We start from the raw sequence: 60,808 nt of genomic DNA on the forward strand, positions 1-60,808 counted from the left end.
ATCATGAGAATTCCATCAAATTCCTCACTGTCATGGTATCACTTACTGTATGCTTGAAATCTCTGTCCTACTAGAAGATGAATACTGCCCAGTAAGTTGTGTCCCTGATAGAATGGCATGCTGGATCAAAATCTGCTTCTACCTGCAAGCAGTCAGGGTGCCATCAATCTTAAGTAAAGCATTGACACCACTCCCAGAGATGCAATCTCAAATTCATGATTCAACCCATCATATTTCAGTGTAGATGTTTTATACTAACATGGTACCACTGAACACATTGTCATTGATTGTTGCCAAACAATTTGAACTGGGATTTACCTGAAAATAATGGATGTAATCAGCTTTGTTCATTCCTCTTAGCAGCAGTTTCAAGCTCTATTGACAATTCTTAAAGCTAATATGCATCTTACAGTCCTTGAAGTAACATTCACACCCATATCTACAGCAAGGTCATTGACAAGGTCTGTAATCACCTGTTGTCTATTTCATAAGGAACATATTCTTAGGAATTTAACATCACTTTTAGCAGATTTTAGGATAATACCTCAATCACTTCTATTATTAACAATGAGTTCCTGATGAAACATGGAGTCTTGACACAATTTTTTACACCTCTGACAAGCTAAACTCTTGATTTCTATATGGCTATTATGCGGTATTTCAGTCTCGGCAGCCATGAATTAAATAACATTACTGCTTATGGACATAGTACAACTACAGACACTTTTATAAACTTTATACTGGTGTAACACTTTCAGATTGGTTAAATAACACCAAATCTCAATGTAAACTATCAACATATATTTTGGTGTAATTCATTTTAACATGATAAAGAGGAGTTATTCCTGTAGTATTTGCCTTTTATACACATTTCTTCAGTGTCTCCATAATTATTTCCAATACTGTATTTTGTTGGGTATAATGTTTAACCCATATAGTGGACAAGTGTTGAAAAATAGAAAACTGGCCCAACAAAGTACTTGTTTAGTGTGTGTGGCTGTGTGTGAATTACCTAAGACACTTAATAAACAATGATTAATAAAAGAAATGAAATCTGTTGAAACATTAAAGTTTTTTCCTGAAAACTTGTTTCACAAAAATACACTAAATGTACACTACCATACCATGGAGCAGATGAACTTAAGTTGGTAACAACTGCAAATTTAGCAGGAAAGCAAATATTTATAAATTAATGGGTGAATAGATGCAGCGGGTTCTTTTATTCTTGTTTTAAAGCTTTTACTACTTGATCAAAACACTTTTATCACACTGAAAATAGAGCACTTTATTTACAATAATAAATTTATCCTCTTATGTGTCATTGTATTGTGATAACTTCTTGTACTTGTGATAGAGTATTTGATGGTTAGGTTAGGTAACAATACTTGCATTACGTGCTGAGTAATAAGGTATGCTTTTATCTTAAAACTAGTAATGTAGTACAATATTTAAAGTTCTTCAATTTAGTCATTAAAATGTATGATAATACAGCACGTACATATAGAATCCCTTGCTTAAACAAGGTAATTTTCTACTTTCATTAATTTTGATTTACTTTAAATGTCGAACAAAAAACTAAACATTTAAGGCAAAAAACACTGCAGAGAAAGGGTCGAATATGCACATGTATTTACTCTTGAGGTTATAGTTAGCTTCAGAAAAGATTAAGAATGCATTTATAATAACAAACTTGTACAGTGATGTACATATGTACTTCAAAGAGTTGTTACTGCCTTGTTCTTCGGCTAACGTAAAACTGGTTTGCAAACTATGTTCTCAGTTTTGTTTCATCATCTGTCTTAGGTTTTGACATTTACTTCCTTGCATTTCAGAGCCAGAGTAAAAATCAGTGAGGTGTGCATGTGTAATGACTGAGAATTCAGTTAAATGTTCACAGTGTGAATAAATCAATGTTTGGAAAAAAACACTAGTCTTCTTCCTAATAATTACCATTAAACATTTAATCTTTTCAAAACAACACTACTAATTAAATTGCAAGTTACTGTGATAAAAGTATGTTTAAAGCATATTTTACAGTGCTACAGAACAGTTTACAGTATTGTTACTTTTCTTTTATAAAGAGGTTTGAAAAGTATAAAAGATTTTATACCTACAAGATAAAGTACAATTATCACAATTAATATGCATAGTGTGCAATAACTGTTTTCATTTTTTCTTATTTTTTTAAACTTGTAATCACTGACATTGAAGTATGAATAAAATGCAAGCTATTTTGAATTTGCTTGGTATTAAATCTTTTATAAACTGCACCCCCACAATGTTTAGATAAAATTTTGTGCTCTGTGTCAGCTTCTGATAAGGGCCTCATAACACAGACCAGAACATCATCTAGACCTAAACTTCAGGCATTTGTTTATTTGTTTGTGTTTATTTTTGAATTTCACACAAAGTTACAGGAGAGCTCTCTTCCCTAGCTGTCCCTAATTTTGCAGTGTAAGACTAGAGGGAAGGCAGCTAGTCATCACCACCCATCTCCAACTCTAGGGCTACTCTTTCACCAATGAATAGTGGGATTGACCGTCACATTATAACATCCCCCACGGCTGAAAGGGCAAGCATGTTTGGTGCAACAGGGATTTGAAACTGCAACCCTCTGATTGTGAGTCAAATGCCATAACCCACCTGGCCATGCTGGACCTCAGGAATTTGTAGCTTATAGAAGTTCCAACATCAGTTTCATATAATGGTAAAGATTATCTTAAAAAGAAAAACAAAAAAAACCTTCAATGTGGTTAGAAAAAAAATTTCTTGAATAATGGTTTTAAACATTGAAAGCTGGTCCATAAATGAGAGCAACACATTTAATTACAATAATAAAAATTATCCTAGACTACTTAATAGAATAATTAAGTAAAATACAAGAAAAAACATACACATCCTAGTAGCTGATGTTTATTACTAGACCAATTACTTAGGTATGGGCATTGAAAATTCAAATAAAACATTAATAAAAGGGTATAACATCATATTGCTTAGGAACAACAAGTGGCCCGTTGGTTCATCTTGGCTGTCCCATTCTCTAAGCAAAACTAAATCTATAAAAGAAAATTAAAGTCAACCCTTATGATTCACATATTTATCAAGCTTTCTTTTTAAAGTTACTCAAATTTATTGCCTCCACAACATCTGAAGGCAACCCATTCCTTAGGCTGACCACTCTAATTGAAAAATAAGATTGTCTTAGCTAAAGACAACTTCTACCTTGCCCAAATCTATATTTATGCTTGCTGGTTCTATAATTCTTGCTGTTAGATATGAAAAATGTTGATGCACCAGCATTATTTATTCCTTTTACAAGCTTAAACTCTTCAATCAGATCCCCTCTAACTTTTCTCTTTTCAAAATAAAACAATCTTAAGGACTTTAAACTTTCCTTACATGACAATCCCCTCAATCCAAGATACCATTTTACTAACCTTCCTCTGAACCCTTTCCAACAATTCAATGTATTTCCTAAGGTAAGGAGCCCAAGACTGAACCCAATATTCCACATGTGGCCTAACCAGTGACCTGAACAATAAAATTATAAATCTTTTTAGAATTGAAACAAAACTACATAAAATGTATTCATTTGTAAAGGTAATGAGAAATATGTTTGGTGAGTACATAAAAGGCATAAACCACATAACGTAAACAAACTTACGAGTTTCTCTTGACTTCACATTAATTTTCATTCTCTAATTCTGAAAAATAAACTGACTACATTTAGTTCAATAAAACTGCTATTTAAAAATGTTTGTCATAAACTTAAAATGGGGTTTGTGAACTGTTATTCAATTACAACAAAGGCACCAAAAATCATTATTATTTATCAAATTCAGCTTTATTGTTTAATAATTTAACTTTAAAATCTCTGACATACGTAAATATCAGTTTCCTTACTGACAGAACTAGGGCACAAAATTTTATTAATATAACTTTAAATACTTTTGCTTTAGTGCTTTTACACAAGATTTCATATAAATTTTATTAAACACTAATCAACAGTAGTAGTTACTGTACTAAAAATCAAATATGATAATTAAAAGTTCCAATAATACACAAGTATAAGTTTTTACATTAAAGAGGTGTACATCTGTATACTTTGCAATAGTCTATGAAACAGATCACAAAAGTTCTATAAGCTATTATGCAAAGGAACATAGTAATATGTGAAATTATTCTGTGCAATATGAAAAATAAATAAATAATTATATCATTATTTTATTGTGGTTCAATAAATTAACTTCCTCAAGTGTATACTATTAAATGGATTAAAATTATCAGTATAGATGCCAAACAAGGTGTTATCTATATAAATCCATATATATCTCCAAATATTTAAGTCAAAATCAGTAATAAACTTTCACTTCATCAATATTTTTTTACATAAGAAATTGGCATGTGCTATCCATAACTACTTCCAAGCATGCCCTTACTATGCTTTCTTATTAGTTTCCATCTTTACAGGATTCCGTCTGATACTTGTGGGTCAATATAAGTAAGCAACTTACTATATTGTTTTCTTAATAAATTGATAGTCAATTCTTACATTTTTATTTGGTTTATATTTATTTTAAAACTGGTTTCTACCACTATCCTCAGAAATTTTGTGGGTTAAAAGCCATATGTAAAAAACATTACTATTGAAAAACTGGATAATCTCCTAGAGCAAATTGTATTTTTTTTTTTTTTTTTTTACTTTTCTACAATTTCAGTTCCATTTTTCATGGATTTCCTTGAACAGTGGGTGATAAAAGTAACAGTCATGGATCTCAAGTGTTCTATATTACAATAAAAATAATAGTTATCACTGGTTTCACAACCTATGTATATCATTTGGTCTATATGTATAGTAAAAACTGGTAAAATTTCACCAGAATATGTAACATAAGCATCAATTTCTCTCCACAGAATGTTTGATAAGACTGGAACCATAGGTAATTAGTAACTTCTTTATTTCTTTATTTGCCAAAATGAGGGATGATTAAGTTAATCCTGTTGTGTAGCTGAGAAGGTTAGTTCAAACAGAAGGTTGTGGTTGAACTTTACGCACACTGACCACAGAGAGAATAAAACTCGTGATGTTGGGAAATTGCTGGCTAAATTTAAGGAGACTACTAGTTTGAATCATTGATAAATGACATATACATTTTGTGGTATTAAAAGAGAATGGAAATAGTCTCCAAACTTGTTTTGAATTACAAGGAAAACATGTGGAACACATTCTGCAAAGTTCTTTAAAGTGCCTATAGTCTGAGACTTTTCATACACATTGTATAGTATACAAATATTTATTTATCCACACAATTAAATAAGAAAATAGTCTTAAAAACTGATATATTTAAATAATGTTTTTTCTAAAAAAATATACACGAAATTATAAAATAATGGTTCCAAATTCAACTAACTAGGAACCTCTCAACATTTGTTTATAGTAACTTAATCTCAAATAATAAAAAATATTTTGATGTAAGAAAACAAATGTAAGTTTAAATTCAAAATTGTTTTTTCACTTATTATCATACTGGATAAATATATTCTACACTAAATACCTTAATCTGTCAATATCTTTCTTTACAATTCACTAACAATTTATTTTCCTATAAAGTGCTTTTTTTATTTAAATAATGCAAAAACAAACAAAACAAACATCCCCTTGAAAAGATCTGATAACATTCAGCACATAAATCAGATAATTTCAGAAAAGCAACACCATTAATAATTCTTCAAAAATATACAAAAACATGCCTGATACAAAAATTCCATTCTTTAAAGTGAGAATCTTAATAAAAACAACAAATATTCCATATTAAAGACAGTACCTGTTATATAAACAGTATATTTGTACACTTTGGATTAGAAATATCCAATTCAGAAAAAAACCCCAATAAATTATCTGCTTTAATCACTGAATCCCTCTAAGTTATTAGTACCACAAAATAAGTTTTATTTATTATACTGTTTAATCCTGAGATCAGGATTAAACTGTATTTTAAAGTTGACACTACTACAACTTTAACTTTTTTTTCTTCTCATTTTTAGCATTAAATTAACAATTTTAATGTCATGTCTAAATAGCAACCATGTTTCTTGAATCCTGTGTCTTGTCAAAATTTAAAAAAAAAGTAAAAATTAATAAAAATGTCAAATGAAAGCAGCATTTATGCCAAATTTTCATTGAAAAGAATTAAAGTTATGTACGAGATAACATCAATTTTTGAAAAATACTACATTAACAGTATGAAACAAGTGGTGTTTACTATAATAGGCAGTTAAATCAACACATTACTCAGTTGGTTCAGCTACTTCCTCCATGTACATAAACCTCTCATTATTTCCTTCTGACCAATCATCATCATCAGCTTCATATCTAAACATTTTGCTGGGTGGTGGTGAAGGTGATGGTGAGGCCGAATGGTCTCGAGGACTTGCTGGTGGACTGAGTGCTCTACGAAGTCTGCCACTACTCTCTCGCCACAAGTTATTCTATAAAAAATCAGAATATATTTTGATGAAGGCAGTAACACTTTTTTTACAATAAGTAAAAGCTTACAAATTAAACAAAAAATTTAATTGTTTTCTGAAAAAAAGATAATAGGTTATCTGTGAAAGGGTCATTTATTTGAGTGATTTTAAACTACAATTCAAAGAAATTAATGACTGTTTATTGGAATGGAAATGAAGAAACAAATAACGTATCAGGTAATTGACATAAGTGTGTAAAACATATTGGTGTGATAAAATGTAATGTAGATATGAACCTATGGACTAAATGGTTACTTCTGAGACCTCTCAGGTTCAGGTGTAGCCATTCCAATAAGTGAGTGATGAATACCATATCCCTTCTTTAAGATTACTTTCATTAACAGTATTATTTAGAATGTTTGGTAAAACTAATTTTATTGTTTTTAATTTTTCATTACTATACTTTTATTGCACAGATTGTTTTGCATGTTAGCTTACTTTATGGATTTAGAACTAATCTAAATCTCAAGAGACATTATTGCGTTTATAGCCAAAAATACAATTAAGAGTGAGGTTAACAACTGCTGAAACAATGCAGTTTAACCTTTGCAAGTAAAAATGTAATAAAAGTGTATTTAATTAGCTACACTCATTAATAGGTTAATTTTTAGTTTTGTTCTAAATGGAAACTTTGCTCTGATCAGAAGTATTAATTATAAACTACTAACCAGAGGAAATACAATTAGTCACAGGCACAGATACAGAATATTGTGAAGAGGAGGGTTCAACCTGTAAAAGGGCACAAGTATAGTAACAATAATATGTTGGTGATTTTAGAATGTATATTTGTGATTTAACAATCTGAAACATAAAGCGAATGCAAAATCAAATTCTAAGTTCACAAGTGCATTGAACATTGCAACAGTTTCTGGCTTTGTAACAAACTAAAATTATGGTTGTAAGAATAAAAGCTTATAATCTTCATGACAGCTTTGGAAAATGAGGGCTATATCTTAAAGTGTTTCAATAGGGTCAATTTGATTATACTTCAGGTGTAGCATTCCTTCACAAAGGGAAAATGACAAAATGAAATTTGTATGATGTTGTTCTTAATAAAAATTACTTTGTGAGATTTTAGAAAATACAAAAATGCTGTAAAATATAGGTGTTGTATTTTGAGAGTACTTTGCATCAAAAAGGTGGGGTTCAAACTCAAAATCCCATCCCCATATCCATTACTGAGTCAACAGCATTAAGAAATTTGAATGAACAACTGGTCTGAGTGCTACTCTCATAATGTTCAAAAAGCTGAAAGTGTGGAGAATACTTATAGTCACCATAGTGCAAACCTTAAGACCTTTCAATTACTATGACAACCACTAAGCCATACACAGTGTCAGATATAAAAGCATTCAATATAAAAACATGTTTGCTTTATTAACTACAATAAGGTATTTGGGCATGTAGATTTATAAACAACTAGTCTGATAAGGTATCATTTGTTTGTTTGTTTTTTGTAAATAAATGTGATAAGAAATAATGTGATTAATGTGTAAATAAATAGCAAATTAAGATCAAAGCCAGGTGATTGTGAAAACTATCAGAGAAACATAATGACTCACATGGTGAAAGTTTATTTGATAATAATAATCCACATATGTATGCATATTGAAATAAACAGCTCCATGACTAAACTTTAGTATATGTACAGTAATTGAGATTTTAATATTTCATACCCTAATAAGATTTTGTTGTAATGGTTTATAGCAACTAAATTTTTTAAATGTATTAGCAAAGAAAATTTACCATGTTTATTTCATCACTATGTAATTTTTAATTTATTAAATATTTTATTTTCACATACTTTTTTATTAAACTAATGCCTAAATGAACTTTAATCCAATTTACTGTATTGATGTAAAGAAGCTGCATCTTACCTAAATTACTTATAAACATACAAGTGGAAAACTGTAGTGTAAGCTACATTGTAAAGATTACCAGTGTTCCATCTCTACCAAAAAGGTCAAGAAAGGATGAGATAAAATCACGGGACTTTTCTTCCCACTTCTGAATTAATCCATGTCTTTTTCCTTCAATGTTTTCTACCAGCATCTTGCCTTTGTCACGTAAAGCATCCATCTTGTTTTGAAACAAAAATTTTTTCTCCTAATGAAATAAAATTATTGATGAAAACATTAGAAAAACTGTTAGTTAATTTAACTGAAAATGATTATGATGCACACAGCTTAATATATCTCATTTTATGATCAAAAGCACATGAATTCTTCAATAAATAGCAAAAAAATCATGGTAAAAAAGACACTGGAAAAAATTCCAAATCTAGCCATTTTCTTTTGAATTCTGAAACAATTTACAATTATTACACATTAAATATTTCAATAAAACAGAAATATGGCTTAAAAATAAAACAAATTAAAACAAATTTAACAAAGTTTCAAATGAATCTGAGAACATCTTACATCATTTGATTTGAGTCTTATGAAATGAACAGTCTTAAAATGAGTGAAGGAAGATAGGTTTTTTTTTTTTACGATAGGGTTAATATTCATCTGATGTTCTGGTAGGGCAGAACCACTTTTTCTAGAGTTTGTATGAAATTGTGAAGACAATGCATTAATTTAAAGGACTTTTGAAAATTATGTTTTTTGAAGTTGATTTTATTACAGAATACTTTAGCATGATTAAAGAGACAGTTGAAGATTGCACTTTTTAAGGAGAGAAGAGTGGTCAGATGGGAAATGTATACATCTGTCAGTGTGTTAGTTGTCTGTGAAATGATGGTCCTATTGGACCAGCAAGGGTGTCATTTTTTTCAGACTTCATGGTGAACTGGATGTTTATGGCACAGGAAGTGAGGTGCAATAATTTCACTGAAAGATCCTTCTGCCTCACCCCAAAATATCACAGAGAAGCTTGGCAAACTCACAGACAAAATATTATACTTCAACATCTTCAACACCAATGATAAATCCAAGAATATTAATAGAGGATGTACAAAATATTCTTTCTCTAAATCTCAATTTCACTTTAATCTCCAAAAATGTTTGTATTTGGCATCTTTATAACAAATGAAGGCATCTCCCAGAATATTCCAAGCATTTATGGAAATAAACTTTGGTTATTAACCTATGCTACTTTACAATACTTTTCAGAGTCTAACAAATAAATAAAAGAAAAAGATCCATAAAAATCCAAAACAGGACATTTCTATCATCAATGTTTCCTACTGCCAAAGGAAATAATACACTAAATAAGTTACACTACCATGAAATATTACAAGCCATCACTCAGAACAGTATATACAAAATTCTAACAAAACAGAAGAAGAGATCATGTGAAAAATTGAAATGTGCCACCAGCAGACTGGTCAAGAAATTTAATCCCCAAAAGGTACAGAACAATATCGCATTTAACAGTAGCAGACCACTGAGATTATTCAGATTATTTAAGAAACACAATCCAGATACACCTCTTAGACTAAATGTCAGTGATGCTGGTTCTTCCCCCCACAACCTATTGTAACAGCTCATCACTATTCTTAACCTTCTCAAGAGAGTATAAAAAACAGCTCACATGACAAATTGAAACTTTCATAATAGAAATCAAATATTTCAATGTATTACCTGACGATATTTTTTGTTTCATTTACCAAACATAGTACAGTATTCTTGCTAATAATGCCTTGCGTGATGCCTGAAAACTTTCTGAAGATACCTTGTTGAAATCTACATGTGGATGCCATTTTGCTACATCTTTCACATTATCCCAACAATATCTATTTCCTGCACAAAGACCTCTATGAACAAAACTACCTCAAAACTTGTATATGAAACATTTTATAATGAGAACTTTACTACCTGTCTCTCTGAAACCATAAATGTGAAAAAAAGTACATTTGATAACACATACATAATCTGACTTCACAGATAAAATTCTCTTACTGTAGGATAGAAAATCAGTAACTCCCACAACAACAGCATTCAGTTCACCACAGTGTTTGGGTAAATGGTAGTCTTCCTTTTCTAGATATTCTCTCTCTCAACAGAACCATTATTAAGTACATTTGTTCACAGAAACCAATATACTCTGACAGATATATGCATGTTGCAATAAATTACTCCCTCTCTGTTAAAAGTGGAAACCTGAATTGTCTCTTTGACTGTACCAAAAAGTCTACAATAAAAATTTATGGGAATAAGGACTAAAAAGATTGCCTTATTAAACCTAAAAATATGACAAAAATTTTCTTTATAACTTCAACATCTTATTCAAGTAGCAAATTTCAAGAAAAAATTAACACGAGAACTATTAAACAAACACAACTTTAAGTTGAAAGCAGAATGCTTACAAATGAATACACAATGCTATTTCTTACAGATGTCTCAGAATGGAAAAATAAACAAACACACAGTCAGATCCAATTAAATAATACAACAAAATAACCTGTTGCAGAGAATACAGAATAATTCAGATTTCTTACACCAGATTTGATTATGCACTAAATTCAGTAGCCAATATTATATATTTTTATTCAGTAAATACATGTAAACAAATGTATTAGACTAATTGTTGCAACAGAAAGAAAAACTCTGTTATGGCAGATTTTCAGCAATAAACATATATTCAGTTTTGTTTAATACTAAATATCAAGATAGCATACTATGCATGAACACATAAAGGAAGTTCAGTATTTATGGCAACTGTGATGAAACCCAACCATTCTTATAAAATTATGTCATTTTTCATTTCTTAGTTCATTGTTATACAAAGGAGACATTTGGTGGTTAATCAAGTAATTTGAAATGTGCATGATTCATTATTCAACCTGTTCATACAATCTTATTTCAGTCATCATTTTCATGTAAATCACTAAGTTTAAGGTGCTCCAAATTAGGGTTATACATCAAAATAGTGTGATAAACCATGAGCCAAACTGAAGCCAGCCCATCTCAGCAAACTGTTGTAAATTGGCTACTAATTTCTTAAACTTTCATTATTAAAATGTTAGCTACTTCTGAGCCAAAGGTGCAATTACTCAAACAGCTATACACAAGCAAATCAAATCCCCAACACAAACAGATGATCAATATATGTAAAGAATGACTCTCAGCAACTGTAGAATATCTACTCTGAGACTGAATCAAATACTTGTAGCTATAATGATACACTATATATGTAAAAAGTTTGAACCTGACCGATGACCAAAAGAAGGTCAAAACGTTGTTCACTCCTCTATGTAAAAAAAATTTTCTCAACCCAAACGAGCCATTTTTACATATATATTTTTCTCTACAAGTGGGTTTTCTCAACATCACTGATTATAATGATACACTGTTAGCAATATAGATGGTAAAAAGAGACTTATGTGACAGACATGCATTTCACTCACTGCAAGATACATAAAGGCTCAATGGCAGTGATAAAGAACATGTCCTGTGGATCAATGATATGTGAAGCAGTATTCTTTTCTACATATATGAAAGAAACTTTGAAACATTTTCTACAACAGTTTCAAACACCAATGAAAGTTATGTGGCAGAGGTTAAAGTATGGATAGGAATAAGCACTGATGAACTCTGAATTCTACATCCTGCATTAAACATGGTAATGATGAAAAAGGAGGAATTAGAGGAGATCTGATTGAAGTGTCTAAGATTGTAAATGGAACTGATGATGTTGGTGCATCATATTTTTTTCATACTTAACAGTGATAATGGTTGGATAAGGAGACAAATATAAATGTTGGTCAGAAATCTTCAAGTAAGACAGATTTAATTTTCTAGCAGTGTGGTGGGCCTTTGAAATGGGTTGCCTTTGTATGTCATGGAGGCAGTAAAATCAAACGAGTTTAATCGAAAATTTAATAACAATGTGAATATCATAAAGGCTGGTCTTGAGGGCATTTAAAAAAATATATTTTACTTTTTATTTAATAGTTTAGAGGACAAAACAGCCTAGATGGACTAAACATTATATTATTAGTACATGACAATATGTTCATCATCATGATGTTTAATTGGTTAACACATTCGTTGGGAAAGAAGGAATTCACCAAGTGAAATGGTTTGTATACTCAAGGGATTTCAATATAATAAATGGAGTGATGAGAGAATGTTCAGTCACTTACATTTCAAATTATGACAAATCATTAGGTGTCTGTAAAATAAAATAAATGAAATAAGGAGTGCTTGATTTCATAAGTGTAATTACTTTATCATAACTAAAAACCTAACTTTCCTTTAATTTTTCAGTACATATTATGTTACATTTTTATTAGTTGTTTGTGATCTGTGAAACTTTCAAGGAACTGATGTAATAATGAAAGCCTACATTTAAAAAAGATATGTTCATTTCCTTAGCAGAATAGCCTCGGGCAAGGTTTCTTCGGACATACAAGTCATAGTCTCGCACAATCCTGGCAACCAGATCAGACGTGGAAACACCCTCTGTCCGCTGAGTGACCAAAAACATTCCCTTGGCTTTTATCTCTTTATAAACATCATCATGTCCTCCTAATGTGTAAGGCAGATCATCATGGGCCACAAAATCAATCTAGATAATGTAAAATGAGTGTACTGTTGAGAGTTTTTTCATACAAAATACTGTGAATACTGATTTATATATACATAAATACAAAAAGACAAAGCACAAAATTTCCATAAATAGCTTTAAATATAATAATTATTTTGTCACAAAAAATATGTTTTAATGCAATTACGGGCAAATTAATTTGACCTAATAATTTAATCAAGACAAATACTAACTCAATTAATGTTAGGAAATAATTAAATTTTATTTCTGGTTACTACCATTTTCAATTATTCCAGATATCCAGTGATCAAAATTAAGATAAAATAAATTAATGTGATGAATATAATTAACTAATAGAATTAGAATTTTCAATCCTTACTGTGTTTTATTAATAACAACTATTAAAGTAATCAAAATATTGCAATTATGTTTGTTGTTAGGCCTAAAGCTATCCAACGGGCTATCTATACTTTGTCCACATATGCACAAAATGCCCTATATTTAGCATCACAAGTGTTTATCTTCATTTATAGTCTGGTCTTGTGAGAATGATGAATTTGTTGAATATAATTAATTAATGTTCCAACAATTAATGAATTCTATAATTTTCTTACATGAAAAATGTATTTCTTACAGCCACTTATGTTTTCCCACATAATTACACATTTTCATTCTTCAATATATATATAAAACAAATTTTATGCATGCCACAAGTCTTATCTCTCCTCCATTGGAACTGACTGATTCTAATACTCTAAACCAAAAAGAATGCGACATACTCTCATGATGCTAGTGACTCCTATCCAATTCTATCAAATTATCACTTTGAGTTTTGGCAGAAAATGGATGAACCAGTTTTCAGTGGGAAGGAATAGTGGTAAATGTGAGTTAAGGTAAGTATCTATTAGAAAAAAATTTTCAGTAAAAGAAAATATCTTTTCTCAATAAATAGCTAGAATTCTACATTACATACATGGAGTAACAAGAGTGAGGAAAAAAGGGAAGCATCTGAAGATTACACAATCATTCTCTAAGACCTGATATAGGGAAATGTACCATTTCTGAATCAGGTATACTGTTCACTCATTGTCGAAAGATGTTGCATATATGAGCAGAAAACAGAGAAGCACATAGAACTAGGAGAGAACTATGGCTGGAGAGTGATACTAATCATGTAATGTTTATAATACTCAATCCCAGAAATAATAAAAGTGGATAAAATGAAAAAGATGAGCCCCTAGATGTAGAATGGCTAGGGCATGACAATACATGGCAAGTCAACGGGCATCCAAAACCCATGCCACCAGGTACCAACATCCAAATGACAGTAGGAAAAAGGAACATACTACTGGTAAGTCAACTACAATCCAAAACCTAGGTCACTGGAAATGGGCAATCATGTAAGGATAGGAAAAAGAATCCTACCTGTGGCAAGTAAACCACAATCCAAAATCCAACCATTTGATGGAGATAGGAAAGAGGATCATACTATTATTACCTCAAGTTCATATGAATGGAGGAAATCTACCACCTCCTAACTCATGAACAGAGTATATGTGAATATGATAAATTAATAGATAGATCTGGAAACCTGACATCCAGCACTGTATAGATGTTTAAACAATGTAAATCATCTCCCTCAAAAGTGCAATTGACAAGAATCACCCAAGACATAATAGTAATAGGAGTAATAGGAGACAGCAGAAGGGAAAGCACCATAATGATCCACAATTACCTCAACCATATGACCCACAGTACTGATGGAGTATAAATGAGGGAGAGGAAATATAGACATCTGTAATACATATACAAGGACTTATGATTGGTTATACTCCAAATCCAAACTCCTGCTACTGGGAACTGATATCAATGTGAGGGTAGGATGAGAGATCCCAATTAAAGGGGTGAACTGCAATTTTGACATTTCACTCCCATCTGGTTTTATGTTTCATACTGGAGAATATCATTATACCTGCATCAGAAGAACATCACCACCCTACTCTCAATTGAATGGTTTAATAACAATAATTTCTATTTCATTAACACATTTAGGAACATACCTTCACAGTCCACAACACCAACAATGGGTGACCATGAAACCCTGTTTTTTAAAGCAGACCATAATGATTTATTCAGTATGAGGCATGGTAGGGATGAGCAGGTATCCCCTTCTGCTTTACCCATGTAGTGTGTGGGAACAGTCTGGGATGGGCAAACTTTTGAAGCAATTCTATCGCAATAATAAACCTGCAAGCAATCTTTTGAACATTCCATTTCTGCTATGTGTTTTACATGCTCATGGAATAATGACATGCTAGTCAACATGGCTTGACAGTGAAGATTTGAACAGTTAAAGAATACCTGATCAGACACCACTTGCCACAGAGCATACTTCAAACAATGAATATTAATTAAAAGGAAAAGGACCTCTGAAAAGGAAAATAACAGAAAAGAACTTACCCATTCAAAGTTTCAATAAATTCTGGAATGGATATGTGTGGAACATGATAATACAAAGAGGAAAATGAAACTATAATCTGATGCAAATGGTAAGAAACAAATGTATCATGGTTAGTCCACATACCCAACTGAAGAAGCACCTTCAAAGGATGATAAAGATGAAACACTAAGGGAAAAGTAAGGTGTTGAATTGGGTAAGAAGATAAATCAGAACAAAGTACAGGAAGATAATGATAGAAAAGAAGAAACCAACAGAATGAACAGGAGATCCCATTCAGCAAAAAAAGAAAGAAAAAATATGCCATAGCTGCCAAGGAAGAAAGAGACAGGAACAGACACTACAGAAGTAAGACATGCAGGCAATAACAGGGAAGAACATGTACAGGACATAGAAGTTTGTCCAAATCAGGATGAAGATAAAAGGTGCAAAACTGAAGGAAGGAAAAATGGCTAAACAGAGGAATTATTCTCAAGAGTTGCCAAAGTATTAAGGGAAAACAATCCAGAGAACAGATAATATATGTGAAGGTATATGTGAATAAGGAAAGTACGTGAAGCATTGATGGCAAATAAACATATCACTGGTGTCCATAAGCAAACAGAAGAAAGAAGGAAAACATAAAGGAAGGTGAAACAAGGGGCACTGGAAGAGTGGTTCAAATCAGCCAAAGTGAGGGAGTACAGGACCATATTAATATCTGCACCAAGGTCAACACACCACAGTGAACAACAAATCCAGGGAAAGTGTAGGAGAAGTAAATATCTGTAGGAATGGGAGAAACAAAAAAAGTGTGGTACAGGACCACCTTAAAATTTGAGACCAAGAAGACAGAATACCCCCAATTCAAAAGACAAAAGAAGAAATCCACATCACTAGGAACAGTGGACTGATCAAGGGAAAATCTTGGACATAGAAACTAATGACAGAGAAATTACATTTGCAATGATTAACTTCCATGTAGAAGGGCAAATGAAACAGGCTAGTAAAGAGGCTTGATCACTTTGCTGACTAACAGAGAAAAATCCGGCATGAAGACAGAGGTGAAGAGTGGAAGATTTGGATGAGACACCAGTGATAGAAGATGACAAACATGAGATGGAGACAGAGGAAAAGGTAACAGAGGAGGAAGTTTGAGTTGGAGAAGCTGCAGAAACTACAGCTGAGACTGCAAAAAAAGAGCTACCAGAAAGTCTGAACACAGTGTTAAGGATGAACAAAACCACCTGGAGGAGAAAAATAGATAAATGTAGGTCCAATCCTGTTTGAAAACACTGATAACAAGAGCAAGAAGAACTGTAGACCAAAACTAAAGCAATTTATGGTTAATGGACACAGCAAAAGCCTCAATGTGAGGAGCTCCACAGAAGAAAAGCTCCAAGAAATCAATAGGATCAAGAGACCACTTTGTCAGATATACACTGTATGAACAGAAATCCAATCCACAACAAGAGCAAAGGCACACAGGCATGTGACAAACAATGATAGGAACACTGAGCATGTGGACCTGAAAAAGAAGATCTAACACATGAATACAGAGGAATGGAGAACAGATGCCATCCTGGAAATTGGGATAAGCAATCACTGAAGACAAGTTGGAATGGATCATTACCAAATGATTACTCACCAGATATAGAAAGTGAACCAAGACATGACCTACCACGAGAAGTTCCAAGACATTGATGCAATAAGACCCCTTGGCCACAGACCAAAAATGCCAAATCTTCCAGTTGATAAACTCAAGCCCCTTATCCTCAAAGGGTTGCATGCATGAAATGTGGAGACTGGACGAGGAAGAGGTAGCAAGACACCCACTGACATGCAAGTCATATCTGACCACAAGCACCAATCAATGACAAGAGAAGAAGGAAGGGCAACAAAAGCCAACCGAGGATCCCCATGAAATTCCACTGGTCATGAAAAGCCCATGAAAGAGTCCACAAAGAAGACTGACCAAAGTGTTACCATGGAAGATCACATCTCCAAAAGTAATAGAATGTTGTGAGTTGTAATCAAACTGAAAACCCAAAGAATGAACTCAGAGGAGAAGGGTGAGCAAGACGGAGATGAGTGCAGAAAAAGAAAAACATTCAAATGTACAAGATATTGTATAGCTCACAGTAAGAACTTCAACTTGATTATAAGTGAAGAACAAATACTCTAAATGCCCAAAAAAACACACAGAGCAAAGCAAGTCTGAGGTGCAGTATACAAAACAAACTATCACACAGAGAATAAACTGAATAGATGGTTGCAAGTGATGAAATATTGGGATATACAAATTATCATGTGATTTTTATCATCAATAAACCTGGAGAAAAAGCCTACCTAAGGGTGAGGAATTATTCCAAGGGAAAATGAGGCACATTCAAATTTATAATGAGATGGGATTTCCAATTTGATGCAATAACAACAAACAGTCTAAAATAAAAGCTTAGGAAAAAGATGATAAAAAGGTGCAATGGCCTGTAGAGACAGTAAATATTTTACCTACTTGGACAAATGCAGGCTGGTGACAGATCCCAACTCATGGAGAAGGAAAAGAATACCAGGGACAAATGAGATGGGGGAAAAAAATAGCAGGGCAGTTCCCTCTAATAAAACATGAAGAACCCATGGAACTGCAGTAAAAGATTGCCAAAGACTAACAACATAATATAGTCAATCTCCCACTAGATTGGAATCCTCTGGTTAGTCTCCAGTACTGTTGGTGACATGCTCATCAATTTTGAATGAAATAATGAGATGGCAAAACCTGTAATAGGGACAAATAGACAAGGATTAGGACAAGAAAGGAATAGTGGTATGTCGCAGCTTCAACTGTGACAAACGTGCAACCAAAGAGGAAAAGGTCGAGTATCTTGCATAGATTACACATAAAATTCCAAAGTCTCAGATACATGATCGAAAACATATCACCAAAGAAAATATAAAATAACAGTAAATATTTTTACTGTTCCCATGAACAGTAAAAATAAACATATCACTGGTGTCCATAAGCAAACAGAAGAAAGAAGGAAAACATAAAGGAAGGTGAAACAAGGGGCACTGGAAGAGTGGTTCAAATCAGCCAAAGTGAGGGAGTACAGGAAAAAGCCTTTCCTCCAGGAAAAAAGGCTTTATATTTATATTTTATATTTATATTTATATTTATAGTAATATAAATACTATAAGTATTTACTTATAAGCAAGTAAATATATAAATGTAAATCAGAGAATTTACATGAAATTCCTCAATTTCAACCATGAGGACATTATAATGCAATGGTCAATCTTACTATCTGTTGATAAAAGAGTAGCCCAAGAGTTGGCAGTGGGTGGCAATGACTAGCTGCCTTCTCTCTAGTTTTACACCATTAAATTGTGGATAGCTTGTGCAGAGAGTTATCATGTAGCTTTGTGCAAAATTCAAAAACAAAAATAAAGTTCTATATGCAATAAACATGGAGAAATAACACTGAATTCAATTTAAAATAACTATTTTTGCATAATGTTTTTATTCATGAAAGATTCATCTATTTCCAGCAACTGTTACCCTTTTAGTTCACATAAAACCAACATGATTACAGCTGACTGGACCACAATGTAAAACAATAAATACAGAATTACTTACCTTATGTTTCTCTAAAAATCATTATCTATAACCCATGGACAGTCCCTGACCACTTCATCAACATAACGACAGTGGGCAACTGCTTCATATCTCTCAGAGTCTGTCATTACAGTTTTTCCTTTATTTGCATGAGTCATTGCATCACTGCTTACTAGAGTCAAGATGATAGGATATTATTTTGAACAGAAAGACACCAAGTTAAATTTGAGAAAACAATTCCTACAAAAAACAGTAAACTTTAGTCCTTTGGTTACAAATATATAAGCAAGTATCTTATTCAAATATTATAATAAACTCCATATGAGACATAATAACTTTACTAAACTGTAAAAATATTAAATAATTCTGTAATTAAAGGATATGTAATACTTTACATATTTCTTACTACTTTCTAAAAAAAGAAGTGTTGGAAACTACAAATACATTTCTCTCAAAAAAGGAGAACTTTTAGAAATCAAACAAAGATCACTTGAAGTGAGCTACAAACTTGAGTTCCTACCAAGTCCCTTTTTTAGCTTACATGAGAAAATATTCATTAGCATGGAAGAGCAAAAGATAAAAAATCACTCATTCATACTAATAAAAATAATAATTACAAAGATGGGCTTTCTACAACCCTTACTTGTCAATATCACAGTACATCTATCTAAAATAATAAATTTTATTTGTGCTCACACAAATTTCTTGCATGTAGCTTGCAAAACACACCATTTACACAAGGAATAAAAAAAACTATCCTCAAAGTATAATCAAGAGATAGTGTATGACTAAATTCATCAACTGTTCTATATGAAATACACCAAATTTGTTTCTTATTCAGTATTACAAAAATTTAATGTATATATGTTTTACACTTAGCTTTGCTCCAAATTTCTTATAATTTCAGCCTTTTTTTTTTGAAATATGACATTCAAGAATAACCTTTAACATTATAAAACTGGTAGATCTTCCAATTCAATACAATAAAAATATCTGAAAAGCAATAATAAAAACACTTTGAAAACACACTACACTGTTTTTTCGTTTTTTGTTTGCACTACACAGTGATATTTATTCTTGAACTAACATACTAGAGGAAAGCCATTTAATCATCAAGAACCACTGCCAAATTTTAATCTGAATAGTGGGATTTTACCACTAGTCTTACAGCACACTCATGACCATAGTATTGAGCACATTTTTCAGCAATGGAATCTACACCACAAACCCAGTTATTCACATTAAAAGATTGCTAGCTACTAAGTCATGTCTCAAAGCAGTTGTGGGGGTCATAATATTCAAGTTATTATTAATGAGGAAAATAAAAACATTAAATATTAGCTAATAACAAAAATCAAGACTACTATGTTTAAATACAAAATAAAATAAAAACTAAATAGTAATACTTTTGGCTTTTTCTTTTGCCACAATTTTTTCACATGTCAAAAGCTTCACTACACAAACTAATAAATAAAACATATTTTATTTGTGCTTGTTTATTATATGACATAGTTAACATTAGCAACTTCATAAATTGAAAACTACCAGTGGAAACTTTATGGTTGCTACTGGTCTTGCTGCATATCAACATGCATATGATCATGCATCAATATTCAACCAACAGAAGTGCAATAGTACACCTATCACAATTAGTGTCCATTCTAATAATGCACCAAAATTTGGGAAAATAGATGGCAAATAAGAGGAGAAGTAGATATCTATCAAACATACATTTTCACTTTAAGAAAATGTTAACTTCTCATACAACATCTCCTCTCACAAAAATCTAGAATCCCACACTGAACAGGTGGAAGACAAAAGACAGACTATGAAGTGTGGTATGGAATTACAAACAACACACTTCTGAGAGACAGGAATGTGCTGTAAAAACCTAAAGGATAGAGAGGACCCAAAACATTTTCAACAGGAAAGGGACCCCACACAGGTGTTTACTGGCTGAGGTACAACAGATTGTGAATGGGAGTTTCACCTTAACCAACACTTGGTAGCAACTGGATTTGGCTTCCACACAAAGACCTTGTCTCCACATGTGTGGATCTCCAAAATAAACAACACCTGACTGAACAGAAAGCAACATCCAGTAACAGGCAGTAAGGAGAGCTGAGGAGACATTCATCTCCAGAAAAAAAACAATTTATGATGCAAAAATACCATGAAATATAACTATAGTTGGTCTCATTAAACATCCCATCTCAGTGGTATGGGTAACATGATCCAGTGACCTCAGGTCTACAGTAGGAATAGCCTTAGTATTATAGTGAACTTCATCTAGCATGATTAAAGGATGTACAGTGTAGATTTGAAAAGAAGTATACTTGGTCAGGCACAATTCATTACCAAGCAGGATCCATACCTGATGAGCAAGAGGCCCCTGTAAATGAGAAGAAATGAGTACTTACCAGTCCCAAAGAAACAGAGGTGTGTAGAATGGCAACTGGAGGTGAGCAGAAACCCACAGAGCATGAAATGACCACAATAAGTAGTGAGATGTAAAGGTATGTCAGGTCAGGTAGTCCACATATCCATGCTGCTAAAGTTTTCCAAAGGAAAATGAAAATGTGCAATTAGGAAATGGTAAAATGATGGATCTGATGAGAGAGAACATGAAAAAAGTGTAAATCATCCAGTGTAAGAGGTAGGTATTTCATGTTTATTGGCACAAAGCTACTGTGCTATCTGTACCAAACAAGATGCTGTACACTATAATGGTATATGGAAATGAAGGTAAAAATATGTAAAATTAAGACCTGCCATGAAGACTGAAGCATTAATTTCAAAACTTGCTGTCAGTCACCTGAAGTTGGCCTTTCCAGTCCTGGGTTCAGATCAAAATAAAATTAAATTGTGTAAAAGAATTCACGCTAAGACCATGTAAAAACCTTTAGTTAAAAAGACCAATGGCTCTTAAAAATGTAAAAACATGAGTGTGGCAGCCAGTATCACCTATGACACTGGCTAATGTCAAGGGGCAAACCTACCTTAAAAATATGTTTAAAATGGCATCATCGTTCTTGGCTGTAAAGACGGCATGATAATACAATTAGTACAATTGTGACGTGAGTGCCACACAGACCACACATTGGTGCATCAATACCAAATAAAAGAAAGTGGTGAGTTAAAAACACTGAGGCCAATGTGTAGCCTAGCCAAAACAACTTCCTCCCTTCGATCTTTATGGAAGTGAGATGGGCACAGAGCTAAAGAAGGCTTGATTTGAAAAACCTTATTATTTCATTGCTCACTCTAGGATGACTGCCAACTGGTGTATATTTGGGTTTTGATAACTGTACCATAGTCCATGTATGGAACAGGGACGGTGGTGATAAAGCCAGAGCAGACGGACTTTGCCGCTCTGTCAGTGAGCTCATTCCCACGAATACCAGTGTCACCTGGTATCCAAAAAATCTGGACACAGATAGTTGATAGAGAAAGATGGACCAGTTTGTTTTGGATATTGATAAGAATACAATGGTAACTAACATGGAATGACATCAGGGCCAATAAACAGCTGAGTGATTCATTATATAATGTACAATTCATATATTGCATAGTTTCAATATGATTTGGGGCAAGAGAAATGGCATACAATTCAGTAGTGAACACAAAAACTGTAGAGAGGATTCTGATGAAGGGCCGGTTTGAGATCCACCAGTGTAAAGGGATGATTATAATCATAGAAGACAATCAGCTTGAAAGAAAAGAGGTGATTTTCTTTCAGCAAAAGCTTTCACTTAGAGTATCAGCAATGCTCTAGGTATCAGCTACTTCCTGGCTATCAGAGAGCAAGATCGAAAGGCGGACAGAATTATATTGCCCATTGACCTTTCGAATCCTTTCCCATACGACTTTGGAACTGGTGGTAGAAAATATGGTAGTCGTGAACTTAATCCAAAAATCCTTCTGGCTTTGATGTCTTACCCACCAAGCATGTGCACAGGCCTGCTGGAAAGCGATGCAGTTCAAGAGTGTGGGATATCTATGGAAAGTAGCCCAGGCCCGTTTTTGAGCCTTCTGTGCCATGTGGCAGGCAGGATTCCACCATGGGCGAGAATATAGTGGAAAACATATCGAGGTTTTAAGAATACATTGAGCAGCTGCTTGTATAATACAGTCAGTTACTGCTGCCACACAAGTTGACTATTGATGGCTTACAGATGATGGCAGGGTCAAGTTCTGCAAGAGCCATGAAAGAGGGCCAGTTTGCCTGATCCAGCTTCTACTGGGGCATCAACCATGGCTAATCTCTCTCAAGATAATAGGAAAATGATCCCTGCCTCATGGATTATTGTCAACCCTCCATGAAAAATGGAAGACTAATGATGGGGAGTAAATTGAGAGATAAATAGCAGTAAAGGACTGGTTAGGTGCATGGAAATAAGTAGAAGAACCAGTATTAAAAAGAGAAATATTGTAATCAGAGAGCATATGCTCTACAGAGTTACCTCTCCTATCAATTATCAGCATTTCCCCAGATGGGATGATGTCCATTAAAGTCTCCTCCTTCCCAGATGAAAAGAGAGACGGCAACTGTTCAATGAGAGCATCAAGGTCTGATTAATGATGTCTCTCTCTAGGCAACAGGTAGAGAGAACAAACAGTGATGGTATGACCCAAAGAAACACAGATGGCTACAGCTTCCAAGGGTATGACGAGTGGCAAAGACATGCTGATCAACCAACAGTGCCACCCCTCCATGTGCTTGTCCATCACACAGCCTGTCATTTCTGTATAAAGAAAATTGCCAAAAGATGACTATCAGCAGGTTTCAGAAATGTTTCCTGTAAGGAAAGACATACAGGATGGTAGGAAGCAATCAGTGTTTTGATGTCATCCAGATTAGAACGTAAATCTCAACAGTTCCACTGTATCAGGGTAGCCATTTCTATTTACATGTAGGCGAATTGGGTGGAGAACCCTTCTGTTTATGACCATGTCTGTTTTCCTTACTGTCCCTATTCAAGGGAGGTCTATCGACCTTCATGGTTCCTGCCCTGGATCGATTTGGCAGGTCTTTGCTGTTGGAAGGGGATTCCAGTGACTGAAAATGTGAACAAATGATTGATTTGCATCTTTGGGTGGGAGAAGATGTATCTTAGGAAATACTTGTACCTGGAACCAAAGGATGTAGATCTTAGGGTTTGTTGAAAGGAATAAAAAGGGACAGAGATAGGTGTTAAAGTTCATTCATCAACATTTGTTACCAGGAAGGTCAAAAGACCTTTCATTTGTTTGGAGAACGATTCTTTTGGAGACAGAAAAATCTGTCTGCACTCCCACTGATAAGTGTTGATATGTGGATGTTTCCACCAATATGTCACCAGATTGAAGCTTCTTTACTGACTTTGGAGAGCCACCAAGTCCCTCTAGTCCCTTCTGAATGAAAAAGGGAAACATTTGCCCAAAAGGTTTGTCTGAAATTGAAGGCAATATAAGAAAATGAGGTACAATAGATGGTACAGATGGTGAGGTTTGCTGCTCAGGATCTTCAAGACGTGGCCGTTCACCTATAGAATGTTCTTTCATTATTTTATTAAGGTTTTTAGTTAAAGTATCCAGAATAAAGAAAGGGAAATTTCAGCACCCACTGACCCCACCCACCATGGAAACCTATGAGAGGATGCACTACAATGTTAAACAAGGACACTGCTGCAATGCCAGGGTTTCGTGAGCACTGTACCCAAAACACCAGCATCAGATACAATGTCCACAATATCTGTTGAGAACATCCAACACTGGTACTTGGTTAACCCTAGCCCGAGTAAACCAGCCAAATGACCCAAGGGGGGCACCCCAAGGCCACCTATCTACAGGAATTCAAGGCCAAAGTGGTGTGTGAGGGTTGGACCCCTCAACCACCAAGACCCTCTCCTCCCCTTCACGGGTTGCGATAAATGGCAAACATGTGGGTGGATGTTTAGATCCCAGAGGAGGTAAACTGAAAGAGCAGAACCTTACCTTGGAGGTCCTCTCACCACGTACAGGAATCCACACCGAGGGGGTATCAAAAGAACACAAAGAAAAAACTAAACAGGAAGATAAGCATATATGTAATAATTGGTTCAACACTGGCTGTGATTATTCACTGCATCTACCTACAGATAAGAAAGAGGTGACCAAAAATGTTAGGTGTAGAAAGGAGATGCAAATGTGTCCAAATTGGGAACACCTAAATGAGCATAGAACTAAAAAAAATACCAAAAAACACTGGGATCCTAAAATCACTTCGTTTGTAGAATCTTCTCAGGTTGGGATAACCAGTCTAGGACTAGATTCAGGGCACCTAGAAGATGACATGCCAGGAAAGTAATTTGATGGCTGTGGGCCTAATAAAAAAGATCTAAAGTTTGAAAGCAAAAGTCCCTCAACCAGGTGCTTCTAGGTGCTGACAAACACGATCATGAAGAACAGATTACACAAAAAGAGAAGGTAATTGGTTAGGGAAATAACATAAAGTAAAGGGTCAGATCTGCAGAAGCAAACTTCAAAACCATGGAACAACTATAAACAGCCTCTAAAAGTGAAAGTCTGGCCCACACTAGTTCTGACCATAGTACTGTGTTACTGATGCAAAATGTCTCCCAAAATGAGGATGGATAGCAAACTGATTGTAAAATGCTGAAGGAGTTGAGACTGGCAAAAGGTCTGAAAATTGAGGTGAGCCAATGAGACAGCAACAAGTGGGTGGGTAAATGTGCAGCCAGTGAAAATGTCGGATATGAACATGGGTTGATTCAACCCTGGATTCCAAAGTGTCAGGGAAATCCCCAAATATTCCTTCACCAAAAAATGGTGCCATTTGTAAATCATATAAAAAAGAAATGGGTAACCAAACCCCACCTAAATGAGCATCCCAATCTAAAACACCTAACATCATATCAGCCATGTTTGTAAAGTCAAGGTCAAAGAGGAGATGCCTCTCCTACTACTATGGTAGAAAATAGGAGATTATGAGAACCATCAGAAAATCTCTAAAGAAAATGATGAATTGCCTCTGCCAAAAGATAAAGGGAGGATAAGATAGACTAGAAAATTGACAATGGCAGAAAAAATCAAAACATTGGGGTAAGAACCCCACAAAGAAATGAGAGATTCCAATTGTTGGAAGTCTAAATGCGTGTAGTTGGAATAATAAAAAAACAGAAGCATGATAATCCAATGTAGAAGAAGGACGAGGCATACTGATGCCTGATTGAAACAGGAAACAAAGGTAAAGTCAAACAAACTTGATTAGTCAAGTGAACAACAGAGGAAGAGGCATGGGCATGTCCCCTGAAATGAAATGTGACTGAGAAGCACATTAAGGATGGAGAAGAGGTTGTCTAAATTCTCATCCTCCCTGTTAGATACACCAGGTGCTGGTATGACAGAACACTCCTCAGGTGTTTGCAAATATTACAAAAAATTATATAATTCTTTATGTATTGGATAGGGGTAGTATTGCACTCCTGCTGATGGAGGGTTGAGTTATGATCATTTATATGTATACATGGAGAAAATATTGAGAGTTGCAAGTTTAGTGTAAAGTGAAAAATTTGCACTGACAGAGAGCAGTACTAACCAAGAACGCTTCTTGTGAGAGGAAGTAAAATATGATATTGGAAATGATCACTTACATTATTTTGATTCCTTACAACACAAGGTGTATTACAATAAATCCTAGGGTGAGAACTTCCTAATCTGAGATAGTTTGGAGTAACTTACTTTGATGCTACTTACACATTACACACACGTGTGCACACGCAGATAAAAACAATCTAGTTTTTTGTTTCTTTCTTTTTTTATTTATAACTTTTAGATACACACAATGATCTTTAACCCTTTTGATATGGGCTTTGTATAATATCCACTTGCATGCATTAAGTTTTTTGCACTATAACTTTTGATACAGCATGTGTATCTTCACTCAATTTGGCAGACTTTTAATAAAGATTACAAGTATTTTGTGTACAAAAATCAGATTATTTAATGAAATATTTTTACTAAAGATTTGTTTGTAAAAATGGAGTCTGTTTCATTACTTCTCTGAGTGCAAAATGATTTCATGTTATAATTAAAAACTATTTTTCATCCAAAAAATCTCAAATAATATTTGCTTAATCTCTGAAACCTCCGAAATGCAGTCATGTGAAAAAGTTTGTGCACCCTATGAAAGCCTGTGTATTTTTGTAACATTTTTGGATATACAGATATTTAATCTCAATTTTAACAGTACTGAGAGATTATAGAAATATAACTAAACAATTAAAACTGAAGAAAAGACTTTTCAAGATCTCCTGTAAATGTAATTCTACAAAAATGCATATTCTAACTTAGGAAAAAGTTAGGACACCCCTACATTTATTCCCACTTAAAATGGCTCAACTCACACACAGGTGTATCACACCAGGTGCACATGATTAGAAGATCATTACTCAGCATTTTGAATGAGGCTTGCCCTATTTAAACCTCAGACATTTAGTTTGGTGTGCTTTTGACTGTTGAAGTAAGAGTGAGCACCATGATGAGAGCAAAAGAGCTGTCTGAGGCCTTTAGAAAGAAAATTGTAGCAGCTTATGAGTCTGATAAGGGATATAAAAAGATCCCAAAAGATTTTGAAATCAGCCATTCCACTGTCCGGAAAATAGTCAACAAGTGAAAGGCTTTCAAAACAACTGCCAACATGCCCAGGTCTGGTCGTCCAAGCAAGTTCACCCCGAGAGCAGACCGCAAGATGCTAAAATAGATCTCCAAACACCCCTCATGTCATCACGGGACCTATAGCAGGCTCTGGCTACTGTTGATGTGAAAGTGCATGCCTCTACAATCAGAAAAAGACTGCACAAGTGTAACTTGCATGGGAGGTGTGCAAGGAGGAAACCTTTGCTCTCTAAGAGAAACATTAAGGCCAGACTGAAGTTTGCCAGAGAGAATTTAGACAAAGACCAGGACTTCTGCAATAAAGTTCTTTGGACAGATGAGTCCAAAATTGAATTATTTGGACACCAGAACAGAGGACATGTTTGGCATAAACCAAACACAGCACTCCAGGAAAAGAACCTCATACCAGCTGTGAAGCACGAAAGTGGAAGTGTTGTGGTTTGGGGCTGCTTTGCTGCAGCAGGACCTGGACAGCTCACAATCATAGAATCCACCATTAATTCTACTGTGTATCAGAGGGTGCTTGAGAACACATGTGAGACCATCTGGAAGAAAATTAAAGCTGAAGCGGAACTGGACCCTGCAACACAACAATGACCCAAGACATACCGGTAAATCCACCAAGGACTGGCTGAAAACTAAGAAATGGAGAGTCCTGGAATGGCTGAGTCAAAGCCCAGATCTTAATCCCATTGAGATGCTGTGGGGTGACTTGAAACAGGCTGTACATGCAAGAAACCCCTCAAACATCTCACAGCTAAAAGAATTCTGCATTTAGGAATGGGGCAAATTTTCTTCAGACCAATGTCAGAGACTGGTAGATTGCTACAAGAAGCGTCTCACTGCAGTTATTTCAGCCAAAAAGGGTAGCTATTAGGGGGTAGGGTGTTCTAACTTTTTCCTCAGTTAGAATATGCATTTTTGTAGAATTACATTTACAGAAGATATTGAAAAGTCTTTTCTTCAGTTTTAATTGTTCAGTTATATTCCTATAATCTCTCAGTATTGTTGAAATTGAAATTAAATACCTATATATCCAAAAATGTTTCAAAAATACACAGGCTTTCATAAGGTGTCCTAACTTTTTCACATGACTGTACATTTCAAGTGTTTGTTTTAAGCAAAACTTTATATTTTATTTTCTATACTCTATGTGAGGGATGTCACTTGAACAACCTTGTAAACATCATAAATAATTAGAAAATAAATACAAATTATGCTTTTCTCATGCTAGAATAGCAGTTACTATAACACAAAAATGCAAGTATTTAGTCTAAATAGCTACACTATATGAACATAAATAGTTATTTTTTATTATTTGGTCTTACAGAGATTATCAAACTTATTTTTCTTAAAATATAAAACAAGAAGTAACACAAACAATTACCTCTTCTTGCTAGGACGTTTGAACTCATTTGCTGTTGGTCATAGGTTGCTAATTTTTTAAACATTTATCACATGGAGGATATCATATTTGTTTTAGGTTTTATCTATACAGTTGAATAACCAAAAAATCATAAATAACTATACTGATGTCATAGAATTCCACTATAATTTATTAAGCTCAGTAACTTAAATGTATTTAGAATTTAAAGATATGAAACTTCAAGGAGACAACAGACACAATCTACCTCATTGAAATCTTGGATTGAAAGAATATAGTAGGCCTTTTCAAAACATAAAAATTGATGAAAAAACTACTGGAGGACATTCTAAGCTGATGATTTGTCATTCATGTCATATATTCAAGTAAGTGTATATGAGAAACCATAAGTGGAAAGAGGTGAACTGAGCCACTTTGATTCAGTACACAAGTCATATCTCACAGAAAAAAAAAAGTTTCTTATTTTGTATTATAGACTGACAATAGTAGTAATTTGAGTTCTTAATTTGTACAAAACTATATATTTAGCATTCTGACATAACTAAACATGTAATTTTAAACAGTACTGCATTTGACATACTACGCGACTTACTGAAAATCTATATTTGGATGTGTTATTTTAATATTTACTTTTTAAATTAAGAAATTAATTCATATAAAATATTAAAGTTTAAATTATAATCTACAATTTGATTCCAAACTTAATGGCATAAATTTATAAAATAGTTCAATAAAACTTTGAATGCAAGTCAAATGAGATGACATGGCCTTTGACCCATGGCAAAAGGGTTGATCGATAATTTCTTATTAGAAATTACTCTTTTTAATAAATAAATACACTGATACATTTATAAACACAAACAGATGTATTTTATATATTCTTGATACTTTAATTCTTAAGGAAAGTGTTGTAGTAAACATAACTGTTTTGATATGTGATAACTGTTCTTAGTGGTTCATTTTATGAGACAGGTAATAGATGAAACAACTGAAGAAAATTATTTGTTTTCCCAATATTTCATTTACTACTATTATCATTTCACCAGTAAAGCCATTATCAATTCTGTAATTATAGAGCTTCACTAAATGACAAAGATTTTAAAAATTTATTTTATCAACTATGCAAGATTAAATTTCCAAGCATATTTACTTACCTCCTACAATGAGGTAAATGTTTGGGAAAGCACTTTTGGCCTGCATTAGTTGTCGTGCATGACCCTGGTGAAAAAGATCGTAGATTCCATCAGCATACACTCTAATCTTCCTTGGTGCTAAAATATTCAAATGAAACCTTGCATTTCTTTGCATATAATGCAATATTGTCAGCACATAAGGTTTACTTTGATATTTAAAAGAAAATAAACAAGCTTGTGTATAGATAATAAACATACCATCACCACTTTTAGCCATTTCCATGGTGATTCGAATAGAATAGTCACAACTTTCTCTCTCTCTCTCTGCAATAGGATCATCGCTGAAAGGTGCTGGTCGACAACATCTCTAGAAGAAAGTACATGTCCTTTGGTCATTTAAAACATTCACACTTTGTTACACATGCCTTGATTAATAATTTCAGAATTCTACAACAATCTATAGATGAATGAATGGTCTAAAATACTTAAATTAGCAAATAACATTGCTAGCTGCAGAGGATGCCACTGATTTACAAAAGGATTTAGGTCATTTATTGAGTTGGATGAATAAATGGCAGATGGGTTTTGATTACAATAAATGCAAGATAATACAGGTGTTTATCATAATTTGAATGGAAATAATCTTGACAGTTTTATAAGAGAAATGGGTTTTGGTATAACAGCTGATCAGCCTCTAAAGCCATTCAAGCAGTGTGCTGACGCTAGTGCAAATGTGATTTTAAGTTGTATCTACACAAATATTGAACACAAGACCAAAAAGGTTATGACTTCATTGCATCAGGTCACTGTTTAGGGTACATTTCAAAAATTATGTGTAGTCTCGGATTCCTTACATTCGGAAGGATATTAAAATATTTGAAAGGGTTCAGAGGAGGGTTGCTAAAATGGTGCTTGTAATGAAGAAGTTGTCATTCAGAAAGATTTAAATTAGAGGTGATCTGATTGAAGCTACAAGATTGTAAAGTGAATTGACAGTGTTGATGCATCATCTTCTCATATTTACAGTGGGAATAGCAGGACTAGGGAACACAAGTATAAATTCTGGCAGGGTAGGAATAATCTTCAGTTAAGAATTATTTTTGTAACAAAATGGTTGGCCTTCGAAATGGGTTAAATTCAGATGTTGTGGAGGCAGTGAAAATAAGTATATGAACGATAAAAAATAGATTTATTTATTTATTAATTATTTATTAATATATTTAATTCAGTTAAGAGAATGAAACATCTCTGATGGATCAACAGGTTCCATGTCATCCTAAAACATTAATGTTATACAGAATATAATTTTTACAGTTCACAAAACTGTCATAACACACGATTAGTAAAATACAGTTAATAATGATACTTCAGAAGTTCATTTTTAGAAGTGTGTTCAAATTTTACCTAATAAAGATCATTTTGGTATGACATGACTTTCCTCCAAAAATTTAAAGATAGTGTTTTTATTAGTTGATGGGATACCATATACAGTAAACTCTTGTTGTAACGAAGTCGTAGGGACCAAAGAGTATTGTTCATTACAAAAGAAGTTCGTTAAAAAGGATTTTTTTTCATTCACTAGCCAAGTCTGGTAATGGTAGGCCCTATAACTGACGGCTGTTGCAGTACCAGTAATTGGATTAAAGACTCAGAAGTCACACGTGTGTAAACACTTAAAACACATTTAATGAAATTCAAAAGGACAATTAACAGCACTTGTAAAAAAAAACATGTAAAAAAAAAAAATTCATAATATAGACATATGTAATTATAATGTACAGGATACAAACACCAGCAAGAACGTCTAACTGGAGTCACTTGAAATATTGCACAATGCTTTTTTGCGAACTGCTGTCCCTCTGGCACTTCGTCACAAAACGCTCCATCATGTTTAATTGATAGATAAACTGTCCTGCGTTAGTCTGGTGTTCAAGATATCTCTGAAGTTGCAGGCACATCTCACGAGCTGCAGAATGTGTTGGGATGGGGGGTTCCTCATTGTCGTCATCTTCACTTTCACTGTCATTTTCTGGTGTCTGTTTATTTTGCACCATGGCCACAATATCACTGTCTGTCAGGGGCGCGCTAGTGATCAGATCATTATCAGCAGTCTCGTAGTCCTCTGCTGTGCCATCCACCGTAAACCCAGTGTCATTCAGCCGTGTCAAGAGCTGGGCCAATGGTATGTCATCCTCGGGGTCCTCACTGTTTTCTGCTGGCTCTGGAGAGGAGAAGCCACAAGTTCTGAAGCAATTGGCTATGGTTGATTGCTTCACCAATGACCAGGCAGAGCGTAGCAGTCACATGGCTTCAAGCACAGTCACAGTGAAAACACTTTTATTGTCTATTGAATCAATAAGACACTGTAGCAGTAGGGTGTGGTAATGATGTTTAAGATTGGCGATGATGCCTTGGTCCATGGGCTGTGTCTTGCTTGTGATATTGGGAGGCAGGAACACCAGCTTGATGGCCTTAAGTCCAGTGGGGTTGGAGTGGGTGGGGCAGTTGTCAATTATCATAAGGACCTTTCTTTTCTGCAGCACAAACTTTCGGTCAAGTTCTCTCAGCCACTTGGTGAATAGATCTGATGTCATCCAAGCTCGCTTGTTGGCTTTTTATGGTGTTGGCAGGGTTTTGACGTCTTTGAAGCAATGCGGTTTTGCTGCCTTTCCTAAAAAAAAAGAAAGAAAATGTACATGGTTAATGTCTTGAAATTAAAAATGAAACATTTACATGTCAATAATCTGAAGAAAATCATAAAATAACAACTTCTATAGAAAACACAGGAAAATATTTTTACCTGCTTTTGACACTCACCTATGACAAGTAAAGGAAGCTTCGGTGCCGTCCATATTGGCGATACCAAAACAGACAGCAGCTCCTTCTTCGCTTCCTGCCGTGACAGGAGTCTCCCTTGATAACAAGAGACTTGTCTGGCAGAAGTTTAAAGAATAAACCAGACTCATCTGCATTGAAGACATCCCGTGGGCTGTAGTTTTCTAGCAGGTGTGGCAGTGTTGTTGATATCCACTGGTTTGTTTGCTCTGGTTCTACACTACCAGACTCACCACAGATCGTACGAAATTGAATGTCGTGTCTTTTTTGAATCGGGTTAACCACCCATCACTCATGCAAAAGTCAGTGATTCCCATTTGATCAGCAAGTTTTTTTGCCTTTGCTTGCATAACAGGCCCAGAGATAGGAACATTCTCTGATCTAGCATTTTTGAACCACAGAAGCAATGCCGCTTCTAGGTCAGAATGTTTTGCAGTTCGCATGCGTTTTCTATTGGGACAAAAGTTGTCTCGAGAAGATAATATGGCCTCTTTATTTTTCAACCATGTTGACAAAGTGTTCAGAGGCACATCAAATGCTTTTGCTATTTCTGTTTTAACTTTTTTTTCAATTTTTTCTATTGCTGCAATTTTAGTTTCTATCGATACAAGCTTGCACTTCGCCATGATCAATGATTAATGATCTGTTTAATTTGACTGTGATTAGCCTTTTATAGGCCACAGCATGCAGGCTGCCCAGGCATAATCTACTCAAGCCATAATCTGAAAATTTTATATCTAAGCTAATTTTTGCTGGGAGGGCGGGTGAGTTGGGGCAGGCATGGGTTTAAAGTGTTATTCACCATAATTGTTGTAAAAACATTGCTAGGCTAATCTACTACCCCATCTGCAGTCTGCTATTTCTCAAGTGTAAGATTTTGATGGTGGCACCACACATTGTTGCGCGGAGACTGACTAATTGCACTTGCTAGCAGCGTAGCGGGTGGTCGGCAGCCGGCAGCGGTGACAATTAATTTAGGGAAGAAGAGAAAAAATAAATATCTTTGTACCTGGTTCGATACAAAGGATGTAATATTGATGCTTTTCACACCCTAGGGACTATAATTATACATCGTTACAAGCCGACACTTCGATACATGCAGTTCGATTCAAGGGGCTTTTGTTACTATGTATTTATATGGACAGTTGGCCGGACCAGTCAACAACTTCGATACAAGTGATATATTCGGTTCTAGCGACTTCGAAACAATGAGAGTTTACTGTAATGTTAAAATATTTGAAAACTATGATAACTTTCTTGGTAAGAAATTTAAGGAATCTCTTCTGATTCAATTTTTAATGCACTCCTCTTAACATATACAATGTGTGATCACTATAAAACTATTATTATTCTGTGTAAAATTTCCCTCATTTTATTATATACATTTATTATTCTGATCAATGACTAACTTTTTGACAATATTTTTTACATGCTTGAACATGCACCATTCTACCTATATTATTGTAGTCTTATATTCTTTTTGGTTACTATCATTTGACAATCACTCTTGTAACCTGTCAGTCTTAAATACATACCCTTGAAAAAGACAAGCTGAAATATTGAGAAAAATAGAAAAGATACTTCTCCAAAGTTGCATATTGTCTTTATTGAAAATAATGTTTTACCCTTTTTTGGATTACTATTTTTTTAAATTTTAACATTAACTATACCATGCATGAATAACACAATCATGTCTCACTTTATGAAAATGAAAAAAAAAAGATCTTTAATATATATGTACAAAAATTAAAGAGAGAAATTATATTAGCTTTAAAAAGTTGGATTTAACATGCTCTAATGACTGGAAAAGTAGGGAGAGGTTTGTAGTGTATAATCTTTATTAACTTTCAAACAACTTTAAAACCTACAGCATGTAATATTCTTCAGGATGGAACAAGCACTATATAGTAGCAAATATTGAATATCATTAGACCATAATACAAGTAAAATTATATGCAACACAATTCACTGAATGTATTAAGTATCTAAGCTAGCTAGTAGATACTGAACTTTTTAAAAATAACTCCAGCATACCACAAGACACATACAATCCTGCTATTAATCATTCTTATAATTATTTTACTTGACAAAAAAATTAAAGCAAAAGATTGCCAAAAAACTACATTTATACCATAAGCTAAATTTTATTACTTAACTTCTTGCCCTATAACAAACTTGTACAACTGAGGCCAAACAAACTTCACTGAAAAATTACTGTGACACTGTGTGAAGTACAGTGCACAGAGAGCAAAGAGAATCTTAGATTGTATCTACAAAAATATTAAAACAAGTCCAAAGACATTATAGTTTCATGATATAGGTTTAGGCCACATTTAAAGTATTGCATCCAGTCTTGGGCTCCATACTACTGAATTGTTGGAAAGGGTTCAGCTACTAGAATGATACCTGAAATGGCAAGGTTGTCATATGTGGATAAAAAAGGAAGAGTTAGAAAGGATCTAACCAAGTTGTTTCAGATAAGGGAATTTATAGTGTTGCTGTATCATCTTGTATAGTTCAGAACATCACTACAGTATATAAACCAATAAGAAAACTAATTATTATTTTCTGAATGTGTGAGAACATTTTGAATAAAACTGTAAATCAATTAGAATAACATAAAATTGTTTATGATTATAGATACAGCTGCACAATAAAAATTGTATTGAGCCTAAATAGATTGAGTTTTCTTTCTATCTCATGATCTAAATAATTAAGAATTATTTTTGTTAGGCATGTACAATTTCAGATATTTACAATAATGCAACCAAAATATTACAAATAAATAACAAGTGAGAGATATTTCTGTGTAGTAATCTGCCTACTGGCCACATGTTAAACTATAAGGTTTATGAGCACAAAAAGCAAGCACTTATTGCAGGGACTAAAATTTATTTTTTTGTTAGAATAAACATCTACTTATATGTACTATAAACACATCATGTACACACAGTATTTTTTTTTCTTTCTAAACTCTATAAATAGGATTAGACATTTTAATATAATCTATATCACAGACTTATGGTGAAAATAAAATTCCAAACTAATAGTAGCTTCATAAAACTTAGTCACTATTTTGCCAGTTACTCCAACTACTTTTGATGCAGATAGCTTGAAGGTAATTTATTGCAATATATATATATATAAACACCCTTTGGGTATCAGACACCTGAAAGGAAGTACATGTATAATGCAGGAACACAAACACCACTTTTCATGTAATCCATTAAATGCCTATTATCAATAGTCAAGAATAAAATAATTGAAACAAGACAAAAAAGCATATCCAAGTTCTTAGTTTCAAAGTATTTTTACTTTAAAAGCAGAGGGAATATTTTTTTCTGCTGTGTATTGCTACATTAATACTTAACACTAGAATTCTCAATAATGTAAATATGGATCTCATTGGCTTCATAAATACATTTTTCAACATTATTTTTGCACAAAATTATTTGTATATCTGTGAATTTGTCAATTATAGGTTTCTAATAACAAAGGAGACAGACATATAAAATACTGCAATTATTCCTACAAATTACTGCTTGAACCCCACACACACTTGAATCCCACATTTATACTTAAAATGTCTGATCACTTAATGTATCTTTCTTAGGTCTTTATATTAAGTGTAAAAAGAGTTAGAAGACATGCAAGTACTCAACTTGATGAAATACAAGTCACATGAGTAATGAAAAAGTCAGTCATTTGAAGAAAAATGAATTACTGAAGTAAGAGTTCCAGAATTAAACAACTTGCATCCTTGTAAATTAAAATAATACCACTTTTCTTTACAGCTCTCTCTCATTAAACAGTCTAATGGTTCATGATAAACAAATGTTTCATTGGTAAAAGAAAAGTTGCATCTGAAATATACATGTATTATTATAGCAAAATCAATTGTTTAAAACATTGAACTATGTAGTTTTTAATGCTAAATGTAGCTACATAACACATTTTTGTAGTCTGCCTCAATGCAATTTGGGCATTTCAAAATCTACTGAAAATATGCCGATGTATCTAGAGAAAATACACATGTCAGCAAGGAGATTAAAGTTCAACTTTACAACATCTTCAGTTTCTTTCCAGCCATTTAAGTCTTACTGACAGATTTCCAAACAACTGTTTACTTTCTACATCAGACTGGTTCTTTCCTTCATCATTAACTTAATCCTGCAACTTGGTTAGTGAAAAACAAAAACATCTCTACTGGCTATCATGACCCTGTTTTATAAAGCTATATGTAGTGTTGTGTTATTTAGTTACATGATATCTTTCTCCATTCAGTAAAAGTGGTTACAGTACATACATTTTGAAATTGAGAAAAAGGTTTTCTACTCTATGTGTGTGTGAACAATGATTCAAAAATAAGTTCTGTCACATTCTGATAAAACTGTCAACTACTAGCAAGTTGCAAATAGTTTGGTAGTACATTATACTCTAATTTAAACACAGAAAATGAAAAAAAAAAAATTCTGCTAATAGGATCTTGAAATTAATATCTTCAAATTTTTTGTGCTACTATAAAAAAATCACAGTATAATTAGTGAAAGGATAAATTCAAGACTTCATTAAATTAGGTTCATGAGTCTCAATAAAAGAAAAATTCATAAATTAAATAAATGTAAGAAATTAGATACAACATTAAAATATAAAAAGATTAAACAAAAATTTAATAACTGGACATTTCTGCTGCTGTTTCACCTTTTATAAAAATTAGGTTATAAAAATTTTAAAACTTACAGGTGTCAATTCACATCTAGACAAGTAATGTATATATTTATAATAATGTAAAACATCCAGCTGCTAAATTCTCTGACTTTTGTATTTACATACTGTCTAGACTAATTGAAATGCACGTGAATCCTTATGCTTTCTTATAACTTCTTGTTATAGCCCCAATATTATTAATTTCACATTTCTTTTAAATAGATGCAATATAATATATATATATATATATACAAAATCAAAATGATTTATATACATCCTTCAGCTGTTTTAAGTAATAAGTATGATTTCTAGAAAAAAGTAGCCTAAAAATTAATTTGAAATTAATTATCAAAAGATGCTATATCATAATACCTGCCAGTAAAAAAAGGGTAAACTAATGCAAAAACTGAATACACAATGTACTTATGTTAGTGGTCAAAAAGTTAAGTATTTAAGTTGTGGAATGACCACAGTTGTTGTCTGAACCACATTTGTTTTTTATTTTTTGAACATTTTTTAAGTTTTATTTTTGTATGCATAATAAAATCTTATTCTTTAACATAAAAGCAAATCCAACATGAACTTGTACAGTTTAGTATCTTTGTGGTAAATTTTAACTCTGAAAGAGCAACATTTTATAACATTATATATACATACATATTAAGTTATAACTAGTGGTTTACAAACAGCTATTCTAATTATTTCAAATAAAATAAAACAGAAAAAAGAATTGTAAAGACATCATGAAAACAGTGTAACATACATACAAGATATAACAAGTTTTGGTTGTAAGAAAAAGGTTTTAAGCACAGAATTTTTTATACTGCTGCACTCCTGATGATGCATATGCTAATGACTCAATCTATATTCTGATGATAATGTAACTATTAAAACTGAACACTTTGTGTTCATGTTATCAATGTCCACAAGCAGTTTAACAAATAAACATGCCAGAAAACACATTATAAAGCAATACATGACACACACACACTCATTTCAAATTTTAACTTTTAGATTTAATAAAAATAATTTGTAAACACATCACAAAATTCAATATGATTCTATTGAAGGTATTATTAACTATATAATTTCAGCCACAGGATAAATAACTTTTTTTTTTTAAATTAGTATACTGAAAATCTTCAGATTTCACAGAAGTTAACCATGCCAAAATGTTGGATAATCTACTGAAGTAAAAAGCAATATCTTGAGCCTAGGGCAGTGGTGGGATTCAGGGGGTTCGCAGGGGTTCTTAAAAATTTTTGAGCTTAGCGAACCCGTTGATGGCTTCAATTATACCGTCAAATTGTTGATGTCGTGGAAACATCTCCTTGAGAGAACCCCTTCTTAAAATTTTTGAATCCCACCACTGGCCTAGGGTATATCTTTTTAACCCAAGTCTACTCAATGAAGTACCAAACATTGCTTTTTAACAGAAAATCTCTTATAATGCAGGATTTTAATCAGTTAATACTGAAGAAATAATTAATCTAAAACAGAAATCGTGAGTGTTAAACAATATTATTGTACCACAGACAACACTAAAAAAGTTATTTGGAATAATAAATATATAGCCAAGTACCAAAAACACTCACCTCTAAGGAACTAGAAGCAAGAAGATGATTGAAAGAGTTAGTTGGTAAGCTTGGCTGTAAGTCATTGTCAACTTTATTTTCATGTGTTCGCTTTCGTTTTCCAAAACTAGCCATTATTAAGTTCTAAATGTGTTACCTAAAAATATATTAAAAAATCATTTGATCTTGCAACTTGAAAGAAGAGTAATTAAATATTGGGTTAAATAAGTATCTTACTGAAAATAAATCAATCATCAACTTAATAACTAAGTGGTTTTATTACTCTTATGGAATATCTATAATGTAAGAAACTAGAAAAGCATAAAGACTTAAGTTCATAATTTCATCCACAATATTATACATAATACAAGTCTATGTTTTATATATCCTGTTAAATCTAAATGCTTCTCTGAAAAGAGAACATCAGACAAAATCCTAACTGGTACACTGAAGCCACTCTTAGAAATAAAAATTAAAAGTATAACAAACAGGAAATAAGCCCCAAAAGGCCAAAAAACTTAAAATATGGTTGAGGATAAAAATCAAATATAATAACTAGTTTACGCATATGTTATATTAAAGGGGAAAAAAGCCACTAGTTGAATGATCATTATTAACAAAGGAAATATGAATAATACACAGGTATAATTTATTTTGAAATATTTCAACATGTTAACTTCACTGGTATCTTCCATGAATTGGTTATCATATTTTTCAAAATCATCAGCTGTGCTCTAGTTGGTCCTCTAGAAACATTCTATTCTGAACTTCTAAGTTTACACATTCAGCTTAACCATTTTAATCAGATATTTCTCACAGCCCACTGATATCTTTCCTACTAACCTTCCAAAAGCATAAAGAAAAATTAGACTTCTTGTATAGTGCTTTATATATAGTTTTTTTATTCTGTGTTAACTATCTATCATCTTTGATGCTGAAACTTATCTACATAACAAATGGCAAAAGAAATCAATCTATTCATATTCCAACAATTTCCTTCTACGAGCTTGAATATTAGAGCATTTTCTTGTTGAAAGCTTTAATGTTGCAATTTGTAACAGCACTTCATCACTACACAACTACTATTATTGGTTTACTCAATCTTTCATTATAAACATCTATCCAAAAGTATGCTTCATTTTTAATGTTAAATATATATGTATAAAATTCCAAGGCCTATTTTCCATTCTTTAGTTTGAAATCATTCAAAGAACATGAAGTTAGAGCTCAATTACCTGCAGAATCAAAACATACATGTGGTATCACTTGCATCCAACAGATTTGCTACATCAATTGTTGTAGCTATGCGCTAATATAAAACTTCATAAGGTTTTAAGTTTGCACTACCAATACTGTGACATACTGTTTTGAATATGGTTAAAACTCATTAGGAAAAAAAAATTACTGTGTAAATGATGTGAATGCTTTAAACACAGATTTATTATGTCAATCTTAATGATTAAATTGTTAGCTCTTGAAGTTTTTTTTTTAATTTCGTGCAAAGCTACACGAGGGCCAACTGCGCTAGTTGTCCCTAATTTAGCAGTGTAAAACTGGAGGGAAGGCAGCTAGTCATCACCACCCACTGCAAACTCATGGGCTTTTCTTTCACCAACAAACAGTGGGATTGACTGTAACGTTATAATGCCTCCATGGCTGAAAGAGTGAGTATGTTTAGTGCAATGGGAATTTGAACCTGCGACCCTCAGATTATGAGTCAAAAGCCTTAACCAACCTGGCCATGCTGGGCAGTTCTTGAAGTAAAAATTTAATAAAGTATTCAAAACATTTGGTATATGACAGAATAATCTATTGCTTGAACAATGAGGTCACATTTATTTCCTGGAAAAAAATATTTGTTTAACGTCATAAACATATAGAAACACAGAATTTTTATAATTCATGGTTAGCAGTGATTTGACTTTTAGTTTAATGTGTATGTATTTGTACATATTAATTTTACTTGGAAACTGAAGACTTTGAAATTAATAGAAATATAATAAAATGGATATAAAACTGACTTAACAATACACGTGTAGGAAACAAAATGGTATAAATAAAGTATCTTTCACTTGGAAAATACAACTAGCAGGTTTCCTCAGGGACCTATTTTGAGATCTTTGGTATTAACTATTTATGCCAACAAAGTGAATATCTTCTTGAGTAGAAATATATTCAAATTATGTTGATGTTGGAAATAATTTTTCTGATAACATTGCTCTTATTCAAATAAACCATGAAAGACTTGTTGACTGAACCATTACTTGGTATTTTTTTCTTTAAATATTTCTCAAAATACTAACAGAGAAATCCACTTGTAATGAAATAATTTAGTATTCTATTATTATTAGGTTGCTCTACATATAAAAAAGGCTGTTTTACCTGCATTCATAGAGCTCTCATTAATGAAATGCTCTGTAGTTAAAGAATACCTTAAAATGGATAAATATCTTAAGTCTCACATACATTTGAAAACAATGTCTCAGTTCAATTTCAGCTTTTCTGCAATTAGGAAACAAAACAAAATTTAAAAATTATAGTATTCATCTATACAATAGATACAAGAGTACAGTTCACAGCAAAAAGTCATTTAGCCTAACATGATCAACAATTTGTAAAGATTATTGTTTGCTGGGATAAGTGAGAGAACATGTACAAATAAATGGCACATATTTAAAAGATTTTTCTTGTTCATCTCTTTGGATTCTAAAGTTATATACATATGTTCCACTTCTTTCTCTTTCTTGTAACTTCAAAAATAAACTTCATTGCTTGATCTCATGCTTTTGCTTATATAGTGCTTTTCTATACAGTTTTTATCTTGTAGTGATGTCAATGTTTACTGGATTGTGTGGTTTTCATTGTCAGTAATGAAAACTGTTAAATATATAAAAACCCTGAAAAATATTTTTAATTATATTACAGATCAAGATATGTTTTATTAATAATTTACACATTAAATGATTTTATAAGCCTAGTCTTTTTTTAATGTGTAACCAAATAATGCTGATGAAAAAAAATGTTAATATATTTAACATAATTTTTTCATATTCATTCATTTTATTTTTATACAAATAATAATAGTAATTTCAAAACTATTATGTTTGGTTTCAGAAGAGAAAGCACTTGTCATATTTTAAATTATATCTTAATATTTCAAGTTAAGGCTAGTTTCCAAAGAATATTAGTGCATAAAGCAAAGTCACCAAATAGCATTTCTGAAATGATGGAGTTAAGTTCAATGAATAATGCAAACCTAGAACTTTAAATATTTAATTATCATCTTTGAAATGTTAAATCAATAAAAGCCATCTGATCTTCAGTGTTTGTAACTGTAAGACAAAGAATAAACTGTTGTTTATGAGAGACTGCTATAAACCACTTGTATGCTATCTTAATCATTTATGCTAAATTACAGGTTTAAAAATACAGAAGTCAAAATAAATAATTGAAATTTCACATGGTATTTGCTATGTAAAAAGTGTATTTCTACAATATGATGCTAAGTGTATAACTTACAAATCAATGTTTTTAAAAAATTAGCATTAGTGCTTTAAAAATTAATCTTAATTTGATGATTCAGAACTTTTTTTTAAATTAATCCCATACAGTCATAAATTTCTTACTAGTCAGAAAATTGGCAAGGCACTAAACTATTTTTGCAATTCTCAGTTGTTCAGGATTTTACTGTATACTACAGCAGTATTTCCCAAACAGACTCCTGAAAGTATATAAAGCATATTACAGGCAGTTTGAAATTTAAGTAAAAACATTACAGTATTACAAAATATTAACCCAACTAACTCACTAATAGTTAACAGTGCATTTGTTCCTTCTAGTAATAAATTATTACTAAAGGGTCTTCCAAAATATTCGGATGTTACAAATGAGTTGACAATTAAAGAAATTGTGGGAACCACTATACTAGTGTTATGGTCAAGAGCTACCCAGGAAATTACAGATAAGTTAGTCTTATTGCTGTAGTGGGAGAACCCATTTATTGAAATAAGATTTCATAAGTGAAAGCCATCATGGATTCACCAGTGGGAAATCTTTTTTACAGGATGTTTCTCATTATTCAGAAAAATAAAAAGGTAATCACACCAGTCAAATCTGGAGAAGCTAGTTAGCAAAGTGGGGAAAAAATTACTCAAGCCATGAAGCAGTTGCTAATAGTGTAGTAAAGCTATACAAGTTTAGTTGTAATGATTACAGGTACGTAAAAGTAGTTCTGAGGCCTCACTTAAGATAGTGTGTATACTTTTGGTTTCCTTATCTAAGGAAGGACATTAACATATTGAAAATGGTTCAGAAAAGGGATACAAGAATGAGTCTGAGGATGTAATTTTATCTTGTAGTGTCAGATTAAGATCTGATCTTATTTTTCTCATTTGGACTGAAAGGTAAAGGTGATATTATTCAAGTATATATATCTAAAAAACTGATAGGATAAAGGCCTCTTGATTCCTTTGTGCTATATTTCTGAAGATAATATGACAAAGTTTAAGATTTGCAAGAGATAAGCATAGCTGTAGTTAATACTATTTTTCTAACAGGAATGAATTGCACTGTCAGTACTGAAGTCTAGTACTATACATGAGTTTAAGATGAAAATCAAAGATTTCTGATAATAAGGGTGGTTCAAGAATGGAGTCTAACTCTTTTAAGTTTCAAATGCCATAGACCTTAATCCTACTACTGGAAATGATGACACAAGTGCTTAGTTCTGTCCAGCAATACAACAATGTATTTTTAGTACTTTACAGCAGTTTCTTTCCAACTTTTTGTTCACTGGACATTGTATTTTATACTTTTTTTCAAAGCAATATTTACACATTTAGTAACTAAAAGATTACAGGAAACTAAATGTGACTTACTGTGTTACATTTTACTTTTCTTTTGTAAAAATAACAATAATTTTCTGGTGAAATCATAAAACAACTGCTGAATGCTTCCAGAACATAATTAACAGGTAGTAATTGAAGATAAAATCCTGTTAATTAGACAGAGAAGAAAGCAATGCAGCAAGATGCATCTTTAACAGGTTTGGCCTGATAATGAATATATACACTTTTGTGTCTTGTATAGTTTATTAATGTGGTTTAATAAACAAGCTGTTTATAAATGAGTTTTATGACTAGAAATGTTTAAATTACATTATTTTTTGTAGTGTTTTTCAGTATTTGCATGCCACTAGATTTGTGAATTTTTGTGTGTTGCATATCTGGTCACATTGTTACCTCTTCTCATGTATCTAAAAGTTAAAATAACCAGTCTAGTTCTAATTTCCTATCCACTCCTTCCTGATAAACCTCCTAGTTGATCTATCTACCCATCACCAAACAAAATGTACAAAAAATTATGTTACTAATAATAACTAAACTTTTAACTGTTTATTACCCTAAAACTCTTTAATCTAAAAATTGGTTGCAACATTCGTAAACAAACTCAGTAAAAACAAACAAAAAAGAGAAATTAAATAAAACATTAGGCCTAACACATAATGCCAAAGTTATTTGTATTGTGAAGCAAGTTGCGACTGTATTACTATTATGGATAAAAGTGTAATGTACAACAACTTAGAACAAGATTATAACATACATTTAACGTGTGATACAAATTATGTATACCTAGTATTATATTAGGATTACTAGTAGTAGAAATAGTATGGGTTGTAGCTTGTAAGTTGCAGTGAAAATAAATAACAGTAGAATTTGAAGAAAATATAATGACAATGACTACTTCAAGTCCAAAAGGCATATCAAATGCCAAACTTGCTTGCATTTGTAGGTAACGCTGCTTTTCTTTACATAACCTCTTTATCACTGACTGTAAACTAAGTAGCAATAATACTGACAGAAGTTTATAAACAGCTCTACAGTTAGCTATAGCCTGTTTGGCATTAGCAAATTAACCAAACATTATTAGAGTTGCCTCCTTTTTTCTTCCATGTCTCTTTTTTTATTAAATGTAAGAACAATTGCAAGTAGCAGTACTCACAATTAAAATACTGAATTATAATATTAAAATATTATTATTAATAGGATTAGGAATACTTGGCATTCTTAGTTTGTATCATAACCACTTCATAATTTACAAGTTGACTTTATAGTTGTTTTTAATGTAACCTTATTTTTGATTAGCACTTTTAATTTTATCTATCAATTGTAGCATCATACACGGTAAAACAGTCATACGAGATTAACTAGTATTAATAACAATATTAAAAATACTTAACTTTTAGTATACAACTGTAGTAACGATAACAACAGCACCAATGAGCTTTTAGACTAAAGTTGGATAACGTTTACTACACGTTAGCTTAATACAAATAAGAACCTCGTTACCTTCTCACAAGTTTCCACTGCCACTGTTTTTGTTATTTATGCCGTACGTCGTTAGGAGTACGAGTATAGAATGTTAAATTAACTGACCGTTACTGAAATTGAAAATTAACTGCCCCCAAAAAAATCAATTACAAATCATAAGTAAAACTCACTAAGTTTTGTTATCTTAGTAATTATCGTACGATTTCACTGTAACTAACGCTGAGATCAACCTCACGCCAAAGTACGAAGTCAACAAGAAATATTTCTTGACACTGTATTATTTGATGGTTGTCGTGCAGATTTTGACAGCTAGAAAAGCGAATGACGTCAGAGTCGCTAGAGTTAATCGTGTTCCCCATCTGATAATTTTAGTCAGATTACGGAAACCGAGTAAGTAAGTCTGGTTTTCTCACAGAAGCTCGAATGATTACAACTGATGATTTTGCTGCAGATCTGCTTTCAGAGTTATTGGTATGTTAATGCTGAGATGCACTTATTTAATTGACTAGTCACTGACGCAGCAAACACTGCAATAATAAACAATAATAACACTCACAGTAACACGAAATCATCACAATAAAAATAAGGAATCAGCAGTCAAGTATCGGAAAAAGGCTTAAGCTTTCCACTAAAGTTTTCAAGAAACTTTTTCGGGTAATTCAAACAGTAAGGAAATGTTACTACAGATCTCGGGTGATACAAATCTGTATATACACATATATAGCTTCGGCTAATTCTATTTTCAACAAAAAATTCTCATTAATAAGGTTTATACGACTTCTAAATCACTTGTTCTTCACAGCTTACGTATTTCTAGTTACTGGGATTTTCTCAACATATGCTTTTCGTCTATTAAAATTTCATGCTAAATATATCAAAAGTTTCTGTATACATAATTAATGACATTAAGCTACCTATTTTGTTTATTTATTGTTCCTTTATTATAGCTGATTTTCAGTACTAAGTCTTCTAAGTTTGTATAACGATTTTCTATCCACTGCACCATTGTGGTACGTGAGCACACCACGTACTTTTTACATCTTTGTATTTGTATAATAAATGTTCAATTTTTTTTTTTTATTTGTGTAGGTATGTAGAGTTGCTACTCAACAGTGCGTTGATTAGTCAATTCCTTATGTTCCATTTGCTTTAGTATCTAGAGTATCACCTTTTGTCTTCCTATCAGAAAGATAGCTATGAAGTCACCCACTCATGGTTTGTACAATTTCTACTGGAAGTCACATGATATCTTGGGGTAAAGACCTTTGTCATGTTTCATTGAAAATGACTAATCATGCTGTGTAAACCTGATGTTAAACAGTTAGAGTGACATTTGTTCAGACTTTAACAGGTAATTATCAGAGCTAGTCTGGACTACGATCTGACTTGAAACATCTTCAAACGTAATTCCCCTGTTGTAACCTTTGGTTGGTTGACACAAAGCTACAAAATGGGCTATGTCGAAAACCGGTTTTTAGCATTATAAGTCCGCAGACTAACCGGTGAGAGCATCAGCTGTACCAAATAAAATGCATATCTTCACTATGGTTGTTTTTAATAAAGACTATTTATTCTGATTATATATGCGTGTATAATCTCTCTTTATTTTGCACAAATTCAGATAGTTAGAGAACGTATAATTATTTCATAGGAAATACCTTAGCAAATATTCTGTTATGTGGCTAATCTAGCTTCTCAATTTCAGGGGAAACCAGTTTTACCTGAAAATACCACACCATTGCCAAATTTGTACATAATGCATATTTTGGTAATAATAAGAATATGATTACTAAATGTACTCAGATATTGGTTTAGAGTGACAAATTGTGCGAAACTGAAAGCAGGATAGCAGCATACTGAAAAAAAAAGAACTGAATTTGCTTTGTCAATTTTTTTCTTTTTTAAGCATCATATACAATGTCAAAAGATTTATATTTATTGACGAACCTGTTCAATTATCACAGCAATGTATTATTTAGGAAACGCTATTACTTTTATAGTGGCATTTGCTGAAAACTATTAAACAAATTTATCTAAAAATTTTAATACTCTGCTATTGTTTTGTCTAATTGCATTTTGCTATTTGTACTTGCAAGTAATATTATTCATATTTTTATTTTATTTGTGTTAACGCAAAGTTACTACATAGTGGATTATTTGTGCTGAGGGCAGAGGGAAACTTATTCGTTAATAGTTAAAACATACGTCTGTTATATATGTAAAAACGACTGGTATGAGTTGATAATTTTGTTTTTTATGTAGAGGAGCCAACAACGTTTCGACCTTCTTCGGTCATCGTCAGGTTCACAAAGAAAGAAAGAGGTAACTGACCGATAGCTGACCACATGCTTGAAGGGAGTTGTATAATTGAGTGTAGGAATGTAGAGGACGTTCTTAGATGTTTTATTATATTTATTAATATAGGTATAAATGCGTTCCTTTGAATTTGTTTATTTTGGGCTTAAGTTGTTGTATAAATAGGGCTTCTTTAATTTTGCGTTTGTTTCTTTATTTAGTGCTTGGGTGTTTTTGTTTTATGGTTATGTTGTGTTTATTTGATTTGCAGTGTTCGAAAACGTGTGAAGGTGACATTTTATGTTCTTTGAATCTGGTTGCCATTTTTATACTTGTTTCTCCAATATAGAAGTCGTGGCAGTTATCACATTGTATTTTATAAATAATGTTGGTGTGGTGTTTGTTAGCATAGTTTTTACATAGTATACACCTTAGTTTGTGCTTTGTTTATGAATAAAATTGGTATTAACTGGAATGTAATATTTTGTTTTTAGTTTTTGCAAAATGTTGGTAATTTTCTGCTGATGTCGGGAATATATGGTATGCAGCAGTATATGGTTTTGTGATTTTTTAATTCATGGGGTATATTTACTGTTGTTAGTTAATTTTTCTTTTTGTCTAGGTATGTGCGTATAATGTTTTTTACCGTTTGTGGAGGAAATTTATTGATGTTGATGAAAGAAAAAACTTCTCAACCCATACCAGCCGTTTTTACATGCATATTTTTCCCTACAAGTGGGTTTTCTCGTCATCACGGATCATACGTTTGTTAGACAAACTGATAAGCATTTGGCAATTGAAAGATAAACATAGCACAGAATCAGTGGCCTTCCTACAATTTATTATTTGGAGTGAGGTGGAAAGGAGGTCAAGTGTTATTCAATACGAAAGAAATAGTTGTTTGTTTTGTTTGTTTTTTGCTTTTAAGATACGTCTGATTATTCTTTTTAATTATAAAACAAAGGAAATTACCTCAGGCCGTATTTTTCAAAGTTCTAGAGTTACCTAATGCTCTTTCAAACTAACATTAAGTCTACCCCCTAAGCCTCATCTGATTGGAGACACTTCTTTCATTCAAGTTAGATAGACCCAGTTTCTCTAAAACAAAATAACTATCTTATGTTGGTGGGTGTATCTTTGCTACGTTTAGCAGTCGTAAAGTCCTTTATACAAAAGATAAATTTCAAGATAATACAGCTAACATATGAAACACTAGATGGTTTTCATTATCAAACTCTCTTCCAAAATAACACAAGAAACTAAATTTAGCACACGACCTCGGCCAGTTTTAAGAAGTTCGAAATTAGAACGTAAGAAAATTTAAACGTTTTGTAGATATGCATTATATACATATAAGAGTGGAGTATGTGGTTTTTGCATAGCATTGAAGATAAACATAAAAAATTAAAAAAAATTTATTAATTTTCCACATAAAACATTTTGTAATGTATTTATATATGTGGCTCAGGGCACGTTTTCCCGGCATACTTTGGACTCCTTGGTCCCTTTAGAAGGCATAGTGAATGCTACAGCTTACCTCAGCATTATTTCTGATCAAGTGCATCCAGTGATGCTTTATGAGTACACTGCTTTCAAGATGATAATGCTTCCATAGTACTCATATTATGGATATCTGGCTTGAGAAATATGATTCAAACTTCAGACATCTCTCATGGCCACTTCAGTTTTGGGATCTTGACCGAACTAAGCATCTTTGAGGTGAGTGTGAAAGACAAATTTGCCAACACTATTCTCTGCTTACCTCGCCCAATGAATTCCATAAAATATAAAAAAAGTATCTTCAAAGCACCTTTCAGCACTTTGTGGATTCTACGCCTCTTCTTATCTTGGAGTTATTCAGGAAAATATGATCCAATCTTTTACTAGGCATAGTTAATATTTAAGTGAATCAGAGACTATACATCGTAGAACAAACTTTAATACTGATTCACAAATAACTAATCATCAGTGGTTGAATTTTTTTTTAGTAAAAGTCCAGTATGTTTGCATTACAAGAAGCAACCATTGGGTGACTAAAGTGTTATTTGAGCATTGAACCCAATTTTGTAAATATCAAATTGAACAAAAAATTCTGATAAAAAGATGCATCTTTATTTATATTTTATAAAGTTTTGTGAGGATTGTCGCATTTTTACCAAAATAAGTTCTTTAAAGCATACTCCAATCATATCATTTTGATTTTTAGAGAGTGGCTTGTTGTGGGCGTAGCAGTATAAAACGATCATCAAAACAATCTAAAAAGTCTAAAAGATCCACTGCCTTCTAATTATTAATAAATCATTGTCTTTCGTGTAAATTACTCCATACTTATTTTGGATAAAGATTCCTATTCTGTAATGCTAACTAAAAGCTCGAGTTGATTCACACACCAAGGCATTTATTCTAGAATTTGGTGTTTGATTTCTTCCTTGTCTTATGGCCTTTCTTTTTGTTAAGTTCTTCTTAAAAGAAAAATCAGTATCAATATTTGTTCTGCCAGAACTTTAATAATTATCCATCTACACATCATTATTTTAGTTTAATTGGCAAAGGTTTCAATTGAAATGATCTTCAAGTGTTTTCATCAGCAAAGACATGATATAAAAACGTTTGGGAGATAGATAAGTGTAATATTATAGTTTCTCAAATATTCCTTATTATAAGTTAGAATTTAATTAGTATACCCTCAAAATTCAGTATTTTAGTTGTACTTGTATGATGATTCGAGTTTAAACCATTACAATACACCCATTTCTAATCTTTTTTCTGTGAATGTGGCTGGTCCTGAGACCTACATCCTTCAGCAACTCTTCCAGAGTTTTGCATGTGGAATTCAACCATAACATTCTTGTGTTTTAGGTCGTAACTTTATTTAAAGCTTATTAAACAGTGAAAAGGTCGAAATATAAGCATTTAAAAATTCCGATCTTTTCTACAGAATATATTGCTTGTGTTATTTTTGTTGTTGTTTTTAAAATGAAAACTTACGCAGTTGTACACAGTAATATGGAATTTCCACACATATTTGTTAAACATTAATTAAGTTTCTCATATTAGAAAGTTATTAGTGCCTATCTTCCTCAAAAATGTACCAATTTTTGCATATTTTACATGGCAAAAAAACCAAAAAAACCTGGAAAAACTCCTTTATGTTCGCTTTAATGAAAACTATATCCTACTGAACAACAACAACAAAGCTCTGAAACTATAACATATTGCACAGCCTCTGTAATGTTTTTAGTCAAACTGAATTTCACCAAAATATCACACAGAACCACTTAATAGTTTTGTTGTTAAGCAAAGAAATACACTTTGGGTTATCTGTGCTCTGGAAATCACGGGTATCGAAATACGGTTTCTAGCGTTGTAAGTCCATAGACATAGCGCTAGGCCACTAGAGAGAGAGTCATTGAATGACGGGACTATTAAGCAAAAATTCACACAGTAATCTAAATTTTTAAAGCGACTGTACTTTGAACTGGGTGAAAAACAAAGAGAATGGACACGTGTGATATTAAACGAAATATTTTTTTATTTCTAACATAAAAAACAACTACAAGAAATTTAACATAAATACTTGTGTAGACAAATGAACAATCGTCTTTATTAAATCAGTAAATATATCTTCAGCATTTATTCTGTCAAGATGAATCTCTTGAGAACTAGTTACAATGAAATTCAAGTAGAAATGAGAAAGAATGCAGATTTTGATCTAGCAAGAAACTTTGTATTCTTATTCTGTACCCCCTGCTAGTATAGCAGTAAGTCTACGGGTCTACAACGCTATAATTAGGAGTTCGATTCCCCTCGGTGGGCTCAACAGATAGCCTGATGTGGCTTTGCTATAAGAAAGCACACACACACACACACTTACTTTGTGATAGTATCACCATGTGGCTGATCAGTCTTTCACGGCATTCATTGGCTGAGACATAGACGTTATCCGTTTAACCATTGAAAGGATATTGCAATCAATATGCTACAATATTTCCACCAGGAATGTTTTTTGCCACCTTTTTAATGACAAAAAATACATAGAAACAAATTAATTAATTAAGAAACTTTTAAAACAATTATATATTACTAAAGATCAGTGTTTGAAATGGGGCTGAATATCTTCTTTTCAGGGTGGCTCCAAAACCATCCTGCTACCTTTTAGTAGACTGTAATATTTTCAGAAAGGAAAGGTTCAACAGGTGATACAATAAATATGTACAGTAGCAATGAAGTGGGAAGAAAACTATATATATATTTTAAAAAAAATGAAATGTTTTGTAACAGTCAGACAGGAATGGAACAATGTTGTACATGAAAGGGAGTACGGTGGGACAGCGTGAAATGAGCCCTCTCGGTATGGATTAGGTTGGTATGCGATCGAGAGTTCATTAATGGAATGAAGTTAAAAAACGTCTGTATGACGGCCAAGTTCATCACCAAGAAACTCAGTGTTAGATCTGTCAACTTCTATTACTATAAATAAAAATGTTGACCAGACAAAGTGAACTGACACTGCAGCTTTGGTTCTTTGTTCATCTGAAAATGAGGATTAGTAACTCGAGATTTCCATTGATCGCAGCAGTACAGTAGTACTCGAGTCTCTAAAAAATAAAATGCTAAAATACACAATATCATTTCAACAACTGTAAATATTAAACTACAAATAACCAGTTTTTTTATGAAAACTAAAACCCTCAAAACGAAAAATTAAACCGAGAAGTTAAAAACTTAAAATATGTTTAGAAATCTAGTGATATTGAAAAACTATGGGTTTTCGTTGGGAGAGGTTTTTCACTATTTTATCCACTATTAATATCATAAAACTAATCAGCTGATCATACCCTGCTGTAGGTGTGTACTAAAGGAAAGTAAATAATAATAACTCAGTGCACCTTGATTGACAGTATATAGAGTAATGATTGGCTATTTATTTCATCAACAGTGTATATAAGGTCATTTAGAAGAACGGGACTGTTAATTTGTTTATTGGCATTTTTTACAATTGGTGCTTATCGAAGCTAGAGAGAAGTACCAAATGAAACATACACGTATGAAAGATGCCTCATGCACGCACTAATTTAACAAAAAATACGTAAACGTTTCGCGCTCAGCGTGAGATTGTTGTCCGCAAATCCCATAACGAGACAATGGCGATATTTTGTGATACATTTTTACATGTGTTTGGTGAAATTCGAACATATATATGTAAAAACGGCTCGTTTGGGTTGAGAAAATATTTTACGTAGAGGAGCGAACAACGTCTCGACCTTCTTCGTGAACCTGACGATGACCGAACATAGTTTACTCTAAAAGTTTTTATTTATTGTCAAAGCTCCAAAACGTGTCGAATGGTGTTCCAATGTATTCCGTTAAGAATTAAGTACAGTATGATCAGCATGGAATGTTAATCACGGTGTGTTTTAGGATCTTATCAACGATCCAGCCAAGTTCAAAAGTGATTTTGTAACGTCTACCTGAAGGGGATGCTGTGTAGAAAATACATTGGGTCAAAACATGGGCTAATCTCGAGTGGGACCACAAGGCTAAGAAACAAAAATCTCGTTTCTTAAACCTGAAGAATAAATGGTCTATTGGGAAAGCTCTGAAAGATTCAGTTCAGAACTACACTCGCAAAACCATCAAGAAAAAAACCCAATTAATAAAGTAAGAGTTTGTTTGTTTTCTTGTAGCAAAGCCACATCAGGCTATCTGCTCAGCCCACCGAGGGGTGAACCCTGATTTTAGCGTTGTAAATTCGAGACATACCCCTAAGTGGTTCAGTGATTGTGGTCAGTGATTTGGAATTGGAAATTTGACATATAATCCCAACTGTGATGATGCAATGGGACACCATAATTATACTTTAACTTGTGCTAAACTTTTCTAACTTAGCGTTAAAATAAAGTTAATTACTTTAGAATGATTATAACGTAATTTGGTATTTGTTTAATAATTTTAAGCCTTTTAACTCTATAGATTTATTTCTCTAGTGTATTTTGTATACTTTATATTACTTTTTGTTTCTATACAACAACGTTCTTTATAGCAAAAGTTATGACTATAATTTCATTCAAGTTGTATTGTTGCGTGATTTTTAGTACTGTTTGTTTTGTGAATTACGCGCAAAGCTATACGAGGGCAATCTGTGCTAGCCGTCCCTAATTTTGCAGTATAAAACTAGAGGGAAGTCAGCTAGCAATCACCACCCATCGACAGCTCTTAGGCTACTGTTTTACCAACGAATAATGGGATTAACCGACACATAATGACGCCCCCACCGCTGAAAGGGCAAACATGATGGGTGTGATGGGGATTCGAACCCGCGACCCTCAAATTACGAGTCCAACGCCTTAACCCACCTGGCTTTGCCAGGCCGTTTTTAGTATTATAAAATCTTTCGTTTAGTCTTTCACACACTTAAATGGCAAAAACGTTTGTAATCTGTTTGTCTGATGATGCTCAGTTAAGTCAGTGAAACGTAGAAAATAAAGTTTTCTCTAAACAGTGAATTTTATCTACGTTTATATTTCAGTTTGTTTTACAAGCCTCTCAGCCCCCCAGTGGCCAAATGATTTCGCTTCTCTTCTTTGTGGGTATTTGGGTATGTTTAATTTTTGAATATCCAGTTTAGTGCATTATGCAAGAGTCTTACAGATATTGTTTCTATGTTTGCATACTTGTGCATGAATGTTGATGAAGTGCTACAAAAACAAAACAAATCTTTTGAATGAGCACTTCATCCAAATGATTTGTTTTGTCTTTGTTTAATTTTTGAATTTTGCGCAAAGCTTCACGAGGGCTATCTACACTAGCCTACTCTAATTTAGCAGTATAAGACGAGAGGAAAGGCATCTAGTCATCAACACCCACCGCCAACTCTTGAGTTACTCTTTTATCAACGAATAATGTGGTTGATCATTACGTTATAACACACCCACGGCTGAAAGTGCGTGCATATTTGATGCGATGGGGATTCGAAAGGCCCAGCAGCACGTTTGCGGATTCACACCGATAGAAATCGGGTTTCGATTGTGTTGCTTTGTGTCTAATTGAAAATAAACAAACAAGCCCACCAGTGGCACAGTGGTATGTTTGTGGACTTACAACGTTAGAAACTAGGTTTCGATACTTGTGATTTGCATAGCACAGATAGCTCATTGTGTAGCTTTGCGCTTAATTACAAGCAAACAGTTGTCCTGTAATCCAATGTATCACTTTTATTTAAAGTTCTAGACTTTCGATCTTCACTTTTCCTTCTGACTGCAGCACCTAGTGGTGAAAAGAAATTCTATAATTAAATAAATTCAGTAACGTCTCACGTTACGGTTTCTTACATTTAATTCTCGTACATTCACTGTTTGATCCCTTTCTTTATTTTAGTCAGCGTTCAGTCATGGTGAATAGATTCCATGGTAGATTTCAGTTTTATACAATCATCCAGATATGTGTAATAGAATCATATGTGTTTACAAAATAGTTCAATACTTCACTGAAGAAAAAATAAGAACAGTGAAGATGACAATCTCTTTATAGAATTCATATTGTTAGCATTAAATTAATTTTTTATTCATTATCCCACACATATAAAGATGTTGGAGCAAAATAATTTAATAGACACCAAATTATAATTTAATAAAGCTGGGACAGGTCTGTTTTGAAAGAGTGAATATCTTGACTAAATATCTAGATGAAATTAATTTGTTTTCGTTTATACGTTGTGTTTCACAGTAATTTTATTTTATTACAAGTACATTTAACCAACAGAACTGTCCCTTATTATGAATAATAATAAGATTTGTCACAAACCCAATCAAGATTGCATATTTTATTAGAAAACTTTCAACATTTGTACAAAAAATAAAATAATAAAGATAAGGGTAATGTATTCGTAACTCAAAATTTTCGCTTCAGTCTTTATCAAACCAGATCTATAAATTCAAAGAATCGCCCATCTTACTGCAAATATTTTTATTTCATGACTATCTTGCAAGGCATTTAGACAGCAACTTTATACGTAGAAAAACAGAAGTTAGCCTACTTATTCAATGCTTTTGAACCATGTAATGTATGGAAATGAGAATCTTCTTCGTTATTTTTCTTGGTTTGAGCTCGGGATCGAATAACTGGAAAGTCATGAGAACTAGTTTTGACTTATTAGTACTCACCATGTTCAAATGAAGTCTCGTTTGATTACAAATAAATTAATATTAGGCACTTTAAAATATTGACCAAATTATCTGTAATATTATATGAATTTATTTCCACCTCTGAAGCCAGATTTCATTTTAAGGCTTGATGTTTGTTTGTTTTGAACTTCGCGCAAAACTACACGAGGGTTATCTGTGCCAATCATCACTAATTTAGCAGTATAAGACTAGAGGGAAGGCAGCTAGTCATCACCGCCCATCGCCAACTCTTGTGCTACTCTTTTACTAACGAACAGTTGGATCCGTCACATTATAACGCTCCCAAGGCTGAAAGGGCGAGCATGTTTGGCGTAACGGAGATTCGAACCCGCGACCCTCAGATTACTAGTCGAACACCTTAACCACCTAGGCATGCCGGGCCCATTTTAAGCCAGTCGGTTTATTAAAAAAAATCTTTCTTTAGTAACCAGTTTATACATACACTGCTGGCCAAAATCTTGAGGCCAATGAACATAAAGAAAAAATATGCGTTTTGTGTTGTTAGACTCAACCACGTATTTAAGTTGAGCTTCGAAAGATGAAAATAAGAAAAGGGAAAATAAAAATAAAAAACTCTTTTAGCACTTAATAGGGAAAATGTGAACACTATTAACACAAGCTGGTCAAAAGTTTAAGACCATATCAAAAAGAAGTCCTAAACAGGGTAGAAAATACCAAACAAGAGGTCTCAGTAGTGAGTTGCACAGCCGTCATAGCGAATAACTTCAAACATTCGCTTTAGCATGGTCGATATAAGCGTTTGTAGAAGGCTGGCTGGAATGTTAGTCCAAGTGGTGAAGATGGCTTCAAGAAGATCATGTACTGTTTGGAATTGACGTTCATTTCTGTAGACTTCCCTTGCCATCCACCATCAAACATTTTCAATGGGGTTCAGTTCGAGCGAACACGCTGGATGGTCCAAAAGAATCTCGTTATTCACCATGAAAAAATCCTTTGTCCTGCGGGCATTGTAGATTGCAGCGTTGTCCTGCTGAAAGATCCAGTCATTTTCACACAAGCGAGGGCCTTCAGTCAATAAGAACCTCTCTTCAACATGCCAATGTAACCAACTGCTGTTTGACGCTCCTGTATAACCTGAAGCTCCATTGTTTCATGGAAGAAGAAAGTACCCCAGATCATGATGGAACCTCCTCTACTGTGTCGTGAAGAAAATGTCTCTGGTGGGATATCATTATCGTGCCAGAAACGTTGGAAGCCATTTGGACCATCTAAGTTAAATTTTTCTCATCAGAGAACAAAACCTTCTTCCACTTTTCTACGTCTCATGTTTGGTGCTTCTCAGCAAAGTTTAACCAAGCTGTTTTGTGGTGTGAAAGGAGGCGTGGTCTTTGAAGACGTTTACGGTTTTTAAAGCCTTTCTTTCTAGATGCCGTCTTATTGTTCTTGAGCTGCATTCTGCATCCGTAAGAGCCTTAATCTGGTTCGACGATCGGCTGGTGTCCTGCCGGATAACCCATCGAATTCTCCTGCTCAACGCCGGCGAAATTTTCTTGGGCCGACAACTTGAAATTCTCGTTCCGTATTCCTCAGGGTCTTTTAAGAAATTTGCAACAGCAGTTTTGCTACGCCCAATTTCACCAGATATGGCACGTTGAGAGAGACCTTGCTTTTGCAGCTCGACAATTCTGCCACGTTCAAACTCTGTCAACTTTTTAGCCTTTGCCATGTTTTTACCCAATATAACACGGGAGATGTCAGTGGAAGATGTTGACAACGCTAATGCTTGAACACAAATGACTAAATTTCGTTACGTGTTTACCGATTAACGCTTCGTTTCAGTGTGGTTTTAAACTTTTGACCAGCTAGTATTTAGGCTAATTTCACAGTGTTCACATTCTCTCTATTAAATGCTAAAATAGTTTTTTATTTTTATTTTCCCTTTTCTCATTTTTGTCTTTCGAAGCTCTTCTCAAATAAGTGGTTAAGTCTCTTAACGCAAAATTCATATTTTTCTTTATGTCCATTAGCCTTAAGATTTTGGCTAGCAGTGTATCTGTCACACACTATTTCATGAACATAAACAGGTTGATGAAAGGGTTCGTTGTTTGCTTGTTTTAAGTGCAAAGCTGTATAATAAGTTATCTCTATTACAGGTATTGAAGCCCAAATTTTAGCGTTATAATTCTCAAGCTGATTCTTGAGCTACTTAGGGGTTATGAAAAAAATTATCTTGAGTGCCTTATCATTAATCATTAAACATTTTGGCATTTGATAGTTTATTTATACGAGCATTCCAACCGCTGCTTTAAGCGGCTATTCAAAACCTAATATTTGGATAGACTGTCACTCTTATAACTCAGGCTAAATAGTAATATCTTTCTAACCCGATTCCCTCAGGTTCCCAGTTCGATGACCATTAGTTCACTTTAGGGTTAGCATCAAAAAGGAAAATATTATTAATACCATTACCTGACATTTCAGAAAAAAAAAAATGATCCTAAGTAAGATCTTAAAATACACAGTTCACATTTTTTTACTTTGAAGAAAGTGTTACTGTGAGTGAGAGCCGCCTCCTTGTAGTAAACCACTGTAGTGGCATTGAGTATAGTAAATCAACTTTAATTAAAAACACAAAAAACAAATTTGAAATACCTCAACACAGGATGTGCTTTAAACCAATTTGGAAGAATCGTCGTTGAAAGAAGACTATTGCTCAGATTACAGTATACATCGTTTTCATTTTCGTCTTTAAGTCTGTTCTAACTTTTGCAACACTCGCTAATTTTAAATATATATTACGATAGCCTAATTGTCATTTATTTAAAACGTTCTTTTCTTAAAAGGAAACTCGAAAAGTTTTGTGGGAAAATAATATTTAAATTAACATAACAATGACGTAAGCAAACTTTAATTATCAGTATAACACTAAACAAATTGCTACAGCTTCATTTCCTACGGTTGAAAAAAACTAACAGTTGTAATTGTATAATTGAAATGTGAAGGAAATTAAGGTTGCTTCATTTAATTATTTACACTTTTCTTCTTATAAGAAATTCCATTTGCACCATTTGGATTTTGGGTTTGGTTTGGTTTCGCGCAAAGCTACACAAGGGCTAGGGCTATCTGCGCTAGCCGTCCCTAATTTTGCGGTGTAAGACTAGAGGGAAGGCAGCTAGTCATCACCACCCACTGCCAACATTTGGGCTACTCTTTTACCAACGAATATTGGGATTGACCGTAATATTATAACGCCCCACGGCTGAAAAGGAGAGCATGTTTGGTATGACGGGGGATTCGAATCTTCGACCCTCAGATTACGAGTTGAGTACCTTATCCACCTGGTCATGCCATTTGGAAAGACGCATTACCGTATCCACAAATTTGTCATTATAAATAAGAAAAAATATGGTGCACACTTTTGCTTGTGTACACAACCAATATAAACTATTTTTTCATTGAAGAGGAAATTTTGAATGTATTTAAATTTGCAGATCGATATTTTTGTTGTTATTTTGTTAGATATTTTCATGCAAATCTACAAAAGAAGTAACCCATAACCATTTATAATTTTGAAACAATAAGCTACAGGGAAGATAGTTGGTAAAAAATCTTGACCATCCACTTTTGAGTTTTTTCTTATCTGATTGAATAGTGAAATATTACATTAAATAGGAGTATCAATGACTTCAAAATTTTGAACCAGTTTTTTTTTTTTTTTTACGGCAACGGTACACGAACCATAAATTATGATTTCAGAGTTCGGGCACATCAACAATTAGGTCAAATCTCGTTTAGCTAACTTTAATAATCAAATTTTGTCCGTCTTGCAGTGTTAGGACTTGAAATATAAAACATACTTGTTTATAGTGCATGGCACGACTCATATTATACTTCACTGATTTGATGCAGAAGTTTCCAGCTGTATTAACCTAGCTAAATCGATGACGAAGAGTGTGCTATCAAAATTAGCTTTGTCTATCTGTGATGTGAGAAATGTGTTCGACCACATTTTATCATCCCGCCATTCGGACATCCTCCCAATCATTAGTTTAGTAAGTGTTTGTTAACGGTAAGGCGAATCGAATTTGCCATAAATCAAAATAGGTAATAAACTTACCCGTGATATCACAAACATCGTTTAAGGTGATACGCTACCGAAATACTTTAAAACAAGTGGTTTTATAAATTATTGTTAACTACATGTAATACTTAAATATCCAGAAATGACGAAAGAAGCAACGTTTTCGCAACAATTCAAAAAGTTTGTAGATGGGGTTAAAAAGTTAGAGTTAGGGTTAAACTTAATTTAGTTACAAAGCAGACTCTCAGTGAATTATAGTATTTACCTTGATTTTGAAAGTAGAAAATATTCAATATTTACTAGAAATTTTACCTTTGAAATAGAGTTTATCAGTGATAATGAACCTTTACACTGGGGGCATTGTTCATGAACTTGACCTTCATCTTATAATTGTCTAGAATATAATCTCAAACTGACGTCAGAATGTCTCTCAACCTTTATACTAAAGTTGATATAATTTTATTAATCTTTTGTTTCAATTTTTTTAAAATATACTAAAACGTATCTATAACGCTGTTTTACTTTCCAACTTTGACCTTTATCATGTTATTTTTAATGACTAGATTAAAAAGTAAAGTTTCTATTTTATCTTTTTTTT

General features: G+C 33.0%; 1 pseudogene across 1 annotated transcript; it reads right to left on the reverse strand.

Moving 5' to 3' along the window:
- Nucleotides 1-2,222: 2,222 nt before the first annotated feature.
- LOC143240127 (putative choline-phosphate cytidylyltransferase) lies at nucleotides 2,223-46,197 on the reverse strand (annotated as a pseudogene). Its single transcript, XR_013021583.1, has 10 exons — nucleotides 45,709-46,197; nucleotides 39,383-39,518; nucleotides 30,504-30,612; nucleotides 30,267-30,383; nucleotides 19,092-19,242; nucleotides 12,820-13,041; nucleotides 8,467-8,634; nucleotides 6,293-6,489; nucleotides 3,438-3,531; nucleotides 2,223-2,718 (listed from the first exon to the last, which is right to left on the reverse strand). The product of XR_013021583.1 is annotated as a putative choline-phosphate cytidylyltransferase (transcript).
- Between the last annotated feature and the right edge of the window lie 14,611 nt (nucleotides 46,198-60,808).

This window comes from Tachypleus tridentatus, chromosome 13 (genome assembly GCF_004210375.1).
Source record: "Tachypleus tridentatus isolate NWPU-2018 chromosome 13, ASM421037v1, whole genome shotgun sequence".
Lineage (NCBI taxonomy): Eukaryota > Metazoa > Arthropoda > Merostomata > Xiphosura > Limulidae > Tachypleus > Tachypleus tridentatus.